Genomic DNA, 71,801 nt, shown 5'->3' with positions numbered 1-71,801 from the left:
GACTTGTACATGAGTGTTCTTAGCAGCAGTCGATGAAACTAAAAACAACTCAGATGTCCATAACTGATAATGAATGCCATGTGGTATATCCGTACAATGGAAACTGATTCAAAAATAAAAAGGAATAAACTACCTATATACATAACAACAGAGATTAATCTCAAAATAATTAATGCTGAGTCAAAAGGGTAGGAGTTCTATGATTCCATTTATATACAATTCTAAAAAATGTACATTAATGTATAGTGAAAGGAAGCATATCACTGGCTACTTGGGGATGGGATGAGTGTGGGATGGGATGAGTGTGGGATGGGATGAGTGTGGGATGGGTGGGGCAAGACCGGAGGAGGAGTTATAGTGGGTCACAAGGAAACTTTTGGGAGTGACGAATATGTTCATTAGCTGGATTGTGGCATGATTTCATGGGTGCATACTGTAGGGGAGGAAGAAATTTTCCTCTCCCCTTCTAGGTCCTTCTGGCTGATCTAAGAATTAAATTGACATGAGACAGAATAATAGGAGAAAATCAAACAAAGTTTAATAACATGTATACATGGGAGAGATCCAAGAAAAGTGAGTCACTCACCAAAATGGCTGGAGCCACTACCTTAAATACTATCTTCAGCTAAAGACAAAAGAGGATGTTGGGGGTAGTGGTTTGGGACTTCAAAGGAAGGAAGGCAATTTACATGGTGATAGAGAAGCAAATGTAAAGAGATGTTTGCCATGCCTTGCAGAGACAATGGAACATAGAGAGGACTTTGATCAAATGGGCCTTGCTAGGTTCCTCCCTGTCTACCACACCTAGTTCATGTTATCTATGGTGACAACTCCTTCCTGGAATGGGGCTTCTATCCTAACTTCTTTTAGACAGCTAGGGGGAAGGTCAAAGTTTCCTCCTGAGTCTTGCTTTCTTAAAAATATTCAGCCCAGGGGCCGGCCCCGTGGCCTAGTGGTTAAGTTCGCATGCTCTGCTGCAGCAGCCCAGGGTTTCACTGGTTTGGATCCTGGGCATGGACATGGCACTGCTCATCAGGCCACAGTGAGGCGGCATCCCACATGCCACAACTAGAAGGACCTGCAACTAAGATATACAGCTATGTACCAGGGGGCATTTGGGGAGATAAAGCAGAAAAAAAAAAAAAAAAAAAGATTGGCAAAAGTTGTTAGCTCAGGTGGCAATTTTTAAGGAAAAAAAAATTAAAAAAATAATCAGCCCTAAATAATCCTCAAGCCAAAGAGACACATTTTGGAGCGGCAAATTCTGCTCCCCTACAATATATATGTCAAAACTTACCAAATCTGAAATTTAAATATGTGCAGCTTCTTATATATCAATTATACCTCAAAGTAACTGTTAAAAAATAAAATGTCCTTTCTACCCTTGCCTATCTTGCATACTTTTAATTATCCCTCAAAATTCACCTCCAATATCACTTCCTCTGTGATCTTTCCTGGTTTCTCCTCTTCCTCACTTCGTAAGGCAAAATTAGCTTTTTCCTCCTCTGTGCTCTTCCAGTACCTTAGCTCATATTACCATTATAGTTCATATTTTATAGTTCATAGTTCTAATAATTTTTGTTGTCCTTTCTTTTTAGCTATACTGGGAGCCATTCCTGTTGATAGTCTAGTCAACATTAAGATGCTTAGAAAGGTTTATGATAAAAATAACATCCTAAAGATTACGTGACCAACACCATGAGCTCTTACGAGGAGGGGTATTACAAAAACCTAGTAAATAACTCATAAAGAAATGCATAAAGCTATTGTTTAACTAAAGCAACTCGTCATGACATAAATTTATCATGCCTGGCAAAAGCAGAGGGAAACGAGCAGTTTAATTAACGTAATAATAAAAGGAAAGCTGGGAATAGAAAGCTTGTCTTGGACTTAGCTTTTGTGTAATTATCTTAAAAAATATCTTCCCTTCAGACTGCCTTGTGCAATTAAAACATTGATTAGAAATGAAAAGTTATGAAACACTTCATTTTTTTTAATGAGTCCAGCCTAAAAGCTAGAGAAACTATATAAAGCTCCATCTACTATCTAGGATTTGGACAAGGAAAACTATAAATCCAAGATCACAATTTTCCTTTAGTAAACTAAATCTTTTGGGTGACCTTGGAAAGACCAATTAACCTGCTCACTTTCAGTTATCTCATTTACCAATCTAATAATCTAAAAGTCAGAAGACAGAAGTAGACAAGTTTATCCCACCTCAGGCAAGTCAACTTCTTAGAATTCAGTTTCCTCATCTTTTAAATGGGGACAGCAGGACTTGCTGTCTCTGAATCACAAATAGGAAAATACTTTAAAAACATCAAGCATGACTCAGCAATTCCACTCCTAGGTCCATGCCCAGAAGAGATGAAAGCATATGTCCACACAAACACTTGGACATGAATGCTCACAAGAGCTTTATTCATGATAGCTAAAGGGTAGAAACAACCCAGATGTCCATCAACTGATGAATGGGCAAATAGAATATATCCACACGATGGAATATTATTTGGCAATAAAAAAAAGGAGTACTGATACGTTACAACATGGATGAACCTTGAAAATATTATGCTGAGTCACAAAAGAGCACATATCATATGGTCCCCTTTACATGAAATGTCCAGAATTGGCAAAACTATAATGACAGAAAGTAGATTATGGGAAAAAACTAGCGATCAGAGGCATGACCATGTCCCCCGTGACTTGGGGGGACATGGGCCTCGGGGGAAAGAGGTATTGGGAGGTGATGGCTAATGAGGGGGTTTCTTTTTGGAGTAATAAAAATGTTATAAAATTGATTACGGTGACAGATGCAAAACGGTGAATATACTAAAAGCCATTGAATTGTACACTATAAATGAGTGAATTGTATGTATGTGAATTACATCAAAAAATGTTATCAATTATCTCCAAGTTGTTAAAAATAAAGCATTTAAATGATAATTGAGTATTACGCTTAAAGATTGAGGATCTGGAAATATGAAAGGTGTACAACAACACTCGTCAAACTTTAATGTGCATACAGATCACCTGGGGATCTTGTCAAAATGCAGTCTGATTCAAGTGGTCCTGGCTGACGCCTGAGATTTTGCATTTCTAACAACCTCCCAGGGCATGTAGATGCTGCCAGTTTGTGGATCATGTTTTAAAGGATGTTAAGAATGAAGCCTTTTTCCTTGAAGAAATTGCACAAGAATTGGTGAGACAAGGCAGCCAGAAAATATAGATTAAAGAGGACACGTTTGAGAGAGGTGTGTGTGCGCAAACTTGAAGTGCTATACAATTTTGCGAGGATTATCCAAGTTCCAGTGCTTAGAAACTCTAAGCAAATGACCATAACTTCTTTCAAGACCTGACTCAATGCTAGCTCATTTTGGCCATTGTTTCCTGACTATCCATGTCTTTAGCCAATAATCCTTTCTTTGCTTCTATCAGTCACATGTAAAAAGTCACGGGGGACATGGTCATGCCTCTGATCGCTAGTTTTTTCCCATATGGCTACCCTGTTCCTTACCAAGGAGGCTGGACAGGTGGTTCACAATTGAGAGTCAAGGTCTTACCTGGTGTACAGGTGACTTCGGGAAGCTTTCTGCCATTATCATAGCTCTTGGTAACGGAACAAAGCTACACATTCTTATCATTCAAGAAGCTATGACTGAGGAAACTGCTTAGGGCTCAGAGCATCAAACAGCAATTGCATTACAGCTCAGTGACTGGCAGACAGAAGACATGGCATTTCACCCCAGGATTGTGGCACATCACATGTTTCATTGACTCTTGAATTCAGACAAATTTCCTGAGGAGCTCTATGGATGCAAGAAAGAGTTAAATAGGAAGATTTATATATTTCTACCTCTTCTGTAACATTTATTTATTTTTGCTGAGGAAGATTCACCCTGAGCTAACATCCGTGCCAGTCTTCCTCTATTTTTCAGTATGTAGGCCACCAGCACAGCATGGCCACTAACAGAATGGTGTAGGTCCACGCCTGGAAACCCAACTCGGTCCTGTAATATTTAAACAAAATTCTGTAATATTTAAACAACAACAAAAAAAATCTAATTTTAGCATCCCTCAAGATCCCAGATTTTACCAAGAGCTGGATGTTACCACCTCAGGTAGAAGGTTTAAAAGAGGTTTCATGACCTCTGTGGTGCACCCAGCAGCCTCTGCACACTTTGGAGATCTTCGGTTCCTGTCCGGGTCCTCATATTTTCTTAACTTCCTCTGACCCTTCTGGATGATGGGAGCTGGGAGAAAAGCATAGCAGCCACAAATCGCCCTGCCGCAGAAAGAGCCCACTGCAGTCAGCCCCTGGCTCGGGACGCAGGGAATATAGTCGTTCTCAGCCAAAGTAAACACTTCCTCATCTGGGAGGCCTGCTGAGTGACACGCAGCTTTTGATGTAGACATCGCTCCCCAGAGAGCTGTTTGTTTGGAGGCGGGGGGGCAAGGAAGAACTTGTCCACTGAGAGGCAGTTTTAATCCCATTTGTGCTTCCTGCAATGTGATCCTCATGAGTTTGGGTAGACGCGATCACCCTGGCACCTGAAAAGGAAAGTTGCTTCTGAAACCAGATTCTTCCTGGCAGAACCCTGGCATGCCTTTATTAGGGCTGATGAAATAATCTGCTGGGGATTTAGCTCACTGTCACAGACGTTTTTCTGAGCAGAAGTGGATAGAAACCAAGCAGAGGGCTGAACTCCACCAAGTGTAGCTGTCACGGACGCTGGGACGGGTTTGTGAGGTGTATGGATCCTTTATCCTAGAAAGATGGAGAAATTCTTTGGAAAATGGAATTCCTGCCGTAAAAACGTAACACCGATAAGCAGCTCAAAAGCAAGGCATCCTTGGGCCATTGCCAAGCAATAGAAGTGTGTCTTAAAGCGAATGCAAATTTAAGGAAACCCAGAGAGCAGAACCCCACATAATGGAATTCTTACTCAACGGTATTCCTTTAAAATCACTGACAAACATTTCAATGATTTGCAAACTTATGTACGCTTATGGATTCAGGTGGTTCTCATCAAATTTCAGCCTAAATTTTAGTTCAGCATTGAAGAAAAATGTTAGGGAGTCACACAAGATTCTCAAGCTTTTGCTCCCTGTCTGCCCGGGGAGCCTCAGTTTGGTGCAGAAAATGGAATTTGGTGTTTTATAGCGGTCTGGTAAAGAAACCACACTGCTTTCTCTGTCCAGCTGTCCTGCTTGGGGTTGGGCACCAGCCTGACAAGCCTGAGGGAGCGAGACTCCTCAGGAAGGTGGCTGTGGAGTCACAGCAGTTTCAATGCAGGCATGCTGCCCAGGGGCCAGAAGCAGAGCCTGGCACAGGGCCTGGCATGGGGGGAAATGGGCACGAACCTTGGACATCCCCCACGGGTCCAGCTGACAGGCCCCACAAGCCTCCATCATAGGAGAAGCTGGCAGCTTGGCAGGGCACTGGCCTGGGGTGAGCAGATGACCCTGGGTTGGGAGAATGTTCTCCCTCCGGGCTACGGCAGGGGACATCATCACTCTGGGAGTGCATTTAGGGTAATTCAATGGAAAATGGTTCCAATAAAACTGGTGTGCATCTCTTACTAGCCACCTCATCACTACACATTTGAGAGGAACATATAGAGTTTGTATGACATGCCTAAGAAAATTTAAAATGCCCCTTTGCTTTTAACTTTTGATATTAATAATGGAGTACGATGCAGTCACTATTGCAGTGAAGCCACTCTGGACAGCAAAAACAGACAGCAGTCTTGGTGTAAAAGACCGAGGCTTTGGGGATTCCTGTGTGAAGGCAAGTGCACCATTCTTCAGAAGCAACAGCAGTGGCTGTTGCGGAGGACAGAATGCTGGCTTTGAATACAGACGACTTGGTTCCAGCCTGAGTCCTCTCACTCAGGGGTCATAGGGACTCTCTGCCAAGTCCCTTGGTCTCTCTGCGGTTCACTGATATGCTCTGTACTTGGCAATGTTGTAGGAGTTCAGAAGGTTGGTGTGAGACAAGGGGTGTGAAAGTGCTTTACCCACTGTAAGGCCCTGTGTGATTTGTGGGCACCATTTTTCCTAGCAGTGGTGGTAGTCATCAACTATAAACCATGCATCATCATAAATGACATCAACACATTTATTAAGTGCCTACTGTATATAAGGGGCTAGGGAATTGGGAAACAAAGTAGTTTCAGCCACGGTCACCGCCCTCAAGGGGCCCATAGACTTAGTGAGAAAGAATACACTGCATTGCCACTCTTATTATAATATGAAAAAAATCAGTACTTGCCTCCCCAAGAGTGACCCAGGAGTGAGTCAAGAGTGCAGGATCAAGAAGGCCCCGGGAGTGAGAGACAGCGGAGGAGAAAGGGACACTGGCTTTCACAGGCAGGGTAAAACTTGAGCTGAATGTTGAAGGACAGCTGGGATGTTGAGCGGTCCCCAGTAAATTTGATCACACACGCGGTACAGTGGTGACTGGCAGAGAATGGAAGTTCTGGGTTTACACTACACTACACCGACCAATTCGTCTTTGCAGACCTCAATTTTCTCTTAAAATGTCAACTACCTGTCTTGATTCCTACTTAAATATATCAGAGAAATGTTGTCAGAAGGTAAAATAATATTTCAAATACCAGGACTCCAAGTCTTCTGGAACAGAGAAATCAGGTAAACAAAGAGACTACTATTATGTCATTCATTGTTTTCCAATGTTTTCATTAGACGCCCAACTAAAATCTTCTGTTTATGCAGCCCAGGGAGTCTATGAATGAAAGGTTGCCCGTATTAAGGCATTCCTTTCTTGGAGCTCAGACCACAGGGTACGTGAGTGAAACTAGACAAAGGCCCTGGATTACATGGCCAGTTTCTGTGCACTAAAAGTTGGGGTGTCGGTTTACAGACACACAGACACCAAACGGGGCCGAGCTGAAGCCACTCTCAGGGCTTGTGGCGTGCTCTTAACAACATCACTCCAGGAATATTAAGTGTTCTTTCTTTCCCTTCACGGTAACTTTACAGGAAACACAAAGGAGAAACTCCAGACTTTACAGGGCCTGGCCCCTGGAAGGTGATCATGCCGACCCTCTAGCAAATTGCTCCCAGAGAGCAGCTCCCAGAGGCCTGTGCTCTAGTGAAAAGCCCTTTTATGGGAGCACTTGTGAGCTGGGTGTTGTTTAGAAATGATTATCCTACCGAAAGCATAGCTGCAATCCCAATGTAACAATGCCCTTGGTTTTCTTCATTCCAGTGCTTTTTCCAATGGGCTGTTGCCTTTTCAGAGTTGAAACAAAGGGGGCTGTCCCGTGATAAGCCAGGGCTCAGCAGCTGGCGCAAGCGGGCCTGGCTGCAGGATGAGGGCTGCCATCAAATGGGTGATTCATAGCTGGGAGGAGGCTGCCAGCCCCAGCTGCAGGCGAACAGTCGGCCCTCGCCCAGAAGGCACTCTCTGCTCTGCGCCCTCCTGAGCCTTCTGTGCTGGGAGCAGAGCTCCCACCCCCCACTTCCCTCCCCCAACCCTCGTCTCCACATGGAACTGTTCCACTGGACAAAACACCCAGCGAGCTCCTTCATTCTATCCATATTCAATCAGGTACTTGAAACAGCACATGACTCATGTTGGACTCAGCCAAGACCAACAGCATCAGGCCTCTTTTGTTTAAGAGTTAACTCGAAGTTCCATAAACCATTTCAGTGAGTGGAGTCCTTGTTGCTTACATTGCTGCTCTCTCAAGTCAGGGAAAGAAATGACCACACTGGAGCCACAGAAAAGCCAAGCCACAGAGTAGCACAATCTCTTCCTTAAACACTCTTTCTGGGGATCAGCCTGGAAGTATCTTCCTCTGAGACCTAGCCATAGTCACCAGGTTGAGTTTGCTGCAAACGATCAGTGCAGAGTTGATCAAAGAAGTGTTCAGTTTCAAGCACAAGGACCAGCAGTGTCACTCCAGAGAGGAGTAAAGACTTGAGTACGAATTTCTACATGGAACTTCGGGGTCTGCTGCCAATGCTGACTATGGTCTGGGGCAAACCTCAGGATTTCCATCTGGGAGGAAAAACAGTCCATATCTCCCAGTGGAAATAAAATGGGTTGTCCTAAGAACCAAGAGGCAATACCAGTAAGGAAGCATTCAAAGTTTAATGAATTAATGCTCTTTAAGCAAAGCAAGTGATGCTTTTAACACCTGGGTAGAGGATGATGAAACTGTGACAGTTTTTTGAATCAAGCAAGAAATCCAGTTACTGCCTCTTCGCTTTAAGAAAAGTTCTGTTGACACACTGCTAAGAGAGAAAAGCAAAGTGCTCTTGCATCTTGGATAGACTAACTTTCAAGCGAGAAAGAAGACATCTTCTTGTAGGTGCTCATTTGGGCAAACGAGATACAGGAAGCATAAAGAAATTAGTGAGTTTGTTTGCGACAGAGGGAGGGTGGGAGCAGTGTGGAAAGGATGAAGGAATGGGGGCAGAATATGGGGGAGTGATACTTCTCTGAGTATATCTTTTGGAATAATTTTGGCTTTTTGTGCCACGTTATGAATTACATACTCAAAATAAATAAAACCAGTAAGGCTGAGGAGTAAGGGAGAAGAACTCTCTGTTACTCCTTTAAAAGGAAAACTGAAAATGGTCTCCATGATGATGATAATGATGGGAATCGTCAGTAAAGAAAGGGCATAAATAAAGGGTACAATTTCTAAAGTTTTTCTCACTTTTTAAAGAATTTGCTATAAACTCCGAAATGGAAATCAACACAACCTAGAGTTCAAAACTTCCTCATCCCTCGGAAATCTTCAAGAATAGAATAGACATCTAAGTGTCTATGATCCCAGTAAAGGGCTCACAAGCATGAGACTATAGATTGAATGTTTGCCCCCTCAAATACATATGTTGAAACCTAACCCCCAATGTGATGGTATTAAGTGGTGGGACCCTAGGGAGATGGTGAGGTCATGAGGGTGGAGCCCTCATGAATGGAGTTAGTGCCTTTATAAAAGAGACCTCTGAGAGCTCCCTTGCCCTTTCTGCCACATGAGGACACGATGAGAATACTACTGTCTGTGAACCAACAAGTGGGCTCTCACCAGAGCTGGATCTGCTGGCACCCTGATCTTAGACTTCCCAGCTTCCAGAACTGTGAGAAATAAATTTCTGTTGTTTATAAGCCACCCAGTCTGTGGTATTTTGTTATAACAGCCCGACTGGACTAAAACGAATGAATCCCCTTTAGGGGGTTGTGGGAAGTTATCAAGGTTGGATCTGGGCAAGTGGTAGAGCAGGTGGTTTGTCTCTGAATCCTTCTTTCTCATTTCCTGCCCTTTCCTCCCTCCTTCGACCACTATGCTCAGTTCCCCCAACCTGTCTCCATGCCTGGGATCCCTGATAAAGCACTAAGTTAGAAGTCTGAAGAATAACCTTTACGTCCTCATGCCACCCATAAACGATTTGATAGTCCAAGCACATCCAGTGTTGAGGGCAGTGGTTTTGTAGGAAATAACTGTAATCACTTCTAGCAAAGGATCGGACCGATTTGAATCCAACATTCAGAATATGTGATAAATGTACATGTTCAAGTCCCAACTGAGATAGTCCAATACCGAGTTGGCTTGTTGGCATGCAGAAAAATCCTGAGTAAGCTTGACTTGGCTTCTCCCACTCCGGTAAGTTTGAATGGATGTAGTCAAGTCCTGGGAAGAAAGATGCAGATGAGAGAAGACTGAGCATCTAGGATCCAGTAAGGATCCAAGTTGATCATGGGAGTTCTGACCAAATCCTAGTTCCCCCTAAATCAATGATACTGATTTTGGGTTAATTTGGGCTCCTTTTCTGGGGCCCTGGAACCCACCCGTCTACCTCATAACCCTCTTTCCAGCACACACGTCCTCCTAGGACATCTCTTGCCTGGAGGAGGTCACCTTGGCTGTCCCTTAACCCCCATTAATTAGCACTGGAAAAGAGAGGAGAGTAATTTGTCAAGACATTCGCCCCTGGGACCTTGCCCCAAACATTTTATTCTTGTCTTTAATTTTTAGCAATGACATCAGCTCGTTTAAATTTTGGTTTCTAATGAATCAATTCCATTCACATCACCCTCTATTAAATCTGCCAAGCAGATTTTACATTACAAATCTACTGCTTCTAATGAGACTTAATAAGCTTATCCTTAGATCTTCAAAGATTTATGGCTATTCAGCAGAGTGGGAAAGGGCTGCCTCGTCTACTGGCTATATATTTAAAGAACGAATCTCAGAGAAGTCATTAGAGTAACATGTGTCTTCCATCTTCAAAATCTTCATAATTGTTTTGCGTACATGTGTACATCACAAAAGAGCTTTCTCCCTCCCCAGCTCTTGAAAACCAGGAAGTGTTACACAGAGTGGTAACTACAGCTCCCTGGAGCCCTGTCTTTTGAGATCTGAGCCATGTGTTATGACAAATCAATAATCCCTGAAGTGCTTATCTTGCTTCTGGCAAGGATATAACAGTTTAGATGTACGGCTTCACAACGCCTACAGGAAAGAATTCAGGAGAAGGAAAAAAAAGATTCCGCATCTTGGCACGAGAAAGGGAAAGGCTCATTAACAACAAAAATTACAAATGTGGAAAAGATATGCGGGCGACTTGACTCAGAGCTGGAGAGAAGAAAACCTGGAGATGCAAATACCAGTAGTTGGGTCTAAAGCCAAGAAAAAGGAGATGAACTCAGAGATACTAGGAGTATTAAATGCCCAGATGTTAAGAGACTGTCATCATACAAAGGTCCCTGCTTGTATCTGAAGCCCAGTCCTGTGGAATAAGCTATTGTTTCTGGACTTAATGTATTGAGTGCTGAGTTTTCTGAGACAAAGCTGTGCATCCCAGGTGTATTCTGAGGTAATAAAAACCAGTTATATTGAGCCTCTGAATTCACTGTGACTGAAGTTGTTTGCCAAACCTAGTATTTGTAGCCACATGACTATTTATGGAAAAGGAGATGAATCTATGGAGATGAATGGGTGGCAATTACCCTATAGAATCTTCTTGATGGAATCGGGCTGGAATGCTACATACTTGAATTTCACCAATGATGGATGTAAGAAATTGCCTTAACTAAAAAAATGTCATCTTCTTTTTTTCAACCTGCTATTGGAAACATTATTCAATGTCGTTAAACAAGGAAATCCTTGACAAATTCCCTTTGGAACCAAGCTTGTTTCCTCCTGATGAAGTGAAGTGTTTCCTAAAATTGCACAAAGAATTCTGCAACCAGTTGCTTTCTACTTTTTCTAGGTTAGTGGATGGCTCAGATGCAAGTTTTATGTTTGATTGCTTTCATTCTTCTCAATCAGAATTTATTGCTCTAGGGCCGGCCCAGTGGCACAGCAGTTAAGTTCGCACATTCGGCTTTGGCAGCCTGGGGTTTGCCGGTTCGGATCCCGGGTGCGGACATGGCACCGTTTGGCAAGCCATGCTGTAGCAGGCATCCCACATATAAAGTAGAGGAAGATGGGCATGGATATTAGCACAGGGCCAGTCTTCCTCAGCAAGAAGAGAAAGACTGGCAGCAGATGTTAGCTCAGGGCTAATCTTCCTCAAAAAAAAATAAAAAGAAAAGAATTTATTGCTCTAGTTTCTTCTCTTTCCATCTTTACTTTTGAGTTCATTTTGGTTCTTAAAAGCTTTTCTACAATCTCAATTTTTTTTCCTGAAGTGGGTGGCATATAAACAACATGCAATTAATTCAGAGATTTAAAATGTGTCTCTTGAGACATGTGTTTCCAAATGGCACTGCAGTCCTCTGGCAGAATATTTGTTTCCTCTCTCTCCATTGTTTATTTATTCCGAGTGAGAAAGGACAAGAAAACAAAAGACAGAACATCGAGCATGGAGGGTTTGCCTGGCAAATTCCCAGAAACAAACAACTAATAAAATAATCCCCTCTGAAACAGATAGATCCTATGGAGAATCGTGATTTCCGTGTTCAAAGACTTTCTCGCTCTTGTACACAGTTGGAAGCTGGTTTCAGTCAGTTCTTTCCTCAATGCTCAAGCCAACAGCTGAAATGCCATCTTTAGCACTGATGCATGAAAATGTGGGTGTGTCTACCTGCAGTTGGAGGCTGAAGGCAGAACTTGCAAAAGGAGTGAAATTCATATGCAGAACACCTGGGAGATTGCCCCATCCTGGTTGCTAGCCACATCCCCAGATTTCTAGGACATCCACTAGGATCTTTGCATTTGTTTCAAATTGTCCATAGTGATTATTAAGATTTTAGCAATTAATTCAAAAGTTGGAAGATGACCCTTTAGGGAGAAATGTAAGGGTCTTGGGGCTGTTTTTCTTCAAATGAGTGATGAATGACTTTTGTGCGTGTCTAGTTTTAAGGAGGAAAGATGTGTTGCTTCCTAATTCTCTCTGTGCACTTTTAAAGGCATGGTAACAGATATTGACCACAGGAGAGAGGAGGTGCCAGTCAGTGTGTTAAATGAATGAGTTTTTTAAAATAGAAACCTGAAGCTTAGAACAGCAGACAGACTACTGGTTTGGGGGTGGGAACACCTGAGTTGTATTCTTGCACTGCCCTTACCTAGTACAGTAGGAACAGTGGGCTGTTTGCCACCTGGCACCCCATCTTTCCTCCCATTTCCCTGACTGGGGAGGCGGATCTTGCTGACGGCATCACCCAGGCCCCCTTGTGTTCTGGCCCTGTTGGTCTTGGCCTGGAGATGACAGGTGGGGAACAGGAAGAGTGAACAGGTAACTCTCCATTCCAGCCCTTGTCTTTGCCTCATCATCCTTTGTTCTTTGTCTGAACCCTGCCCACACCACTCTAAGTGTTCCCCTGCTAAGGTCTTTCCACCTGAACCGTCTGGGGTGGATTCTGTTTCCAGCCAGGCCCTTGTCTGATGCAAATGGTAACCAGCTTCAGCAAACTGGTAACGGATTTGGGGCACATCAGCCGTGTCTGGATTCTTTCTGAGAGACTGCTAGGTGGGGAGAGAAGAGCGAAGACTGATTGGCAACCAGCAAGCCCGGGCCCTCATGGCCTACTGCTCTGTCTCACGAGAAGCGTAGACCAAGGACACTTCCGGTGGCCCGGACACTGTTTCAGAGGTTCACATTCAATTTTACTCACCAAAGAAACTGATGCACTCAGGTGCTTGCAGATAAAAGAGCTTTGCTCATGACTCAACCAAAAATTTTTAAACATGGAGTTGTTTTTTTCTTTTTTTTAATAACCATTTGACAGGAGGGTAAACAGATCCCATAATGTGGTAGTGAGGCCAGCGTCCAGGTTTCACTCTGGTAGCAGAACTGTCTTAGGACCTTGCACTGAACTAGAAATGTATAATTGCAGGAGAAAAGTGGGAGGACTTGGGGAGGAGGCCAGGGTGGGCAGTGACATCCTCAGTCTTTCATATTTATATATTTTGCATATATATTACATCCAAGTATGACAGTCATTTTGTACCATTTCCCGGGGAGACACGGATGTTTCCAAGGCAAGGCAGGGCATGGGGGTCAGGATGGGGGTCAGGCACGGATGCGGGAGATCAAGGGCGGGGCTGGGGGCGGCGCTCACAGGAGCTGCAGGAGCCTCAGCGACTGTAAGAGGGCTCCGGGCTCTGCGGCCGCCAGGTACTGGCAACAAAGCCAGTCCTCCAGCTCCACCCCACGCCTGCGGTCCACCGCCTTCTCGGCGAACTTCATCATCATCAGAGCCCGCTTCATGTCGATCCAGTTATGCAGCGTGCCGCAGAGCACCTCCTCGGAGGTGCCCGGCTGCTCCACCAGCTCCCGCCGGGGGCCCCACAGCAAGCACTGCAGAACCCGCTTGGCCTCGCCGATGCGGATGCGCTTGATGGGGTCGGCCTCGAGCAGCAGGTGGGCGAGCTGCTGCAGGCCGGGCGAGTACAGGGACAGGGTGGGCAGCGGAGGCAGGTCTTCCTGCCGGTAGTCCTGTTCCCGAAGCTGGGCCCGCACCTCGAAGGGGTTGGGCTGGTGGAGCAGCTCATAGATGAGGATGCCTGTTTGGAACTCATCGAACTTGCGGTACTGGGAGGCAGACACGATCTCCGGGGCCAGCCGGGCCTGGCTCTTTTTCTGCTGCAGGTTGGTGGTGCCGCCCGGCTTCTGCTTGGCCTTCAAGAAGTTGCTGATGATGAGCCGGGGCAAGTGCTTCTCACTGGGCACTCCCTGACAGGCACGGGCAGCTGGGGCATTGAGGGGGGCACTGGCTGGAAGGGTGGCAGAGGGGTGAGGGGAGGGAGTAGCAGCAGGAGTAGGGGATGTGGAGGTGGGAGGGGCGCTGGAGGTGGCAGAGGAGACATGGGGAGCTGGGGTGGCAGCGGAGAGGCCAGGGGAGGCCTGGGGAGTACAGTGCACTAGTAGCAGGTTCTCCAGGCACAGGTCTCGATGGATGATCCCATGCTCCTTCAGATGCTCCAGCCCATTGCAGAGCTGCAGAAGCAGGAAGCACACGCGCCGCTCGTAAACCTCGGGCTCAGACTGATGGCTGGTGGCTGAGTCCCGCACGAAGTCAGAGGCGGTCTGGTGGGGCACCTCTCGGGTGATGACCACCACACAGTCCTGCTCCTGGGCAGGGGGGTGTGAGGGCGGGGCAGGCAGAGGGGCTTTGGGTGCGTCGGGAGAGGTGAGCATGCTGGAGGGCACCGAGGCGACAAAGTGGCCGCAGTCCTGCTGGATGTTGAAGTGCACGGGCACAGAAGGGCTGCAGTATGAGGCCGTTTTGGGCTCAGGGGTTTTGCAGATCTGCAGGGAAAAGGAGAAGTGAGGTCAGGAGGGGGATCCATCATTCTGTTCAACAATAATGTCGGAACTTTGGATATCCACATGCAAGATGGTGAATTCAAACCTTTACCTCACACCATATACACAAATTAACTCCAATGGATCAAAGAGACATAAGTGTAAGAGCTAAAACATACAAATTTTAGAAGAAAACACAGGAGAGAATCTGTGAGACCTTGGGTTGGGCGAAGATTTCTCAGATATCACACCAAAAGCATGGCCCATAAAAGAAAAAATGGATAACCATCAAAATTCAAAACTTTTGTGTAGCAAAAGCTATCATTGAGAAAATGGAAAGAGCATTAATAGATTGGGAGAAAATATTTGCAAAACACATATCTGATAAATGATTTGTATCCAGAACTTGCAAAAAAATTCTTACAACTCAGTAATAAGAAGATAAACTACCCAGTCAAAAAGTGGGCAAAAGAGTATACTAATAGGTATTTCACCAAAGAAATACGTAAATGGCCATAAGCACATGAAAGGATGCTCAGCATCACATGAAACTCATTAGGGAAATGCAAATCAAAACCACAATGAGAAACTAATTGACACTCACTAGAACAGATATAATAAAAATGACAGATAATAACAAATGTCTATGAGAATGTAGAGAAATCCCTATGTTGCTGGTGGATGCAAAATGCAACACAGTTTGGGAATTTCTTTAAAAGTTAACATAAAATTACCATCCAACCCATCAAGAGTGGGGTCCCTGCAGAACACTATGCAGTGTGGCACCCTGGTATCAGTAGGAAGACATCCCTCCGCCCGAGGTATGGGCTGGACAAATTCTCAGGAAGCCAGAGAAGAGTTTCCACAGGCTGTCAGCCTTACTCCCCATCCCTCACGCTCAAATTGGCAGCTACCTGATGGAGGATGTGTTTGACCTCCCCTTCTTGGGGAATCTCAGGGGCAGACGCAGACCCTAACCCTCCAGGACCTGGCCAAGTTCTCTTAGCTGCCCAAGTTTCTAGGGCCACGTCAATATGCAATACCTGCCAGCTGGCAGGACCTGCAAGCTGATTTTAGTGGAGCTGCTATGTGGAAGCCAAACGCTTTCCTCTGAGGGTGAGTCAGAGCTGAAAGAAAACAGAAGGCTCTCCAGGGAGAGGGATCCGAAAGTGCCAAAGGCACCCTCTGAACTGAAGGTGGGAATAACCACAAAAGTGAGCTCAAGCTCCTCCGGGGAATCCCCACAACCGCCGCTCCAGCAGCTTGTCCCAATGACGGTGCCAGCCACCCCAGGATCGCTAGCAACACTAATCCGCATCTGGCTGCCACACAACTGGAGCGTCTTCAGCCAGAGATAATGGCCCTGTGGCAGGTCTCGATTTCCCTGTAATTATGCTGAAAAGGACCGAAGCTGGTCTGTGGTCTCCTATCTCAAAGGATCTTGTGCAACCTCAGCCATGATTTATGGAAGGTAAGGATCAGCATGTCATCCTGGAAGAAAGGCATCCTGCCTCTACCTACAAAACAAAACAGCATCCTGCAAACAATTCACAAACAACCCTTCGGGCTGCTGCATGCCACACTCGAATGATGACAGCAGTGTTTACGGAGCGCCACACTGTACATGGGACGCATCTGGAAGTTCCATTGCAAGCACCTTTCCACGGAGATTTACTTGCATTGCAGCTATGCAAACCTCTCAGCATGAAACCTGGGATAAAAGAGTTCAGCCTACAAGGAAACTTTTAAAACGATAATTGGAGGGGTGGGGCAGTAACACATTCATTTAGCAGTCTCTCTATTATAGAGGTAGAATAGAAATGGAAGTACGTTTACCCCATACATTGCTTTCTATGACACCCGCAAAAATGACTTTGGAATACTTATCTAAAGAGCATTGTTCAGGCTCTTCCTTATTCCAGCCCATCTAACTGTATTCAGGTTTTAAATGGCAATCTTCTAGAACACTAGTAAACTAAAGGAAATTTGGGGGGGTCCTTGAGAAATAGTCTTGAGTATAAATACCAACCACTGTGTATAGACTTGTCTGCTGTGCCATCTATGGATACGTGGGAAGAGCATTACTGGATGTCCGGGTCACCCCTGTCCAGTGACGGCTTCTCGACCTCAACAGACAACTACCTAACTCTGGCATGTGTGAGGCAATACGCCTACTAAGCATTTTTCACGCAGTGTCTCATTAAACCTCAAACAACTTGATGCGGTAGACGCCATGACAGAGGAGGAAACTGAGGCTTCAAGAGGTTAAATTATTTGCCCAAGATTACACAACTGAAAGTGTTCTACAGGTCAAAAGTATGGGCTCTGGCATGACAAAGAGCTAGGTTTAAATATGAACTCTGCAAACATTGGCAGGTTCCCATGATTCTCATTATTTGTGGTAGTTAAGTTCTACTAAGTAGCCACAAGCACTGGATTCGTGAATACAATGTGAAGATCTTGCAAGCCTCAGCTCACAACATTCTCACCAACCGGCCAAATGTCACCTTGTTTTCTGTGTGCTTCTGTTGAAAGATGCCTTCTTAGTGGATACTGTTGATTCTTTAATACTGAGCTCATGGCCAACAGTACTGAAACTCGTGCCTGAACAAAGCTTACGGAGAGCTCTCCCAAAGGCACATCACCGCCTTCTTGAGCTTAGCAACCAGACAGGAGCCATTTTAAATAGCGAAATCAACAAAATAACACAAAAATGTGAAGAAAGCAGTACTGAACAGATCTCAAAAAGGACACTTGTTTTCAGTATGAGAGCTGAAACAAAAAGGCAGGGCATAGCCTTGTTCCCCCTCAGCTGGGAATCTGCATGTCTGGTGACACCAATTTCCCCCCACTCTGTGCCTGTTCAGGAACGACCACAAATCGCCACAGTATTGATTTGGGGCTACAGATAAATTTTAGCAGCGAATTCACAACTGCGGAATCCATAAATAGTGAGGATGGATGGTATTTATCCCAAAGTCTGCTTCCCCTCTGTGTATCAGCGGCAGTGACAGCCCTTCTGCACAGGGCCATGGTGAGCATTAAGGGACACAGCACAGGCATGGCTTTCAGCACAGCGCCTAGCCCACGGTGAGCGCTCACTGCGAAAGGTTGCCATGGTGACTGCTCTTGCAGGTCTGGCTGTAGCCATGCGGTGGTATGAGCAATCCAGAGCTGGCTGGCAGGTTATTGTACCAACTGGAGGATGCAGCTGCCCCGGGGCTGGGAAGTTGTTTCCAAGGATGCCTTTTCTCAAGGGTATCAAAGGCCTGGGCCCAGCAAACACTCTTGGTCAGAGCTCCAGTGGAGCTGCCGACAGTTTGCACAGAGATGTAAGTGTAGGGGCAGAGTAAATGGCCACCGGGCTGGATGCGTTTCAAATCCAGTGAGCTGGTCCTCTGGCAATACCTGCATCTTCCTCACAGCCCCGCACCAGGGAGCCGGCGCATGTTCAGGAGCCTAGGAGCCCTGGGCGGGCGCCCCCAAGATCATTCTAGAGTGCCAAGTGCCGGGTTGGAGTGGTAGAGGAGGAGGGGGGAGGTTTCTTCTTCTTCCCCACCTCCCCTCACTCCTCCGCATCTCATTTTCAGAGGGTCTGCGCTTGGGTTTCGGCTCAAGACCTTCACACAAACCTTTGGTTCGGCTCCAATTTCAAATGTTTTGCTGAGCCAACTCTCCCTTTAAACTCTGGAGCCACGGCCTCATTTGCGGCTGCAAATCTGGGCTAAGTCATATCTGTTTAAAAAAAGGGCCCAGCCGGCTTAACACAGGTCCCTAATTACTGAGCTGGAGTTCTAGTCCACTGAAGAATGAAACAGCTTCGTTTGTATCCCACACAGCCAAAGATTTTTTTTTGTTGGCCACATGTTCACGGAGTAGGGCGACAAGAGCTGGCTTCACCTCCTGGCTGCTGCAGGGCGCCCAGCCCACATGCCACGGCCCAGCATTAGCGGGAGCAGGTGCGAGCCCGCTTTTGTTAATGGGGACTCGCCACCAGTGCTCCTGCTTACCGTGCACAGATGAAATGAGCTTAGCGACAGACAGGCAATGCGGGACGGGAGACCTGCTCCCCGTCCTGTGGATTTCAGATGACTGTATTCCGTCTAGATTGCGGCGCTAATGAAGAGGAACAGCTGCACGTGCAAAATGATGTTCCACAACGAGCCCGCCACCCCCCGCCTCCTGCCCCCGCCTCATTACCAAGCCAGGCGCATTTGCAAACTGACTTTGTTGTTCCCTAGACTCTCAATATTTGAAGCTCTTCTCCAAACTTCCTATCACACATTACCGAGATAGTCCTCGAGCTGCCAAGTCTCCAGCAAAGTCAAACAGGAGACCCCTGGGACTCGCATCCTTAGAGGACCAAGGCCTATCTTCTGGTTTCCTTATGGTTTAGATTTGCAATGAAATGAGGAGCAATGTTGGTTTTTAACATCCTCTGGGAAAGCCGAGTTTTCTGCCTTGTTCTTTGGAGACTGTGGCCAATTCTACATTATTATCGAAGGTTCTAGAAGGCAAGCTACACATCACAACCACTTACGGAGAAACCAAAACCCATGGCCCCGAGGTTCTGGTCCAGTGGCAGGTCTGGCGCCAGGTGGCCCCTTAGTTCTTGCATTTAGGGTCACGTCACTTTCTACCCCACGGACAAGAGGGAGTAAGCCTCTTCCACCAGGCTCTTTCCTCCTCAAAGTGGGGAGGTCAGCTGCCCCTTGACACAGAATGAACCCCCAGGGCCAGCCCAGGAGATGGTGAGAGTGACTGAGGCATCTGACTGTGGGGAGGCGGAAGGGAGGGGTCATCCACAGATGGCTCTCTCAGGTTCACTGGGGCTGGCAAAAGAGAAGAACTTCCTAAAGGCACCTCCACCCCTGGCTCTGGGCGGACGGTGAGAACCAGGATAATCACGTTTAGCTTACCAGAGGGTCCACTCACTTTGTGCTCTACCAGATACAGCACCGTCTTAATAGGAAGGGAAATGCTGGAATCGTCTCTTTTTCCTTATAACTGTGGTTGGGGGAGTGGCAGAGAAGGAGAGCTCACTAAGAAAGCAGGTGCTGGATTTAGATATAAAGAGGCAATGAAGTTCAAGAAATCCAGACTCTCATTCTGGATGTTTGCATTCTTGCGTCTAGGGCCTCCTATCCTGGCTGTATCCCCCCGGTCTTTTGGGGCCTTGATTTCTGACAATTAACTGGATCCTCCTAGTAGCCACACCCTCCCTAGTTTTTTCACAGGAAGGCAGCAAGTGACTATAGTTAGCCCCTGGAACATATAAATCAGGGGTTCCCAATCTATGTTTTAAGGTAGTGTCACCAATTTCTTAAAAGAAAAATCTCAAGGTAAAATTCACTGCAATTTTCCTTGGCTAATAATCATATTTTAAAAAATCTTACTAGTAAACAGGAAGCTAGCTGACCAAGGTTATTTCACACAAGTTCACTGTTTGCATTTTTCTAACTGAAATAAAAGACTATCTTGGGACACATGATGGCAGAAGAGAGCTCAGGAGTCCCCTCCTCACGCCCCAACAAAAGCCTGCATTTATAGAAGGGCCACAGACCCACTAGGGATTCAAGGAACTCCAAACAAAGATGAGAAAGGGGGTCATACGGAACGACCAGAGTCTGTGGCAGACAGCAGAGTGGCCAGATGGTTGCAGATGGCTCGACTAGCTTGCTCAGAGCTGCACCCTGAGAGAGAAACGGGGTGTGGTCGCAACAGCCCTGCAAGCTGTGTTGCCTTGTGCTAGTTGCTTAACTTCTCTGAACTTCATTTTTCTTAACTGACAGGATGGTAGCACAGGCTTTGGAGACAAGACAAAGCGGAGCTCAAATCCATCTGAGCTACCAGCTAGCTGTGGGCAGATTACTAAAGCATTCTGAGCCTCAGATCCCCATCTATAAACCCTTACTCTGTGAGGATTCGAGAGTATGTGGTTAATACGCCCAGCCGAGTCTAGTCGTATAGCAAATGCTCAAGCAATGCAATTATTCTTATTGTCCAAGATGATGCCTGGGTCAAACTCTCCTTCCAGCTCTAACATTTCAAGAACAAGATCTTTACTGCCCATCGCCCTTACGAGATGATAAGCTCCAAGGGAACTGGATGTTCACCTCTACATACTCAGATCTTTACAAAATACCTGGCATATAGCAAGCACTCAGTAAAAACCTGCTGAATAAATAAATGAACTCTCTGTTGCCTTAAAAGACAGCTGTGTCCTTAATCCAGCTAAATCCCAGAGGTTCATTCCTGAAAGCACAGAACGCCTCAGAGCCACATTAGAGATCTCACTGCACCACGTCCTGACCCCGCAGAGAGGCAAGTCATCGAGCGGCAGGTGTTGAAAGGAACCTCAGGAATCAGCCCGCCCCCTACAGCCTCAAGAGGCGAAAGAAAGGATGGCTCAGGGCTGGCTCAGGGCGCAATTCTGCCCCAGCTGGGACCAGCTGGTTGCCCTGCAGGAAGGAGGGAGGGGTGGTACCTACTTTCACAGCGTAGGTGCTGCCAGGGTCCTCGGAGCAGGTGGCACAGTAATAAATAGCATCTCCCGAGTCACAACAGGGCTTGTTACAGGTCAGCTTGAAGAGCGACCAGTTATTCTCGTTGAAGTGCAGCTCCTTTTTCTGGCCGCCCATGAAGAGGTCCTCACACTTGGCCACGAGGCGGACCAGGGACTGGGCGTAGAGCCCCCCCAGCTTGGCGTAGGTGCCCTCCTTGCTGCTGATGCTACTCAGGAGGCTGTGGAGCTGAAGCTGGGTGCTGCCGGTGGAGGCCTGGCTGGACACGCTCAGTTGAGAGGATGAGGCCGAGGGGGCCCCTTTGCACTGGGGGCTGGGGCTCCCGCAGCCGCTTCTGCTGCCCGCCAGCCCCGGTGCTGGGACCCAGTGGCCGCTGCCTTTGAAAGTTTTCTCCAGAGGCTCAGAAGAGGAGAAGATAGGATGGTGGCGGCTCCCGGGGCTCGAGGAGTAGCTGAAGTGGGACTCTTCATGGACGCAGACGTTGGTTTCCGAGTGGCTGAGGTTCAGCTTGGGACTCGCTGCTCTTGGCTTGGGGGAGCCTTGGGTCCAGAAGAAGCCATCTGGCGAAGAGGCCGCCCGGCTCACTAACTTCTTCTGGGGGAGAGGCGGGGGCTGCAGCGCGCCACTGGGGGACACATCCTCAGTGGAGCCCGAAGGGAACGGGACAGGAGCAAAGAGCTTCTTGCCACTGCTGGTGGGCGAGTGAGTCGGCTCGGAGGATGGGCCTGAAAACCAGAAACAGAAACAATCAGGCTGGAGGCCTATGCCCCTCAGATCCGGGGACCTGTGTCTTTTTTTTTTGGTCAAAGCAGTTTATTTTATTTTATTTTTATCTATTTCCTAAGGAGACAATATATGCACAATGAAAAAAATTCAAAATGCAACAAAGGTGTACAGTGCCAATGACATCTTCCTCCTACTCCATCCTTTAGTACCTGGTCCCTCTGAGCAGAGGGAACCCTGTGGGAATTTCTCATGCACCTGCCTGGAGATACGCCATGCAACCCAAACAAACACACACGGACACATTTACACAAGGGAGAGCAAATGGTGCCCACTGTTTGGAATATTGCTTTTCTTCACTTGTCACTACATCTTGGAGATATGTCACATCAGATGTACAGATCTATGTAGTTATTTTTAACGGCTATCCAGTAATATATTGTCATATGCAAGTATCACAATTTATTTAACCAATCCCCTCTTGATGGACACTTAGGTTGTTTCCAATATTTTGCAAACAATGCTGCAAGCAACAACAAACCAGAATGCGTGCGGTCTAACTGGACTTTTTTTAAAGTCAAGTTTACAGAAAGTACACTTTACCTACAGTAAAATTCCTCCTTTTTAGTATGTAGTTCTATGAGTTTTGACAAACGCTCTGGTGGCTTGTGAGGGAAGGCAGCCCCACAGATATTTTAGAAGACAGAGGATGGTGAGTTTACAGAAGAAGAAACAGATCTTAAGGGAAAGCAAATCTTTCCTAGGCCCCACGGCTCCCAAATTGGTGCATGTGGATCTGAATCGGATTTGGGGAAGATTCCGTCACGGCCACAGGTCTCTGCAGAGCACGGGGACATTCAGAAATATCACAGACTGTGAGATAAAGGGCTAGTCTAGACAGGGTGAAGACTGGACTTTCTTCTTTGTATCAATGTATGAAATGGAGGTTCCACAATGTAACAAGAGTTCAGGTAAAATACATGTAGGAAGGGGGCTGGCCCCGTGGCTGAGCGGTTTAAAGTTCCATGCACTCCACTTCTGTGGCCCAGGTTTGTGGGTTTGGAGCCTGGGCGCAGACCTAGTCCGCTCATCAGCCGTGTTGTGGCTGTCAAGGCATCCCACATACAACACAGAGGAAGACTGGCATGGATGGATGTTGGCTCGGGGCTAATCTTCCTCAAGCAAAAAAAGAGGAAGATTGGCAACAGACGTTAGCTCAGGGCTAATCTTCCTCACCAAAAAAAAAAAAAAAAGTAGGAAAAGGTGTGGACATTAGAGACAGGAAAGGGAAAATTGAAATAATACTTGTTTCTTTCATTCTAAGAACTGACTCAAAGATGTACCCACTATTTTAACAACAGCTTTTAGGGGGATTAAAAAAAATTAACTATATTCATAGGTTTTAAAATGCATCCTATTATCCTGAAGATTAAAATGTGAAAGAAATATGGGTCCTAGATTCAAGGAAATAAGTACTTATGGTGTGCATTCCTCATTTAGTTCACTGTGCCATGTCACCTGAAAGGCAGGGCATGGCCTGCCTCTCTGTCCCCTTCCTCACCGTAGCACAATGACTAGAATGAAAGAGGGGCAACAGGCACAGAGGCCCAAGGCAAAGGGAGCAAACTGTTAGTTTTGTGTCACCTCCCTCAGATGCACAAGATCTTTCCAGGGCTGCTCCGAATAACCTTCTGTACCCACACTGAGTCCTTCTGTTTTCTCCAACAAAAGTGGGGACAGAATGGGCCCCTAAGGAACAAGCACTGGCACAAAGGCCCTCACACCAACACTGGGTCTCCTTACTTGGGATGCTCAGGAGAAGGGTCCCTCTCGGGAGCAAGGTGCATGACCACATCTTAGGGCTCACCTTGCCCCAGGCAGAGTGGGTGCTGCCATCCATGCCCCAGCCTCGCTGACCCCAGACACACACCAACAGCGTGTGAGGCAGGGCCCTCCTGCCTAGTCAGACCCCAAATGCAGAGCTCACAGGAGGCCTAAGTGGGTGCATGCAGCCTGTTGAACACAGGAGCCAGAAGGAACAGGTTCACAGCAAGAGAAGCCCCGTGCAGCGGAGCAAGACTGACCCGCACCATTTCCTGGTTCCACCATCTCTCACCAGACCCAGGAGGAAGCTTCTCATGCTCACAGGCCTCCAGGACGCAATTGCTCTTGCTTCCAAGTGGTTTATCAAGATTGTAGCAAGTTTTCCTTCCCACCTCACCCTGCATTGCTAATGACAGGTGGGGCGCCCGCCAGCAAGGCTGAATGAGTGATTTATATCCCTTCCAGGAGGCCCAGGTTAATTATCAATCAAGCAGCGGTGGCGAAGTCGGGACCAGTCAACTTCCCACACCCATGTATTCTCCCCTCAGCAGTCACGACGGGGGCACGCAAGAGACAGCCAGCCGGAGGAGGGGAGACCCTGATGGCAGCTGATCTCAGCAGGCTCTGACACCCTGGGGTCCATAGGTTCCCCCAGCCCACACTCCCCAGGAAGCAGCTTTTTCCCTCCCAGGGCTCGGTCGGCAGTGTGGACAGAGGAAGCTGGGGCGGCTGATTCACTTCCTCTCCTCCTCCCTCTAGCAGCAGAGGCTGAGAGAGAAGAGGAGGATTGCTTATCAGCTGCTAGGCTCAGGAAGGGAGGAGCAAGACTCCTTATGTGCGGGGGCTGTCCAGGGACACTAAGCCTTAGCTGCCAAGCACCCAGGTGATGAGCAAGAGGACAGCAGGTGGAAACATGTCCATTTCTGGCCTTTCTGCATTCTGGACCGCAGAAGCCCGCCATCGAGGGGTCTGATCCTCAATTTATTATCTACACGCAGAAGATGGGGGTGGGGAGGAAGTGCAGCATGATCAGAATGCCCGGTCGGTGCTTTAATCAGCGCCTCCAGCGACAGGACAGCCTGCCCATGGTCAGAACTCCTGCCCATGCTCAAGGCTCCTTCTGGTCCCCAGTCCAGCTGGCTGGAGGTTGGGTGGGGGAGTGGGTTTTGTTGTTTTTTTTTTTTTGAGGAAGATTAGCATCTTTTTGCTGAGGAAGACTGGCCCTGAGCTAACATCTGTGCCCATCTTCCTCTATTTTGTATGTGGGATGCCGCCACAGCATGCTTGGATAAGCAGTGCATAGGTCTGCACCTGGGATCTGAACCCATAAACCCCAGGCTGCTGAAGCAGAGGGCATGAACTTAACTGCTACACCACCAGGCCAGCCCTTAACAATCAGTTTTTTGGCTCATCCCCTCTTTAAGCCTGTGCTTATTTCCCCATCCTTCTTGGTCTGTCTTTCTTGCCTTCCTTGCACAGCTCTCCTTCATGCCTCCACCACGTCCCTTTCTGCCTCTACTCCAATCTGAGGGCAGACAGCGGAATGACCCTTAACTAGCTGTTGACCTCACTGACCTGATTGCATCACCGAGAGGGCCCCTTCCAGCACTCACAGTCTATAATTTCAGCCACTCTCTCCATTTTTGACCTCTCCTAACATGCATTTTGTCTCAAACCTGCTCCTGAAATAAAACACCTCTAGGCAGATGGTTATCTCACTTCAACCGGTCGTCTCTCTATCTCTAGTTCCCACAGCTGCTTCGGGTGAACTTTCCAATCTGTAAGGATAGCAGGAATCTTAAAAAAAATCCATATACTTCTTATTCTGTAGATTACCAAAGAGAATCAAGAGGTTCTGCTTTAGCACAAAAATAACCTGTGTGTTCAGGGAGTCAAAAGAAGTGATTTTCTCCTGCACCCTGTTGCGTGCTGCTTTCCTGTGGGAAGTGTGTTAGTCACTGGCTTTCATCAGATCTATATCCCAAAACCACTTAGGCAAATCTGGCAGGAGTACTGGGTATTAGGAGGAGTTATGGCTTCAAGGGTTAGCGCACAGGCTAGTTAATTCTTCATTCTTGGATACTATGCGTTTGTTACCCAGCAATCACTCCATATAGCACATACTCATCAGAGGATGGCGCTGCATGAAAACGCTCCCCAACCATGCACTTCTGCAGCAGATGCAAAGGATCATAGTTACACAAACCTCATCCGATGAAGTGAGGCTCATGGGAAATGCGGACTGTACCCACATAGCTGGGCACTACGTACGCATATTGTTTTCTGTATTCAGAAAAAAACCCTGCCTAGTTCTGTAACAGGCACATTGCCTTCCAACCTGAGGCATCCTTCTGAACTTATGGGTCCTTTACAGCTGTTCTCCAGATGCGGAACCACAGCTGGTGAGAAGATCATAATTCACTCTGACAGCTCCCAGCCACCTCAGGACCATACAACATCTCAGCTGTTAATATCCTCAGGGCTACTCTGAAATAGAAGCCAACATGTGGTCCTTCTCCATGAAACTGGTTTCCCCACCAGGAGATAAGCAGTAGCCGTCTTCTACGGGATCAGGGACACCCCCACAGACCCACTCTGACTCTGTCATTTTCTTGCCTCTTACTTGAGGGAACCTCCTCATAAACACGCCTGTGGGGAACACAGCAGCTCGATTCTTACTATTTGCAGCAGATGCCACACTACATTTAGAAGAGCCAGAAAGAAGAGGGAACAAATATGCCTTGACACCTAAAACAGTTTCAAAACTTACAGACAAACCACTGGTTCAGAAAAATGTGCCTAAAAAATCCTGAAAAACTTTGGCCAACAGCTCATATTCTCAGGACTCAGCTCCAAGGGCACATGAGACAAATTCAAATATATCCTGGTTTTATGCTGGTGTGACATCACCCTGTTTCCAAATTCTGGCTTACAATTAAGGGTTTAAAAGGGGTGAGAATGGAAAATACTTTTCTGGGAAGTTGGCCTACATCATAGTTACATCATTGGTAGGTTTTTTAATGGTTTTGCATCCTAACTGGGCCAGGGAGCTCAATCCCAGTTCCTAAGTTTTCCTTTCAATTTCCAATTCTGCATATAAAGCCAGGAGCCGGCTACAGAGTAGATACACTTCTGCACCTCCTTAGTGCATGTGCTTCAGGGAAGAGAAAGTGGGGGGGTACACATCACACTGGGGCATTGGGGGGGATCTTAAAAAGACCGAAAGGAAGGTATAGTACTTTGATGCCATTATATTTAGAAAGCAGAGAAATCAGGATTTCAGTGGTCGGGAAAAATAGCTTAACCCCTACACAGAAATGCAGGCCAAAAGTTCAAACGTGGTCCTGTGAGGTTTTCCTTATTATAGAGTCTTCTCTTCTCGCTGGGTTTTAATAGGCACTTTCATTGTTCTCTACGGCCAAAATGAGAGCTGAGCTTATGGAGGAAGTGGTCAGTCCAGTTCCGAGCCCTGTGAATGAGCGCCTTCTGGCTCCCTCGGTGCCTTCTGACAGCGGCTGGGTCAGAGCAAATGTGGAGGCAAAGGGCAGAGTCCCAGCTAACAGTCCCCAAGCTCCAAACTTCAGCTTTCGTGTCTGACTATTCTCCAACTTCCGGTAAGGTAAAGCGAACTGAATTTTCTTTTGTTTGAAAATCTTGGAGTATTCTACGACGGATCGTTTTTAAAAAGGAGGGTAATATATTGTACAGCTGGAAAGGGCTGCACAGATTTATCCATTCATTCAGTCATTACTTCTTGAACAACTATTAAATGCAAGGCATAGGGGACAAAGCAAATGGAGAAAACCTCGCCCATGCCCTGTGGCCTTGTTCAGTCCCCTCACAATAAAGGTGAGAAACTAAAGCCGGCTGTTTAGGCACCTTGCCAGTGTCACACAGGAAGTGACAGTTTTGCAGGTTTCTGCCAAACCCCCTTTCCCAGGAAGACGTGATGGCGGGGGGGGGGGGGGGGGGGGGGGGGGCGGGGGTTCTAGCCTCACGTGTGTAACTTTTTCCTCCAAAGGAAAATTGTGCAACCTTTTGTTTGGTCTCACAATCAGAATAAGCTCAACTCTAAATGTTTAAAAAAGAAAAGAGCAGCAAAGCATTCCTTCAAAAGGAACTCTTGCTTTTTCAAGAAGGTAAACGTGGTCTGAAAATGGAAGCATATGATTAGCCTTTTACAAGTGGATGGAAACGAGGCATTTGTGGGCAGTCTCTTGGGACCACTTCCTCACCCCAAGAAAGAATAATCAAGATGGGAATGTGATTTCCATGCAAAAGAGGAGAAGCACTATCTTCATTTGGAAAATAGGCTCATGGAAAATATTTCATGCCTCCCGCCCCAGTGTGGTTCCGGAATCATGGTCTTTCAATCCGCTGTTATAACATAATCCTTAAGGGTTTTCCTCCAGATTCATAGTAAAACTATAAGTTAATTCAAAGCATTTTCTCAGGCTGTTGATAGAAGTGTAAACTGACATTTTTAGAGGCTAATTGGTAACATCTGTTTAAGACGCATATGCATTTTGACACATCAATTCCACTTCTAAGAATTTACCTTACGGATATGTTCACCCAATTATTTCAGTGTATGTCCCAGGATCTTTCTGTAGACTTGTAATGAAAACAACGCAAACATGCATTGATAAGAGAAGGGTTTAACTGATTCATACAGTAAAAAAATTCGCATTTTAAAAAAATGAGGTAGATTTAGAGGTTCTGATTTGAAAGACTTCAAGATATAAATTAAGTATAAAAATGTGTAGAATTGAAGTTTATGATATTTGAAATATGGATAAAAATTTCTGGGATGATGTAGAAACAAATCTTCAAAGTGGTGGTGGGAGCCAGGATGGGGCTGTCTGAAGACTCTGACTTCTCATTTCACACCTTTCTCTGTTGTTTGAATTTTTACCGTAGACACGTATTAACTTTATTAAAGTAATGACGTATATTTTAAAATTCAGTTTAAAGGGAATAGCTTAAACTGAGATGAAACTTCACTTTAGAGATATTGTCAGGGCTCAGGGCACAGATAATCTTAAAAATGAACATTTTTTTCCTTTGAGATAGCTTCTTCATCTTTCTGTAATCGCTCTCCCAGAACAGAACCCATGGCCCAGTCTTTCTTCATGAGGGCTGGGGGTCAAGGAGGGACACACTGTGTTAGAACAAAATACCAATGTAATATGTAAGAGCGAACCCATCAGTTTAGGATCAAGTGTTCTAATAGTCAGGAAACACACTATTTTTAGCTAGAGAGTTGTAGATGGTTTTTCAGGACCACCTTTTTAAGAACACTATTTCTGTCGGGGAGCCAATGCTCAGTGAAGGTCAGGGCTGTCACTCATTCTGACTGACGTGTGATCTCTGTGGACTTACTGGCTCTCCCCTCGACAGGTCCTACCACTTCTCCCAGCCCACTTCCAGCCTCGATTTTTCCGCCACCTGATACGCAGGCCACTTGACTCCTTGATCTTCCTCACTGCCCGCCTCTCCCCACTAGAATGTGAGCTCCATGAAAGAAGGGACTGGGCATTTTTTGGTCACTGCTGTATCTTTCAACATATAAAACTGTAGCCAACACAGAGTTTGCATTCAACAAATAACCATCAAATCAATGATTGCATTAACGTATATATTTTAAGAATCTGCTTGGCATTATTACTGAGAAAAACAAGCTGGCTTTTGTCAAGATACTTAATTAACTTTCTGTATCTGGTTTGCTAGTCATAAAAATAAGAATATCAACATTGCCCTGGTACATATCTTCATGTGAGTTATACCCACAATCACTGTATAGTTAGACTTCTTATCTTATCTATTGCTTGTGCCAACAGTTTCAGTTCCACAGAGGACTCTCTAATCTCCTGGACTATGGGAACCTGGCAGCCATAGATGTTGGTCAAACTGCTGAACTGAATTTTGCTATGCTAACACAAAAACGAAAACGATCATAATGCGACACGAGGTTTGCATATTTAAAAGTAACCATTTAAAGCACAAGAGTCTTCTGATCACCATTTCTTTTCTTTTTCTTCTGAGGACCATGTCTTTCTTTTGTCTTCTGGTGACCATTTCTGATGCTCATTTAGGCGATCGTTTCCCCCCACACCCATCCAGCCATTACCACAGATAACCTTCCCGTTGGCAGCATTCATAGATCTGTCCTGACATATGCAGTCTGTCCCTCCCAAACCAAGCATAAACCAAGCAACTGCTGAGATGAATTTTTCCTCTGAGTTCACTCACTGTTCAACTGAACTGCCCACATGGACAAATGGCATGACAGATGTGCTTTGAGGAATATGAAATGCGGTATAAGCATAAAGAGGTGAAATTAATACTGATACAAATATATTTTGTAAACATAAAATGTAGACAAACATTTTAAAAATGCCACAAAGTTATAGACTTGAATTATGTTTGTTTTTCTTATAAAATTTAAAACTTTTTTTTTCTTTGCCACAAAACTTGAATAGTAGAAAACTAACTTTAACCATCGACTCTGATAAGCTTCCAAGAAGTTTACATAAGCTACTATTATGTATGTCCTGGAATGACTTTGTCCTCAACTCACTCTGGCCAGCCTATACTGCGGACACAAAAATGGGTCGTTTTCATCAGTGAATTTCTATTGACAAAATAAATGTACAGTTTAATGGTATCTTTTGACTTAGTATATAATATTAGAAAGGCAGACACCACATTCTGATTTCAAAAAACTTCAGCTTGAACTAATTCTACCTCGCTCATTCCAAACCAGTCTCTCAGCTTCAGTACTAGAAGGCAAATAGTAACAAAAGGCACGAGGGGTGAACATCTTTGCTACAAGATAAAAGTGAATAAGGACTCTGGGGCTGAAATACAATTGTTCAATTACAGACCTAAGGCAAGCTGCCTTGGTTAATGATGAGAAGCTGAATGAAGGGTTTCTTACATTCCATGACCAGTGGTTCTGGATATTCCCCAGATTAATGTTTGAGAGATGTTGAAAAGGTAAAAAAAAAAAAGAAAGAGAGAATGCCTTTGATCTTGCCAGTTTCAAAGCATGGTTCCGGGTACAGAGCCATACGCAGGAGCAGCAGATAGAAATGGTTCATTCTAAGGACCCAGAGTCCAGTAACAAGGTCTATGCCTTCTTGTCAATCTAGGAATCCAAATTTTGGAGTGCATTTCCATTGGGTAACTGGCTCATGATAAAGGAATAACCATGAAAATGTTTTCATTTTAGTTCAAAAATGTCTGAGTTAGGTGTCACCATTGTACTCAGAAACCCCCACTGGCTCCCTATTTCTGAACTCCACAAACTGGTTTCAAGAACTCTGTACAATCCATCCTCCAGCTTCCCACCAACCTCATGCCCATTTTCCCCTCACTTGCCTCCACTGACATGCGTACAGCTGGTCTGACCCTTTTCCCAATGTGCTCTGCGAACCTTATGTCTTCACTCTGCCTTTATTCTTTCCTTAACCTGCAAAGCCTTCTCGTCCACCCTTCACTTTCTCAATTCTAACCACACTTGAAACACGAGCTAAAGTTTTATCTTCTCACAAAGCCATCTCTGAACCTCCACTAGCCCTCATTGATTCCTCTCTCTTCTGGAAGGAAGCCTTTATAAGGGTTTGTGTTTTGGGCAGCCCAATTTCCTATCTCTATAAACACTTAGGTTCTGGGCAGCCCAGTTTCCTCGCTTAGCCCATCCACGCTCATGTCATGCATTTTTTGTTGTTTTTTTGAGGAAGATTAGCCCTGAGCTAACATCTGTCACCAATCCTCCCCTTTTTGCTGAGGAAGACTGGCCCTGAGCTAACATCCGTGCCCATCTTCCTCTGCTTCATATGTGGGACACCTGCTACAGCATGGCTTGACAAGCGGTGCGTAGGTCTGCCCCTGGGATCCGAACGAGCAAACTCCGGGCTGCTGAAGCCGAATGTGTGAACTTTACCACTGCACCACCAGGCTGGCCCTCATGTCATGCATTTTAATCTTACCTTCCTGGCTAGACCCTGAGAGCAGACATGGTGATTTGCTGGTTCTGAGCAGCAAAGTGCTGAGGCAATTAAGTCCAGCTCTCATCAACACCAGCTGGCCTGTGGCCCATGGAGGGCTCCACTGTACTCTGCTCCATCAGAATGGGTGACCACCCCCAAGAGAGCAGGTCAGGGCTGACCAGCACAGGGACTAATGGTTCACGTGCCCAGCCAAACCCCCTGTGGAATAATCTGCCTCGTGGAATTTTTGTGCAATGGGATGGGAAAAGGAAAAAGATAGAAGCCCAGGGAAATCTGCAGAAAAAGAAAATCCAGAAATCAAGACTAAGACATTTCCTGTTTTTAAGTCAGAGCTGTCAGAAGTTCCCCATCAGAACACACCACAGACTGACTTATAATTATGCTTTTGTCTTAGCGGTACTCATCTTTTAGACACAAAAATGTGGGTGACAGTAAATTTACGATGGAATCCTCTACTCCAAAATTGCCTACTGAGAAGAAATACTTCATAGAGTGAGAAAGGCAGTCATGTTGGCACATGTTGAAACCTAACATGCTAAAGCAAGTCTACGAGAAATGTGGGAGAGGACACACACACACAAAGAATGCTGGAAGGGTGAGAGGTTTTAATACTACTCATCACAACTACAGAAAAACAAGAGTTCCTTTTAAGGGACATACCCAATTAGGACAGACTCACATATTACGCCTTAGAGCTTCTTCCAGAAAAGTGGGATGGATGGTGGTGTAATCCTTTAATTCAACAAGCATTTGTATGAACACCTGCTGTGTGTCCAAGTAAGTGTGTGCATGTGTGCACGTATGTGTCCATGCATTTGCAGGAAAGATAGAGCACAGACAGAGAGATGGGGGGAGGGCTGTGTGTGAAAACCTGTGGTTGGTATGTACCCTATCCCTCGAGAACTAATCCTGAGGACAGAAATGGAGTGCAGACCCATATGTAGATGGCTCATTACCCAGGGAATAGGGAGTCTTTCAATATGCTTTCAAATTTGGCCTCCTCCCACCTTGCTGCCATGTGGATGCACTGTGTATAACTGGACAGGCCCATATGAGATGAGGTGCCTTGTCATAATTCAATAGGAAATTAACATCAACCGCTCCCTGATAGAGTCTACCTTATGGGGAGAGCAGGGCCAAGACAGTAGGTCTACCTGAGCCCTTCCAAATCCTGGCAATTAATCCAGGCCTGGCCTTGCAGACTTGAGAGAATCTAAGACTCCCCATCAAGGTCGAGTCTGTTACCTCCGTCACTGCAGGTCCTGGAGTCCGAGGCCAGGCTGTCCGTGGAGCCCGTGGTGAAGCTGACGTGGACGCCCCTGAAGGACGGGCTGAGGCTCTCTGCTGAGCCCTGGCTCACTTTTTCCAAATCAGAGCTGCTCTTGTTCATTTTTAAAAGGTGCCTGGAAAATGGAGGAACAAACAATAAAAGTAATTAATTTGGTTTCTTTTCAAAAACCAGGCTGATGGATCATGGACCTGCTATGCTTTTGACAGCTGAACAATGCCAGCAAGTTTTGCAAAAATGATTTGGGGAAGAGAGAACAGGGGCTCTTCTGAAACATTAGGCACGTGCATGGTAGAAGATGTCTATGGTACAGTTAAGAGAAATGAGTCTGTGAAGTTTAGACAAATGTCAAAATCATGATTTGGGAGGAACGGCCTTTATATTCTGATCTCATCTGCCAAAACATTTACGTCATCTATTACATTCTGTGTAACATCTCTACAAAGAAAAATTGAACATTATCATACAAGCCAGTGTATAGAGATAGAGACTGGGCAGCTTCTGCACAATCACAGAACAAGTGAATTGCAAATTAGTGACCAAAAATGTGGGATTTCTCTTTTACTCTCTTGACATCGCTTCAAAGGGTCTAGGTTGTTCCTCGGAATTAAGGAAAATTTTATTTCAATTTTAGCCAGACTCCTAGTGCAATGTTCACACAGAACCATGTTACCATAATCCTTATTGAAGAACTATGGAATAAATCTGCCCTTAGGCTTTCTAGGAAATCTTCTGTCGCATCCCTAGGACAGCATTTCCACCATATCAGGAACAGGAACACCAAGTTCAAGAAAAAAGAACTCGCCTTGGAGAAAAGAGTTCCATTATTAGGTAGAGTGTTTAGCTTATTGATTTCTCCTCCCCTGCTCTAAGCACCACATGAATATTCACTCGGACCTGACATTTTCACCACGCAGTGGGGCAAATCAATCCAGCTCTTTCCCTGTTGGTGGTAACCCAGATTTGTTTGAACTGATATTTCCTGATGAGATTGCTGTTCCCACTACAGCAGATCTATACCGCAATATCTGCTGTAGGAAAACTACAGTATTGTATTGACTTGGCATCAGAACCGCCTTATTTGTGCACATGACCTTACAGTCAAGAATGTATCGATTGTTCTTTGTGTTCAACATTGCCAAGCCCTGAAGTGATCTTCACTGTCACTGGAATCCCTTGTTCTTTAACAGAAAAGTTTAGAGAAAGTTTGTTTGCTACCATGAAAAGTGCTCTTTAGAAACATACCTCTCTCTCCACCACCAACCCTTGGAAATACATGAAAAAATGTTTTAAAGGTGTTAAACCTAAGTGCGACAGTCACGGCAATGTTACGTCTAATAGTAGTCCTTATGTTTCACGTCACTGTGGGGATCTTGCAAATATCAAATCCTTAGGAAATACTATGGCTGTAGATTATCTTTATTTTACCTTCTGGCAAAATATAATCATAGACAGGGTCATAAAATACTTTTATCCTCACCAGATCCATCAATAACGGCTTTTCCAGATGAAGCCAAGATATGAAGTTGTGAATAATGACAACTCCTCAATCCAGGAGAGGAGCCAGCTCTATGGCAACGCAACTACTGTGCCCCCTCCAAAGTGTCTCTGGAGTCTCTTGGTCTTCAGGCCCGGAAAACTGACAGGGGAGAAATTCCAGCGCCATAGCCGCTGAGCTGGCACAGCTCCCCGTGCCATAAACTTAGGAAAACACTCAGTGAAATGTATAGAAATAGACAAAACTAAAAAATACATAAACCTGTGCATATGTGAGTATATACACACACAACTATTTAAACCAACAGCAAAGCAAAACATAAAAGTGTGCATATGTGAGTATACACACAGACACACACAACTATTTAAACTAACAGCAAAGCATTGAAAGAAAGAAAAATTCCCAGGTGCCAGATGCAAAGAGGGAACTCAATATCAGAGTGGGATAAGGGATGTTTCCACACGAAGTGCATGTTTGCTGTAGGTTTTAGCAGATGTTCTTTATCAGGTTAAGGAAGAGTGTTTCTATTCTAAGTTATCTAAACACTTTATCTTTTTAAATCATTTATAGTTATTGGATTTTATCAAAGGCTTTTCCCACATCTATAAAAAAATCATATCGCTTTCCTTCTTTATTCTGCCAACGTGATGAACTACATTAATAACTTTTCTTAAATTGACCCATGCTTGCACACTTTGCAGAAACTTATTTTACTACACAATGCTGGATTTAGTTTTTCTAATATTCAATTTAAGATTTTTACATTTACTTTAAAATGTGAGCTTAGTCCATAATTTTTCTCTCTTGTACCGTTCTCGTCTAGTTTTGGTATAAAGGTCAAATTAGAGTCATGAAGCGACCTGGGTGACTTTTTCTCTTTTTCAATCACCTCACGTGGTTTGTATAAGACAGGGATGACGTGTCCCTCGAAAGATTGCGACAACTTGCCTGTACCACCATCTAGACCTGGTGGCAGTATATGTGAGATCAGTAAAGGTTTGTTTCTGATACATCTAGGGCCAATGTTTTCAGGACAGAGATCTAAGACACAGACCTCTGCATACAGGAACTTGCTATGTGACAAAGGTAGTGTTGCATCAGTGATGGAAGGAGGGACATGTCAGTTAATGACCCTCATACACTAGCTATTTACAGTAGGACAAAAAAAAAAAAAGGAAAGCAACGCTATATCTCACACCACATACAAACATGAATTTTCAACAGAAAAAAAACCAAGTTTTTAAAATCTGTTAGAAGAAAATCGAGAAAATCTTTATGATCTTGGCACATAGGGTAGGATCTCTTAAATGAGATTAAAAAAGAAAAAGGAACCATAAAGGAAAACATAGATAAATTTGATTACTTTAAAATTTAAAAGTTCTGTCTGATAAAATAAAACACACCACAAAGAAAGTGAAAAAAAGCAAGCCTTGGAGTGGGCAACCCACACGTTTGCAATCTACATAACTGATAAAGGATTGGTATCCAGAACATCAAAAGAATGCAACAGACAGACAAATGACCCCATTCAAAAAAGGGCAATGAACACAAGTAGACAATTCAAAAAGAAAAAAAAATCAATCAACACATGAAAAGGTGATCAAACTTAGTAGTTATCAGATTTAAAAAGCAACATTCCATTTTACACCTATCAGATCAGTCTGGCAATATCAGATATTGTTACAGATGTGGGAAAATGGGAAGTTTCTTGCACTGTTTGTGGGATTGAAGATCGGTACACACACTCACATACACACACACACTCTGGATAACACTTTGATGAATCCTGTAAAGTTGAATATGCATATTCCTGTAATGAACTTGTGCCATTTTTAGGTATATATCCTTGAGCGATGATATTCAAATGACTAGTAGTGAATGAATGGCTAAGTCAATTTAGTGAGCCACGGCAGTTTATTGACCAGCAGTTTATTTTAATAAACTAGAACAGACCAGAAAATATGAAAATAGGTTGTAAGGATTTGTGAAACTTTGCGTGTGAAACTTTTGTTTCAGGGGTGTGTGTGTTGGATAACGATATTAAATATATTTCTTTTGTGGGTTCTGGTTAAAAGAAGGTTAAAAATCATTGCTCTAGAATAGGGGTCAACAAACTTTTCCTTAAAGGGACAGATGGTAAATGGTTTAGGCACGTGGGTCATACGGTGTCTGTTGCAACTACTCAACTCTGCTGTTTTAGCAGGAAAGAAGCCACAGACTGTATGTAAATAAATGGGCATGTTTTCCAGCAAAATTTTACTTACAAACACAGCTGGCTGGCTTGTGGGCTGTAGATTACTAACTCCTGGTCTAGAACAGCCTTGTCCAATAGAAATGTAATGCAAGACATACATATAATTTAAAATTTTTTAGTAGCCAAATTATAGGTGAAATTCATTTTAATAACATTTTATTTAACAACATATATAAAAATATTGTCATTTCAGCATGCAATGAATATAAAAATTATTAATGAGATACTTTACATTCTTCCTTTTTCATTCTAAGTCTTCAAAATCTGGTGTGTATTTTATATTTACAGCACATTGCAATTTAGACTGGCCACATTTTAAGCTAGCGGCTACCGTATGTACGGTGCAGATCTAGAGAAACCTTCATACATGGACAAGGTTGTTTACAGTGTTACTAATAGCAAAAACAAAATTGTAATCAGTCCAATGTCCATCAATAAAGAAATGGATACATTGTGGTATATAGTCTTATAATGGAATACTATATAGCGTTCAAAAATAAATGAACTTGATTTTAATGTACCAACGTGAAAATGATTCTTCAAATGTTGAATATTAAAAGTAGCTTGCAAAAGGCTCAAGTACAGTGTGATACCATTTATATATATTTTAAAACACATAACAATGCTATATATTTTTTGGATATCCCATATATGTAGTAAAATGGAAATACTACTCATCAAATTCAAGATAGGAATTACTCTGAGTAGCAATGGGAAATTGAAATGGAAATAGGGAGGGATCTTCCACTGTACCCGTAATATTTTATTTAAAAAAATCTAAAACAAATGGAAAAATGTTAATACTTGAAAAATCTTAGGGGGACACATAAGAGTCAAATTATTCTTTGCACGTCATTGTTTGCTTGAAATATTTGATAAATTGAAAATGAACATTCTAGAAGGAAACAAAGTCACTAGAGCCTGAATAAGCACAGGGACACTCCTGTTGACTTGCTGTTGAACCTCTGAAAGGCAAACAGCACAACGGATGACCCAGTGGGATTTCCAACAGGCCCCACATGAGGGTTGGTTCCACCACAGAAGAGCCTGGTGAATGGAAAAAGTTATTTCTCACACCCAATGACTTTTCTGAGACTTAGGGGATTAATCCTTCTGCATCTAGTCACCATGAGGGAGAAGTTACAGCTTCGAAGATTCACCAAGAGAATGCAGATAAAATCAGACGATTCCTGTGATCACAGGATAAGTTCTTCACAGGGGTTTGTGTGTTTGTGTGTGTCTGTGTGTGTGTGTGTGTGAACAGGAAAGTGGGGAGTCTCCAAAAGGAGACCTTGGTAAATCTTAGTATCCTAGCCACAAAGGGAGTTTTCATGGCGTCTCAGGATATTACTGCTGTTTCTCTGCTCAAAAAACTCCAGAAGCCCAGGTTCCCACCAGGTAACTAAAACCCAACAGGCATCTGGAACGCTCAGGTGTATGGGGAGGGAAAGCGGTGACCTTCCCTCTGAAGAGCAAAATCTTGGGAGTGAAGACTCTTTCCTATGAACTTCATCGAAAATCTTCCACCTTGGAAACTCATGTAATCTGCACTCTTAGAGAACTGCACTTTAGCTAGGGAATAAGCAAAACCACATCAGATTTAAAAATAAAAGAGGAAGCTTGCTGTCAGGGCAGAGCCAGACGCCCCAGTTGTTTTTATGTCTTCCATCTCTGTGTGCAAGAGGTTTCTTAAGAATCTCTGGAAAAGGCTTAATATTCCAAAGGTGACTTTTCTGAGCCTTACTGGATTGTTCTGTCAGACATAGGCTAAAGGACAATCCGAGCACACTCAACAATGCACGGCAAGACTATACTTCTTTTTGTCCAAGGCACTTTTCCCTCATTAATGATAGTTTGATTTGTCTTTCATAAAACTGGTACAAACCATCTAGAAGATGAAATTGGATGTCATGTAATTTAAGGAAGTGGCTTCAATGGGCCAAAACCACATACTCTGGTCTTTCCTCTTTGGGTGGTGAATAACATTCTTATCAGCTGCGGCGAGAGCACGGCCCGCACAGATGTCTTTGCTCCCTCGGTGTGATAAATGGCTTGTGCTTGCTCAGACTTCCTCTCCTGCCTCCCCTTCTTGATTAGACACAGTCACAGGAGATGAGGGTGAAATACACGGCCAGTGGCACAGTGTCCTCAGAGACTCAGAGCCCCGCAGCTGCTGCCCAGTGTTTTTAGAATGGCTTTTCCCTTCATTGTCCTTAGAGAAAGAAGCCTTGCCAGAAGTTTTCTCCGTACTGTATTGGTAGAAAGCTGGAAAAAAATATCCAGCCGGAAGAGCCATCTGCTAGACTTCCTCATTTGTAGGAACAAGCCTCATCTAAAAATACTCCCCAAGCTTTCAGAATGTCCGAAATTCCTAACAGAGGCTGGGCCCTGGTGTGTCGCAGAGACTGTACCTCCGACTTCACATGGTTGCTAGAATCTTCATATGACAGCACAAGCGCAAGTGCGACAGAGGGAAATTGTCATTCTCACCTCCCTGACTTTTGTTTAGTTCACATAGATTACTTGGTTCAGAGCTTTTTGCCTCTGGAATGGAAGATACGAAAACTCAACGCTCGCGAGCAGTTTTAGACCAGCTCTCTAGACCCCAGGACACATTCACACCCCCAAGACTTTGCATTGGTCAAATTCACTGCCAAGTTTAGTATGACCTGGAGAAGACCTGGGAGGGAGCTCTAAAGGCACGCACATGTTAGATAATTCTAGATACATTCTTTCAGTTACCAAGAGAAGTGAAAACAGGTTGGTTTTAGATGCAAATAAATCAAGTCACGCCTAAACCAAAGAAGAAGAACCTCTTACCATCCTAGACTCCGGCCCGGGGTGCCGTCCTCATCAGCATGGCCTCCTGGAGCCCCGTGCCGGGCTGGACCAGCGGCTGCAGGGTCCCGTAGCGCAGCCTGGAGGATGAAGGGCCAGCTACAGTGGCCGGGAGTGCCCTGTCAGCCTGCTGTGAATTCACCAGCCCAGAGCTCTCCGTTTCCCCTCAGTTCCTCTCTCACTTTTCTATAAAATGCACTTCCTGCAACAGCACAGGAAAATAGGGACGGCTCTGCCCATGACCTGCAGCTTTCAATCTCCAATTGCTTTGTTGGGCTCCATCATTAGAAGCAATTCTCCCTCTAAAATACATTGTTTCACCCCATTTATTCTCTGCCGTTGGGCCACATCCTAAAGTCAAAAATCATTAAGCGATTCAAGCTGAAAAGCCAGGGTTACATGGTGAACAAGAACACCCAGTTACTAACTTATCTTATGCCTGTATGACCTGCAGGGCGTCCCCCGTCCCGTCTATCCTGAATACCATTCCCAGGTTTTTCGACAAATAAATACTGACTTCCTGCTCTGTGCTGAGCACTGGGTTAGGCACTGGGATACAAGAGTAAGTAGAGATGACACCATCCCTGCTTCAACAAAGCTGCAATCTGGTTGATAAATATTTATCGAGCTCCTATAAAAAAGAATACGGAGGGTTCTGTATACTTGACACACATCTTCAGAAAAGATTGCAGCCTTGAAGCAGAGCAGCCTGACTAAAAATCTTTCTAAAATACTGCTCTCATAATGATGGCTGACCCCGAAGAGCCTTACACAGAGCTCTATAAGGATTCTCGACCTCGGCCACCATATTGGATCAGCTCAGGTCCTCTGTGGGGACAGAAACACACACCCCAGGTTTTCTTTGACACTCTCGATTTCAAATACTGGCTCCCCACCCCCCATCTATACATTAGAACACATGCCTAGATTTCTTGTTTGGAAAAAAATTATCACCATTTTGGTTAATATACTCCTACTTCCCCTCATAAACCCTTTGCTCCAATTGGGCTAGTCTCTCATTGTCCCCAAAGCATAGTGCATTCCTGTCCCCTCCCCACCCTGGCACAAAGGAAACAATTCTCTCTCCCCTTCAAACCTTTTTCATCCTCAAGCAACAGTATCACTTACCTACAAATCCCTCACAAGCCATTTTCAGTCTTCTCTGTCTGGTGTCCCCTCTGGAACTCTCACTGAACTGAGTCTGATTCATATCACTGAGCGTTCGGTTATAATCCTAGTTAGATTATTCTAATTGTTTCATGTGAAATAGGCTTGTTACCATCCCCAAATTGTAAACCGTTTGAGGAGCTGTGTCACAGGCAGGACATGCTGGAACACAGAGCAATTATTAAATACTTCTTGATTGAGTTTATCTGCCTCTGTTTCAATAACTCGGTGGCATCTGAGAGAATAAATGTTTCCTTTAAGAAAAGAATTACATTTGCCTGGCAAAACTTGCAAAAGACAGGACACTGAGCAAACAAGCCTCAGGAAAGCTGGATTCCATAGCGGAACCTTTCTCACATCTACGAAAAACACCAGTTCCCAAATATCCTGAATTTGCATACATCTTAGTTTTTAAATTTTTCTTTTTTCCAGGAGATGGGATGAGAAAGGTAGATCACTAAGCTGGAAAGGTTTTTATTGTTTTTGTCTTTGGTGCTCTTTGATGAAGATGCTAAGGAGTTCTTTTGCAAGAGTCCAAGTGCCACCTGAAAGGACTAATGTCTTTGTTCTGCTCTGGGGGCCTGTTTCCCCACTGATTTGTTTGCATGTATAAAGATAGGAAATCAGTTTCATTTTAGGTCAGATGACTTCCATGGTCCCCACCCTGCAGGCCTGTTAATTTGCATTTGCAGTTAACGCACTAGTGACCACTGGGGCTCTGCAAGCTGAAAAACCCTTTGGTTCCACCTAAAGATGAAGGCACTTTGCATTCAGTGGAACCATTTAAAAATAAGAATAAAGCCATACTTATTTTTAAAGATAGACACACACACACGTTTAGGTCACTGGTTAGTTTTAGACAAGGATAAAAAGGTTTAAATAAGTCAAATGGAAATTTGCAGGCATTTGCCCTGACTATATGCAGATATACTTTGGCAGTGAGGGAAGCAAATATTTTTAAAAGATGACCTTTCAGGTCTCAGAAAATCAAAGTCCTTTACTTGCAGCCCCAGTCTGCATAGTTGTGTTTGTTCCTAAAGAAGCTCTGGGCTGCCTGGTCCAGGAGTGAGGACGGCAGATGTGTGGAGTTACCTAGCATGGGGAGGGTTCAGCGAAGGCTGAGGACAGGGAGACAAGCTGTTGAGGAGCAGGGAAGCGAGAGCTGCGGAACTCATGACCCCATCGCCCAGTCCACCGCACTTTCATCTCCCGCGCGTTTGCCTAAGAACAATGAGTGTCCCACTCCTGGCCTGGAAAGTCAAGGAGGACACTCTTACATCTCTGCACACAAGGGGCAGATGGGAAGAAAAGATGAAAAGAAGGAGATGAAGAACAAAGGGAAGTCAAGACTGAGCAAGTGCAATCCACAGAGCGGCACCTCCCACCAGGTGCCCAGCCTACGTGCCAGCACAGTGTGAGAGGACCCTCAGGAGCCTTTGGGAAGAACAGCGATACAAGCATATGAATAACTTCCCAGATGGACTTCAGAGTCACCTAGGAAGGCCACTGATGTGGTGCTTAAGGGCATGAACACTGGGGCTTCACTGCCTGGGTTTAGGTCCTGGCGCCAGTGTTTACTGGCTGACGGCTGAGTGCCTTGGAAAAGGCACTTAATCTCTGTGCTTCAGCTTCCCCTCTACAAAATGAGGATAACAATAACACATATCTCATGGGGCTGTTAGGAAGAGTCAATGAGTTAATATTTAATAAGTGCTAAAAACAGCGTCAGGTGCATCGAAAGTGCTAGTAATATAGAAAGATGGATGGATAGATGGATGGATGGATGGAAGACAGAGACACAGACAGAGAGAGGAGTTCAGCAGCTGCCAGTAAACCCGGTAATTCTTTTGGCTACCTGGATGGAAGCAGAAAACAGCAGACGGGCTAGAGATCTCACTCTCTCCGGATACTTCCACTTTATTATGGTTCTTTAAAGAAACCCAAAGAAAGATGTTCATCAGGGTGATGCCTTGAGGACATGCATTATTCTAAAATAACTAGGAAAAGCTGACTGGTTCATCAACCAGACCTCAGTTTGAATCTAAGTCTTCAAGAGCTGGGTAATTTATAGAGTAGCCCCCCTGGTTAGGGGCTGACATACTTCTCAGCTAACCAGGTTGCTTAGCTTCTTATACAAAAATTTTGAAACAAAAGAACCTCTTTTATTATATAAATCTGCCTTCTCCCTACAAAAAAAAGAACCTCCCATGATTCCTTCCCCCTTCACACCACGTCCCCACCCTCCAGCACACAGAGGACTCTGGAGATTAAACCAAAACAGTAGCGAGCTGTTACTCACCAACTTGGGAGTCGCTGCTGTTCTAGTCCTGACCTATTCCTGCTGGAATCCATCCACCAAGAAGATCTGTGCCTCACCAGAATCTTTTTGTTGCTAAACTATTGGTTTTGGCAACCCTGCTTTCAGAATTATCTTTCCCTTCTTCTCTTGATTCAGCGAATACTTCAAATCCACTTTGTTGACCCAGCTTCTGAGCCCAACTATTTGGCTTAAGAAATCTGTGTGTATTTATATTAGACTTCATTCCTGCCCTCCCGGCTTGGGAGATTCAGGCTATTTGTAACAAAGCTACCAGGAAGATCTACTTCTTCACTCCCTGCTCTGGTCTAGCCTGTTGCCTAGTAAGGATGAGGCTCCTCTCCCACTCCCAAGTCAGTTGCTCAGCACTCTCTTACCTGCTCCTCAAAAGCTTCATCTCCCTGTCCCTCAGCCTTAGCTGAAACCTGCTCCCCACCCCCCCCCCCAGGTAAGGGTTCTGGTCACCCAGTTTCAGGGTGGGGGAGGCTCCTAACACCATGAATTCTCAGACAGCAGCTGGGTATCCTACAATTCAACTCAATTCTGACACTGTCTACCCAGAGATAACATCAGGTCCCAAAGGTTAAGAGCTCAGTCCCACAAGACTGCCGTCTGTTGCAGATGCCAATTGCAAGTCCAGGTTGTCACCTGTGCTTCGGGCTGACCAGCTACAGATTGGAGGTTCCAAAGACCCCGCTCCTTGACTTTGACTAATTTGGTAGAGCAGCTCCCAGAACTCAGAGAAACATTTTACTTAAAAAGATACAACTCAGGAACAGCCAGATGGAAGAGATGCGTAGGGCAAGGTATGTGGGAAGGAGCGTGGGGCTTCCATGCTCTCTCTGAGTGCGCCACTCTGCCCACATCTCCACATGTTCACCAACCTGGAAGCTCTCTGAACTCCATCCTTTTGGGGTTTTATGGAGGCTTTGTTACACAGGCATGATTGATTAAATCATTTAAATCATTGGACACTGGGGATTGATTCAATGTCCTGCCCCTTTCTCCTCTCCAGGCGGTCAACCCTCTAATCACATGGTTGGTTTCCCCGGCAACCACCTCCATCCTTAGGTGGGATCCAAAAGTCACCCAATTAACATAATAAAAGACATGTTTATGGCTCTCAGCACTTGGGAAATTCTGAGTTTCAGGAACTCTGTGCCAGAAACGGACAAAGACCAAATACATATTTCTTATAAATCACAACATCACACCAGGTAACTCCAAACATCTTCCATCTTTCCCCTTGCACTGGGCAGCCCAATGCTTCTCTGGGAAAGACCACAACTATGCAGACTGGAACCACAATTAATTCACGCTTCCTCCCTTCAGCCAGCTCTTGGGGCCGCCTCACAATCCTTGCACTTGACCTCTCATTCTCCAAAGAGCTGTTCAAACATTCATCACTTTTCTTGATGTTCTTAATCACCATCCTTACCTCTTTCCAGTAAGTCCTCTCTCTCTCTCCATGGTCTACAGTCTCTCTTCCTGTTCATATTTACTTCAAGTACAGAAAGGTGAATCATATGCCTCAATTAATGATACACTCTCCCTTTGATCTCCACCTTCCCTTCACCCCATCTCCAGTCTAATTCTCTACTTTCCCAATTTCCCAGGTACTCACACTGTATTTCCTTGGACATATATATATTATCTTTGGATTTATCTTTAAAAAAGATAGAGTGTAACTTGGTTTTAAATTTATATTAATTACATTGTGTTACAGATTTTGTTCTGTTTCTTAGTTATTTCACTCAATACTAGTTTAAGGTCCATCCATTCTGTATATACATCTAGTCCATAGCTTCTGATCGCTGTTAAGTATTTCATTTCATACTCACTACATCTGACTTTTCTATTTCCCTAGAGATGAATATGTGGATTTGCTCCAACTACCTGCTCCTGTGAACAAAGTGGTAATGATCTCCTTTGTATATGTCCCCTTACTGACGTGTGTGTGTTTCTCTGAGGCATATACTTAGGATGAGGATTGTGGGGGCATAGTGTATTCTTATACTTAGTTTTACTGCGTAATTCAAATTAGGTCCACCTACAACAAGTCCTCACTATTTAGTGATTCAGTGGCTGTCAAGATCAAGAAAGTCTCAGACTCTGAACTGTAGGAAGAGAGTCTTTCATTATCTTTCTCTGCTTTTCTAGGCAGCATGGACAAGCACTGAGAGTAGGATAAGAAGCAGGATTAAGGGGCTGGACTAAGGATTCGCTGTACAGACAACGTCCCTGTTTCAAGTTTTGGAGAGAAGACACTTTGAGAGATTTGAAGGGCAGTCACCAGGCACATATAACAGATGTGCGAATATTCCCGTCCTGGTTTTCTTCTACTTTCTCTTAGGAAGACATGCTCTGTCCCCAAGGTGAACATCTCTATGAAAAAGATAGCCTAACATCACAGTCAAGAAGACTCGGAAAAATTATATGTACTATGTACTAGGGAAACATAGTTTTGTTCTTATTTCCCAAACTTAAATTTATATAATAATATTTAATTTCCACTTTCAAACTATCCCTCCAAAAGATTCTGACAGACCTCCTGCCCCTTGCCCATCACCCTCCAATCAGGCGCGTAGATAATCAGTGCTACAAGCTGAAGAGTGTAAGGTTCAGTGAACACACATTGTTTAACACGATTTAAGGACTGAATAAGTAAGTTTAAGGTCTATAAAGAGAAATGGTACTTTAAATAATGGACAATTGACTTAATGGTAACTGTTATTTACTAAAATATAGAGCTCCAAAAATTTATGAAATATTCATCATCACTCATTACAACTCATGAAATATTCATAATTACTCATTAAGAAGAAACAAAACATTCTGTCATGACAGTCTGAAATTTGAGGCTGTAATCAAGGAGGATGGCCATCTTTTGCCAAACATGTTGCTTAGGTCTGCCTGAGCTGGACAGACCACAGATCCCCTCCCAGGTATGGGAACACTTAAACTCTTCAATTAGTAGGAAGAACAGTCCTTGACCATCAATGATTTTGCATTATAGATGATAAATTCTAGATTCTAAAGCTGGATTGGCAAATAGCTGGCACACGTGTCTGCACTCCTCGCTTACATAGCCCGCCTTTCTGAAGGAGGCGCACGGGCTCACTGTTTTCCACGTGGAGCTGCAGACTGCTACTCCAGTTGACTGGTAGCGGTGTGGAGGATGCAATCTAAATGCCCTCAAGATTCAAGAACATGCGGTCACAACATCTTCCTTTTGATCTGTACATATTAATAACTATTTGAAGTGCTATCCCCACTATGGCTGATTTTTAAATTCCAAAGACTCTTCTTCTCTTTCTTCCTGATCTTCAAGGTCATATTACTTATTAATATGTCGATTTAGCTCAATGATTCTCGTGCTTATCCAGTGTGGTTGTGTTTTCATTCATTTTGACTGCTGTATGGAGCTCCTGAAGAGCAGGAGCCATTCTGAAGGGCTGTCTACAATTCAGGCACATCCAGTGGTAACACCACCAGTTACTTGCCTAGGTCTTAGACTTTGGGAAAGTTTTTATAGCACATTAGTAGGCATGAAATGGCTAAAAACCAACTACCAGGAAGTCACGGGGATCATGTGATAGTGATAGATACTAAAATCAACTGGAGAATAGAATATATGAATAAAAAGGGAAGGATTTTTTTAAAGCAGCCTTTAATGTGGAAGTTCCCCTTCTCCCCTAATGAGGAACAGTTATTTATATGTCTTCCTGTTAGAGAAGCACAGAGGAGAAGCCCTCCAGCGCATCAGACAAAGGCTAATTGAGCAAGGACTTCTATAGAGCGATATGCGGACAGCATGAACACCCTTAACACCCAACATTTTTAGGAATCTGCCCACAAGTTCATAGAAAGAAATTAACGAGCAATTCCAACACAAAGAGGAAGACACTGATCTTAAACTGAAAGTTATGAGCTGCCTGCAGAAAGGGACGCTGAGTGTTCGTTGCACTTTGTTTATCGACCCTGCTAGAGGGAAATGCAAGCTGTTTCATGAACACGTTCACAATCCCAAAATAACAACAAATCACTTGCACCACAAACAGGGAAAACTTCTCACCAACTGGTGTGTTCCACACCCAAAAAGTAGGCCGGCCATTCTAGGAACAAAGTCCCTCTGATCACTTCATGGACAGAGAGCGCTTGATCATACAGCTCAGGCTTGTGTTTGCAATTGGACCCAGAAAGCATGGAAAATCTATTCTCGGAGAGGCAAAACCACACCCTAGAATTCCTTGCAACTCACTGATGGGGGAAAAAAGTCCTTAGGTGATTACTACCTGAAAGACACATTCTTGTGGCAAGAGGGCTGGCTCCACACACCTGCTCAGCTTTAAAAAAAAAATCAGAGTAAGAACCCAGTTGCAAAAGTGAAATGTACAATCTTTGGAGAGTAACTAATCCATGAAAGGATGCATTGTGCCCACATGGTGTTTGCCCACCTTGAAGCATTAATAATTATTAACTTCTGCTTCTTTAACTCAAGGTGACAATGTTCTGCTGAGCAAGACTAGCCACAGAATTAGAATTGGGGTAGCCAGTGAAAACTCAGGCCAAGATGTATAGTTCACTCCAGGCTTTTTTTTTCTAATTCAATAATCCTTTATTGAATACCTACTATGTACCAGGCACTGTGCTAAGGTATCCTATGGGAAAGTCAAAGAAAAATGTATGAAACATGGTCCCTGTACTCCCAGGAGTTTACAATTTCTTGAGGAGATATAGACATGGACTCACTCCAACGCAGTGCAAGCAAGACACACTGTGTTAATCACCAAAACAGAGGCAGAAACAGAGCACACGGGCAACCCAGAGACCTGGGTTTCAGAAAGATACTTTGATACAAGTATTTAAAGCTACTTATTCCTTTCTTCAACATTTCTTGATGTGCTAAGCATAGTTAAGCGCTTTTGGAAAAATTGAAATAAACAAAGCATGGTCTCTGCCTACAACTATTTGACAAACATTTCTTGAGCATCTATTATGTGCCGGGCACCAAAGAGGATACCATGGAATTACACACAGCTAAGTATGCTGTTTACCCTCAAGGAGCATCTGTCCTTTTTATTTTATTTTTATTTTATAAATGGTTTACATGCCTATACTAAACTTGATCTTGGATCAGGTCAAAAGACAGTTCAAGGAAAGGCTATTGTTTCACTGTTCCTGGGCACCATGCTGAGCTCACCTTTGCATTACTGAACAGAGCACGGAATGTGGGGAGAATCCAGAAGCTACCATAGCCAGCCTCATTAAAGGGAATCAAAGCGGGGCTGTGACTTTGTGGTCATATTGCACATCTCCTGATGTCATTTACACCGACTCAACCCTCGGGGTCCTTGAGAAGCAGAACCCCAGTCACTGGCTTGTTAGCACCTTGCACTGAGCCTGATAGAAAGGAGGCAATTAGCAGATATCTGACAAATTAAAGAAAGAATCTCCAGTCCCCAGCCTTAGCATGGATGTATATGCTCAAACATGGAGAGAATGTCCTAAATATTTTATATATACTACTGTTCAATTCAGTGATTTTTTCTAAAGATTGGCCCTGAGCTAATATCTGTTGCCAATCTTTTTTTTCCCTTCTTCTCCCCAAAGCCCCCCAGTACATAGTTGTATATTCTAGTTGTGAGTGCCTCTAGTTGTGCTGTGGGATGCTGCTTCAGCATGGCCTGATGAGCGGTGCAACGTCTGTGCCCAGGATCCAAACTAGCAAAACCCTGGGCCGCTGAAGCGCAGCGTGTGAACTTAATCACTCAGCCACAGGGCCAGCCCCTGAGTTTTCTCTTTTTTTAAATTACAAAATAGGAAGCTAGGAATCAATTTCAATTCTCCCTGCTATGGCATCATTAGATGTCCAGTGTTTTCAGGTTCTAGCCACAAACTCATGGGAAGAGACCAGCTATTAATTTGCCTTGCAGGGGGCAGAATATAAACTTGCATTGTTGATACAAGTGCTTTGTTTTGTTTTTCAAGCTCGGTGTGCATGAGTGGGGGGCATTTTCTCCCCCTGAAATATCCCCAGTAGTCATTCCCCCCTCCTTGACCTCTAGCCTACTTATTTCAGTTTTGTCAAAAAGGCTAAAAATAGAGAAGATTCTTGAAGCAAATATAGTGCTTTCTCATACAAACTGTGATTTTCAAAATGCCACACGAAAAAAAGCCCGTTACGCATCAAGACTATGGGATTTCCTAGTAAGCTGCTGCCATCCCACTGTAATCCACTACAGTGAAAAGTGCCTCGAGAATAAAGCATCTGGAGCTTTAATCAGATTGGCTATGGAGTCTGGAGACAAATGCCCATTCCACTCCCATCCTCAGGGCTCACGCTGAGAGACCATGTTACAGAGAGACCACACAATGAAGTCATTTCGATTCCTCTGGTTAGCAAAGTGGCCACTTCTGTGGACAGAAAAGTGCTCCATCTATGACACTGTCACCACCTGTCTGCTGAAGCAACATGGGTGGGAGGGAGGGAGAGAGGGGAATTAAGAATGAGTTCAGAATCCCCAGAGCTGGGGAGAAACTTAAGTAGTGGGTTAAAATTACAATCAGCATGAGTGATAACTTAAAAACAAAAACATCTCTCACTTTCTTGGAGAAACTTTTCTTCCTTTTGATTGGTCTCACCTGGGTGGGGCCAGACCGTTTGGCAACTAAAACCATATAAACTTGTCTTATTTCTTATTCACTTGCTGTCCTCCAGTTCCACCTGAGTTCAGGCCTATTGTCCTAATTTGGGATTTCTTTGTGATCTGCTTGTCTCCCTAATCAAATGATTCTCCCTCAACGGACCTTGTCACTCAAAAGGCATAAGTCATTTAAGACCACGTTTGCATCTGAGAAGAAATAAAAGGCAGAAATAAATTTGATTCTTTTGCATCTTAATTATTTCCCCAGGCACTGCTGTTCTCATTAAACAACCTTAAGCCTTGAATGTGACATTTAAACTAAGAAATCCACACTTCCTTCGGGCAGTTTTTAGTTTCTTAAGCACCAGTACTTGTCGATCCTCACCTTCTAACTCCGCCCTAAACCGGGGCACGGGTGACCCAGAGATTCGGTGGGGTCCGTCAGTCTAAGTACGTGTTAGTTTGTGTGAGCAGGATGTTGCCTTGGCAACAGGAACTATGGAAGGACCCAGACTCTGCCTTACCTGCCCAGGAGGTGAGCTGGACACCTGCTAAAACACCTCTAATGGGCTTTCAGCAGATTAAATGAGCACGGAGCGCCTCTGTCCTCCATGGCAGAAACCTCCAGAGCGAGAGGTTTCTCAGGAATCCCAATGGGAGTTTACAGAGGACAACCTCTCAGATAGATAAGCTGCTGCCAAACATTCGAAACCAGACCACAGGAAAGCCAAGTCCTTCTCAACATCTATTTTTTTTTTCCCCTCCAAGTCAGAGTCACTTTTGTCAAACAGGACCATAGGCAAGCCGGAACATCATTCTCTGTTCTTCCATAGTGGCCCTGGAAAGCAGATGGATCGAAGGAAGTGTAAGTGAAAAGTCACACTGCCCTGTATGAAACGACCCTTTCTCCAGAGTTTTGCGTGTGTATAATACACATCATGAGATCCGTTATCTTTGCTTGCAGGTGAAGCTGATCCTTAGAAATAAGACTTATTTAACAGACGGCCCATGTGAAGACGTTAAGTGAGCCTTGTATGCTGCTCAAAGACCTTCTAACGCTTCTCCATCTTGGAAATTGACATCAGCCTGCCATAGTTACCAGTGTGGTACTAGCATTGGTACTGGATCAACTGTGGGCTACCTTCTCCTTAATACTCTGATTTGCCATCACCTGACCTGCTAAGTTTGAAGATTGTGGGTCCCTGGCCCCCTCTTCAGAGGAATTCACTAAGTACTGAGCTTCAGAAATAAAAGTCAGCTTATTGTCCCAAGCCTGCCCTTTTATCTCCTCAAGGGGGAAAGGTGACAACTCAAGAGAGAATGTCTATAATGCTTGAAAATTCTTCCCCAAATCAAAATATATACTAGTTTGAGTTATTTCAAATAGTACGAAATGCTCTTTTCTTTTCTCTGAGTTCTCTTAAGCTACTTAAAATTTTACTTCCTACATTTTTCTCCCAAAAGTCTTGAAAAGAAGAACTTTTCTTTTCTTTTAAGAGCTGGAACCCAGAACCTCTGAGATTCTCACCTGGTTTGAGCTGTATATAATCTAATGATTTTATCATAACAAACTGGGCAAAAAACTCTGATTTCCACCCAGATGCTAATAAAACCCTCCCTGAGTCATGTTGCTATGGCGACTGGGGCTTCTCTAAGCCCTGTGATTCTTAAATGGGAAAGTTTTAGTTTCTTCTCCACGGCTCAGGTGGTGCTCCTGGAAGTGCGCCAGGCCCGTTTCTATAGGGTGTGGGGGCCACAGCCAACAGCTTGGGGTGGCTTTTGCCTACATAATAACTAACCTCCACATTGGATTCTGTTCGTCTCATGTGAGCCTTTCAACAACAGGCTGTTATAAAAGTATTGTTATTATCCTCGTTTGAGAGAAGAGTAACCTGGAGGCTCCGTCATGGCAAGTGGCTTGCTCAAGATCCATCAGCCCGTAGGTGAGACAGATGCAACATGAATTTGATTTTCTGAGGCCAGAGCCTGTGTTTCTCACTAAGCGACGCCGCCCGAGGCTGAGAGAGCCATGCCCACGTTACTCTCACACTCTGCTCACGTCCTGTGCCCAAGGATTTGCCCTATGTCTTTAGCACAGACTTTGCAGCCAGAGTGCCAGGTACGGCTGTGCAACCTTGGCAGTGACTTCAGTTCTCTCCATCTCTGTTCTGTCATCTGTAAATTGGAGGTGGTAATTCCTGCCTCTAAGAGCTGCTTTGAGGATCAAATGAGTTCATATGTCTAACTCCCTTAGCTCCATGCCCGGCCTATAGTAAGCACCATATAAATGGAAGCTATTCTTAGCTGCTGAACGCTTCACTCATTCAGGGCGTTAAAACTGTAGCCACAGAGAGTCTGCAGGCACCTGAGCATCTGGGGGGGAGTCTAGTCCGCACGGCAGGAGGACAATGCAATACCAGAACAAAGTCGTGGTAATGGAAAAAGCCTGTGTTAGAAGGCATCACAGCCTGAGATGCCTTGATGTTCAAAGTCAAGTGTCACAGCTGCTTCTGACATCAACCTGGAGGCACGCGAGCCGAAACAGAGCCACTGAAAATGACATGACTAGAGAAAGTGTGTTCAGGAAGGCTGTCAGTTTTTGAAAAACAGCAGGTTTCTCCCTTCCCTGATAGGAATCAGTTTTTTGCTCTAATAGAAAGAATTTTTTTCCCCAGAATTTAAATTCTGTGCACAACTCAATACCTTAAAAAAGGCATTTATTTTTTCTCGAGCCTTTGAAAGGTCCTTTAAACCGGCAGGCGACAGCAGGGAGGGAGCCAAGAAAGCTGTGAGTTTCGGCAAGCTGAAATGAAACTCCATTTTTTTTCTTTAAAAATATACATCTAAGGATTACTAACCACGTGCAGGGCCTCCTCCTGTTCTGCTTTTGGGCCCAGGGCCTAATCGCCATCACGGTAACAGTTTTTGGAGCACACCTGTAGAAAGGCCTTTTTGTCTCCCCATCTCTTTGCCCCTCCAAACATTGTAGCAGAACCTCCTTAGGCCTTCTTTTGCATGTTTAAATAAATGGAGAATTTCAGGGTTTCCTTGCAAAAGCCTGCTGAAGATACTTCAGAGAGATGGAGAGAGAAAGACCACCAAATTATAAAATTATGAACACCAGGAAAGAGTCCTTGTAAATAGCCAATCCCGAGAAGCACGGCCTGGAGGTGTGTTTGCTGAGCGCTGACATGAGCAACAACTCTCAGAAACTGACAGCAAGGCTCAAGGGCCTTTGGGCAGACACTGGTGCCTGGAGTGCAAGACTCCGAGCCTGAGTCCGAAGCCCTTTGGCAAAGGAGGCAAAGACAAAAGTTTCTGGAAGAGCCCTCTGTCCTGCCAGGTGAGCTCTGAGTCACATATAGACAACTGTACTCACCTGGACTTTGGAGGCGGTGGGGGAGGTGGGAACGCCTCCATCCCACTTCTGTCCTTGGGGAACTCAAAGGCAAAGGAGGCCGATTTGCTCATCCCGGTCCCGGCTTTGCTGCTCTCTCCAGAGGAGCCATCTGTGGGGCGCAGACGGTGCCAGGTGGAGGAGGTGGAGGGGTCCATGGTGCCATTTTCCATCTCTCTTCCCCTTTGACTCAACAAGTCGGGCTCCAGCTCCTCCTCTTCCTCTATCCGGCACTGACGACTCCAGGCCCCAGTCTGGAACCGGGGCCGCCGCTGGTCCGAGGCTGAGCTGGTGGTGGCAGGCGGGGGGCACCTGACAGAGTCGCTAGTGGGGACACCGTTGGCCCGGGAAGAAGAAGCGGGGTCAGTGGGGCCCCTGGATGAAGGCTGGGGCCCAATGACACCACTGCAGCTCCCCTCACTGAGGTCAGAGAGTGGGGAGGGAGATGGTGACACTGGGGACCCTCCAGGGCTACTCTTGGACAGTTTGGGGGGAATGGCAGGCCTCCCCTTGGGTGTGTTCTCACTTGCAACGTGACGGTGGCTTTCCCTGGAGCTCAGCCCCTGGCCAGCTGAAGTCTCTTCTTCGCCGGCCTCAGAGTCCTGGCTCAAGGGCCCGCGTGGCCACTGCACCCCCACTGCAGAGTCAGGGCTGCTCAGGTAGATGGTCCGGTGGTCCTCCTCTGGGTGGGCCGCCATGACTGTGATGGTGGCTGCTACCTGGGGGGCCATATCTGCCATCTCAGGGGCCACATCGGGGCCTTCCCGGTCCCGGCCCCAGCCAGATGCTGTTTTCTGAGCCCAGGTGCTGGCTGTCCGTACCTGGCCCTTGCCCTGAGCAGCTGCCACCTGTTCTGCCTTGGCCTGTGGCCTGGAAAGCCCTGGAACCTTCTTCCTCTTTGTGCTCTCAGCATAGATGGGTTCAGGCTGTACAGCCTCCCTGGGGTGGGCTGGGGGCTGGGGCTCCCCAGTTGGCCCAAGGCCCCTGTTCAAGGTCACAACATGGCAGCCAGCGTCCTGCTGCTTCCCAGACACAGGTTCCTTCACAAGGGAACAGTAATCACTCTCGAAATGGGGGGCAAAGGGGCTGCTGGTGCCGCTGCTGGCACTGCCACAGGAGAGGCCATCCGAAGAACTGGCGGCCTCTGAGTGAAGGGACGGCTTCTTGGGGCCCAGGCGGGGCAGGTTCTCTGTCGGGCCCTGGCCACAGCACTCCTTCGGGAAGCTCACAACTCGCTTCTCCTCCTCACTTGGCCCTGCACAGGATCTCTGCTCCCAGCATGTTGGCGAGCAGTCCCCTCCACCATCTCTGTGCCGGGAACCCTCAGCCTGTGAGGCATCTTTAGCGACAGGGCTCCCAGGGCAACAGTCCAGGATGGAGCAGTATTCTCCCCCTTCGCTGTCCCCCGAGGGTGAGCACCTTTGATCGCTGTCATCCTCCGAGGGCAGGGACTCCCGCAGGGGCTGTGGAGAGGCAAAGGGCCCAGGGCCCTTATGACAGCCTGATGTCATCCCGGCAAAGGCAGCCAGTTTCTGGCGGAAGCTCTCCTGAGGGGAGGTCAGCTCTTGGTAGGGAAACGTGGGTTTATCTTCTCTCCCAACCTTCTCATCGGGGAAGCTGACCGGGTGGAAGGCAGTGCTCCGGTCCCCCCGGGCCTCTCGGCCATGCAGGCCGACCACGGCATAGGCAGGGGGGCAGCGCGAGTGGCCATCTGCGGAGGTCGAGGGCCCAGCAGGTTTCTGGAGGCCGCGGAAGCTGCTCAGGTAAACTAGCGGCACATCTTCCTGCTTCGGGAGCGGGAGCTTGCCGGGGGCTCGTCTCCAGATGACCTACACAGCCCCAAGGTTAAAAGACTTACATTAGACCTTGTCAGAGAAAAAAGGAAGAGAGAAAAAGTGAGAGGGCAGTGCCGTGGCATTGTCGACTGTCTTCTGTGCTGTAGCACGCCCACCTTCTGATCTCCCCACTGCCTTCTCATCATTGCCGGGGCACCGGGGAGCCACCGGTCTTCCCAGACACTGAGCTGTGCCTCCCACCCATGGTCTGTCATTCTTTTGGCAAAGTCTGTGAGGCAGGGCAAAAGAAACTCTAAAAAAAGAACATTTTGCCTTCTCCCTCGAAACTGCCAGATGAGATAAGTTCTCCAACGGGCTTCGAAAATAGAGTTTTGGATTTTGTTTAACTTTTGCTTTGTATTGGTTGGTCTTTTGATAACCGTGTCACAGCACATTCCTGAAGGAACCAAAGTCATAAGGCTTTTTAAAACACCTTGGGTGGCTGGTGGGACAGGGGGCAGGAGACAAGGGGGGGTTTCTGAGCTGGCTCCCGGCTTCTTTCTTTATTACCTATTTCTTCTCTCTGGGCCATGCCAAAGAGCTGCTCTGGCTCCCAGTTACAGGCAGTGACCTCAGTCCGAGCCTGCAGAAGTGGCTGGACTAGTTGAGCTATGACACAGAGACACGGACTGGCCGTTCCCATCACTGACGTCGCTGTCTTCTCCTCCTTCCCTTTTAAAGTCTCCCCCATCCCCACCTTTAGCAGCACCCTCAAAGTAGGGCCTGCACCTAGCTCCTTTCCAAGGTGATTCTGAACTGAAAGAGTCCCTGGCTGGCATCTATGAAGGCTGAAGGCAGCGAGAATGGCCCGGTGAAGGGATGTAGCCGGCTGATGAAAATGGAGCAGGCCTGAGGGGAATGGAGCTCAGTGCAACCACAGGAAATAGTTTAGAGAAACTAGAACAGGCAAGAAGTCAAACAGGTCGAAAGCAGTTCTTGAGAACATGCCCTAGACAGAGAGCTTCCTAGACATGTCTGGAGGAGGCAAGCTCTATGCACCCTCAAAATAACTGGATTTTTCTAAGGGTCACCTGTGTGCTGAGCAGAATGGTCTAATCTCTAGGATGTCACCGTTTTTAGTGATCCTAGATCAAAGCCCACAAAACCCAAACTTCAAAACTGAAAATAGGAACACTGGCTGGGAATTGGATGATATCAAGGAGTTACTGCTAATATTTTTAAGTGCGATAATGATATTGTGGTTACATTTTTATAAAGGCTCTCTTTTTAAAGATGTACTGAAATAACGTGATGTCAGGGCTTTGCTTTAAAATCACAGGGAAGGGAGGATGGGGTGGGGGGTAGCGATGAAACAAGGCTGGTCATGACTAGATGATTGTTGATGCTCAGGCTGAGAGTGGTAGATGCATGGAATTCATTATGCAATTATTGCTACTTATCTACACACGTGAAATTATTGATTGAAAAATTTTAAAAACTTTTTTAAAAAAGCTTCCTTTTTGTGCCCTTATATGTATCCAAATCAATAATTAATACAGTCTCCAAATAAACTTTGAGAGACTGGATTAATGGTTCTTAGCCTAAAGGAACAGAGAGAAAGGAGGGCTGCCGTCAGGATGGAGCAGTCTTGGGGCAAGCTGGCAGAATGCCATCCTCCAGGAGTCTTGCTCTACAGTGCCCTGTGGCTGCCAGCCAGTCACCAAGGGTTACGACAGGAGCAGCCCCTGTAAAAATACCACTGGGCTTGGTCAGCCTCACCTGCGAGACGTCAGCACTCATGTTTGCCTCTGTCCACACATCAGAGGCCTCGGAGCTCATCATGGTGGGCTTCACAGCGATGGTGGGCTTGGAGTAGGGCGAGCTGTTCACACCTTCATCTTCCAGGCGGCAGTTGTCAGGCCTGGGGGGCAGGCGCGGAGGAGGGGGCAGGCTGCCTGCTCTCGGCTGGGGGTGGCCAGGCGCCAGCTGGTGGTCACTCCGCAGGCAGAAGCAGTTCTTGCAGGACCCGGGCTTCCAGATGTGCTCCACAAAGTCACTGCACGCAGACATTTTCAGGGTCTCAGGGTTCAGTCGGATGGTCTGGTGCATCTTGAGTGGACGGTGTGCTGGTTCATCTTGCGCCCGGCTCTCTGGCGTGGTCTTGTGGGAGGCAGCAGTGGGTCACAGAGCAGCTTCCTGGAAAAGCAGAACACCGGCCTGGTCAGACATCTCCCTGCCGAGGGATGGGTGCCTTATCAATTTGAGTCTGATTGTTTGACGGGGAGTAGAAGAGGGAGGCAGGAGGAGAAAAACGGTAAAGATCAGTATTCCGTTTATTCCAAGGCCCTCATCCATTTGTCATAAGGCTCCTAAAGTCACTCTCTAGTGGTGTGGCCTTATCAGAAGCTGTAAAAACTAAACACAAGTCTGTTACATGAACAGAGAGCCTAAAAGCACTTCAGTCCCCTAAAATCCTGAGCGCTTGGAGATTTGGGCACAGTGATGGGAAGAAATCACAGAGATCCGAGATGAGAAGCCTGGATCTCATTCATGCATTCCCTGCTGCTTGGGGTCTAGCAACTGGGACTATAACGTAGAAAAACAAGACTTTCCAAGTAGTACAGCAAACAAAAGTGGTGGCTTAGGGTAATAAGAACCGTGTGAGCGGGAAGGCAAGGCTGGGCCCTGCCCTCACACTGTAATCCACCCTTGTGACCAGGTGGAGATGGGCTGGGTGAGAATGGGGAGTGGTGCCGTGCTGGCCTGCCCCCCAAGGAAACCGCGTCAGGAGGTCTGGCATCTTGGGAACCTGTCCCCCTCCCCTTGCTTAATATTCCTTATTCAACCCAGTGCTCAGTGGGGTCAACAAAGCTGGAGCTGCAGGCCAAGAGGGAAAACAGAAAGAGAAATGCATGATCACTACAGTCCTGTGGTCCAGGGGTGGCTGGATAGAATACGACAGAGGGAAAAGATTATCACACAGTTATTTTTCCCCGCGGTAACCCTGGAGGTGGGGCGGTGAGCTTGCTGAAAGAATCGGTTGCCTCTGAGGGTAAAACTGAAAGAAAAGACTCTGCACCATAGAACAGAGTCATTCACCAGTAAAGAGGAGCTCAAAGGGTTGAGGATATTAACCAAGTAACCTGAAGAACACCCTGTCAGGTAGCTGTTATGCCCATTATACAGATGGGAAAACAGTGGCAATGACGTAAACTAAGGCCTGTCCATAGACACAGAGAATTTGGTGGTCCTAGAAAGAGAAACCCACTTTGCTGGCAGCCCTCACTGCGTCACTCATCACACTGAGTCACTCGCCATTATCTGTCTGGGGCTCCTTGCTCTTCTCTCCTCATTAAATGAACCGACTTCCTCATAAGGAGCGCATTCATGAGAAAATCATCCTTAAGGACCTAAGGCGAACAGATTCTCATTAAATAAGGAGGGGTTTAGCCCTGGGGTCTGCTCTCCACTTTCTTCCCGTGAGAATTTGCTTTGAGGTTGATGCTCTCTAAACTATCAACAGGACTAACTAGCTGGAATGAGCCAGGAGCCCCAAAGATCATGCCAGAATCTTTGTGGGAAGTGCTCTCTTTCTGGTCTCCCCCACACTCACAGTCAGGGGTGCTTATTCAACAAGAGCTGAAGCTAAATTTGCCTCCTTTCCCTCCAAAGTCCACCTTGAAGCTCACCGCATCTTTAAGATAAATGGATGCTCTGAAATAAAAGACAAGCATCTGTCTTTCAGCCATTGTTGTAAGGATCTTCTGCATCCCTCTCCTTAAGACGATCCCAGGTTAGGTTCTTCTCCCCTAAATACACCCATATAGTAGGTTCATTCTTTGCCAAGTTCCCCAGAAGAGGTCACTAAGCTTCAACAAGCAGAGGAGGATAGCAAGGATTTTTCTTTTTCCTAGGATCTCAGGCTGCTGAGAGCGTAAGGTTCTGTGCTAAATTTTGGAAGGAAGAAAAAGAGGAGGAAGCATTTTCTGTGTTCAACAGGGCAGGTCTCCCTACCCCTGCCCCAAGGCGGGGAGCAGGTCCTTTGCTGGGGAGCTGTTGAAGGGTGCCTAGCTCTTCTTGGCCACGGAAAAAGACAGGTCCCTCTCTCCTGCAGCCAGAGGCTCCCACGCCCCTCAGCGGATGCAGGAAGAGAGCCTGGAGACCAGTTCTGTGTGGGCCCCTCACGTTCCAGCAGCTTCACATAAGGCTGCGCTATCTGAGGAGGTGGGTGTCCAACCACTTCCTCAAGGCTACCACAGATGCACAAAGAAGCAGTTTTGGGTGGCCACGTCTCATTTCCTCCTCAACAGGCAGCCCACAGACCAAGCTTGTCATGGCTGCTTGGGGCCAGGGGTCCCCCTGTCCTTTGTAGCCATGGCCCACTACAGCCGGGGACTCTTGGTAGGCTCTGGATTACTGACGCGTGTGCAGGAAGCATCCCTCAGAGCCTCTCATGAGTGTATGAGCGCTCTCTTCGCTCCCATCCTCAGCTCTGAAATTCTCTCACCATCGGCACAACTTTCACGACCCAACTGCTCAGAGAGGCACAGGTTTTTAAGGAGAAGTCTTTGAAGAAGAGAACAGAATGAAGCCCTAGGCTTCTCAGCATCCTTGACTCACTGCAACCTGTTAAAACTGGCTTCTCAGTTGGAGCAAACAGAATTTACCACCATGTCAAGCCAGAAAGATACTTATCCCGTTCGATCTGTCCAGAGCGGTTCTGTGCCTGGAAGTATCTCCTACGTGTTTTAAGTAGAAGATGAAAAGCTCAAGTGGCACTCAGAAAGCAGGCGCAGCGAGCGCCTACCAGTGCCAGCTCTCTCAGAAGCCTGGGAATGGCACCTTCCCAGCCCACATTCCTTACCTCTGAAGGGAGGTGGCTTCCAGAATTATGCAAATTCCCCTATTTCAGTGGGAGGCGGCAGTGTACGATTAGAAAAAGATCTCAGCATTCTTTCTGATCCAAGTCATGATAAAATATCTTTGCCTCTGCAACCTTCTGCACTAGATTTGTGGCCACAATTTGCAAGACTGAAGCTGTCAGATACATTCCCACCCCATTTCAAAAAGAATCTGAAGAGGCCGGCTGCGTGGCATAGTGGTTAAGTTCATGGGCCCTACTTCGGTAGCCAGGAGTTCACAGGTTCGGGGCACAGACCTACACACTGCTCGTCAAGTCATGCTGTGGTGGCATCCCACATACAAAATAGGGGAAGACTGGCACGCAAAAAGAGGAAGATTGGCAAGAGATGTTAGCTCAGGGCCAATCTTTCTCAACCCCCCCCAAAAAAGTCTGAAGAATCGTGGCCAGTTTCATAAAATTAAATATTTTGGCTCAAAATATTGTCCCTCATCCTTGCATCAAAAGTTGTTTATGCTTTACCCTGAAGTGACAGAATTCCAGAAAACATTCATCTAAACAATTTATATATATTACAATTAAATTAACACAACACTGAAAAAAGAAAATATGCATGGAAAGTGCTTGTCTAGATTTCAACATGCCATTGACAGGGGTGACAGGGGTGGAGAAAGTGACAACATTAACACCTCCCTGCCCTGCCAAACACAGGGAAAGTCATGATATTCCCCCAACCTTTTAGTCTCTTTTTTCTTCTCCAATGCTAGGTAATCTAATCTCAGGGGTAGGAATGTGGTTTTTGTGGGTTAGAGCCATTACAGTCTAAACCAGTAAGAAGCATACCCAGTTCCACAGGACCCCATGATAGCAAAATAAGCGTAGAATTCCCCAGGGCTTCCTATTAAATTTCTCTCTCAAAAAGGGAAAGGGTTGTTAACATAGTTCAGGCCAGTGATCAATAAGGCCTTAGGAACCTGACTCTGGACCGAACGCTTTGCAAAACTCCTCCCCTCTAGACCTTTGGGCTCTGCTATCGCTCTGCAAAGCCATGTGCTTGCTGGTTGAGCTTCACCCAAGAGAAATATACACAGTCAGCCGGCCCTGCCTCCATTCCGATTCACGGGACCCGAAAGTGGAGAGATTCTACTTTGTGTGTGTGTGTGTGTGTGTGTGTGTGTGTATGTGTGTGTCCGGCTGGGGAGTGAGCGGCACAAGCAAAGGTTAGGAACATGTCCACAGCACGCCTTTCAGAGGGCTCAGCCAGGGCTCAGGAAAAAGGCATCATCTCGGCCCCCCTGGAGACTCCGAGGCTGGCACCTAGCCCGGTGCCGCATCAGAGGCAGCCACTAACCTGGGGCCCCAAGCCATCAACCCGGGGTCCTGGTCCGGGCAGCCCGGACAGTCTTTCCTTCTCTGCTCCATTGACAATACTGCTGCCCAGGAAAGGAAGTCTCCACACTGGCAGTCCCCAAAGCGTGTCAGCCTCCTGCCCCAAGCAGAGCAGCCAGACCGACAGAACAGTCGGTTTCCCCTCCCGGAACTCGAAGGAAAGTTTCCCCGTTTTAAAGAGCGCGATTCTCGAATGAAGCGAAAACAGCCCTCCGGCTTCCCTGTCCTCCGGTCTCAGCGTCTCCACCTCGGGCACAACCCGGGGCGCACGCGGTCCGGACGCCCCACCCTCCCCAAGCGGCCGCCTGTCACCCCGGGGGACGCCGACAGGGGGTCGCCCGCTCGGCGACCGCAGCGCTCCTCCGAAGCTCCCCTCTGCGGCCACGTTTGCCAGACAAAAAGAGGCCAAATTTGGAGAAAGCGTCGCGGGCTCACCTCGGGGCCGCGCTCCCCCGGCCTCGCCGTCTGTCTCCGAGCCGCCAGGCGCCCCGCCGGGCGCCTCGGAGCATTGTTTGCAGAGTGTGCGCGCGGTGCGTGCCCGGCCGCGGGCGGGTGTCGTCTGCCGGGCCCGGCCGGGTGGCAGCTGCGAGCGCGGCTCCGCCCCCTCCGCCTCCGGTTACGCCGCCCGCCCCGGCTCCCGCCGCACCTCCGCAGTCCCCGCCGCTGCCCCGCGCCCCCCTGGTTGAGCGCACCCTGCCGCTCGGCTCGCGCGCCTCCAGCTCCCACCCCGGCGGGCTCCGAATCTCCAGCCCCGGATTCCTCCAAACTCTCCATGCCCGGTCCCTCCCTTCCTCCCCACCCTCCCGCTCCCGATCAAGAGGCTCCGCCCCTAGCCCGAGACTTGGCGCCGTCTGACCCCCGAGCAGAGCCCCGTTTGCGCCCCTCCCCAAGGATGTCTCTGCGCGCTTCGGCATGGGCGAGTTTCGGTGTTTGCAACCTTCCTCTTACCATAATGTATGCACAGGTATTGTAGGTGTCCGGCATTCCTTCATCCAGCCGGCTCTTCGAGACCCTCGGGGGAGGGGGCGGGGAGGATAAAGCACGAGAGCTGGAGTGGCAGAACAAGAAAGCCAGGGATCGGGAGAGGAATGATGAGGTCAGGATCCCAGACGGTTCCGAAAGCAGCGTGGGCACCGCAATTGTCAGTTACCGTTGCCAGTGGGAGGAGGGTCCCGTGGGACGGAGCTGGGCTGGGAATCCTGACAGCGGGTTCCAGGTCCCGCTCAGTCCCTCGGCTGATTCGAGGCCTCAGGCAAAGCTCCTTGAGCTTTGGCTTTCTGGATGTGGAATGCAAAGGCTGGACTGGAGAGAGCTGGTCTTCCACCACGCTGGGACACTCAGGACTTCCGCAGGCCAATCTTACACCTGTGTACAGTAAGTGACTCATTCACTGAGATAAAACCGAGTCCAAGATAGTCTTCTGGCTAAAAATGTTTTAACAGAGAGTATGACAGCCATGACTCGGTCAGTCCCCTCCCTTCCTCCTGCTGCCTACAGCAGGCTCGCACCTTGACCTGGGTGTTTCCTCAGGGAGCCAGCGCCAAGGTCACCGCCTTGTGCTGGCAGGTGGGCATGTGGCAAAATGGAACAGGGAAAAGACCCCAGAAAAACACCCGTGGCCTTCTCTCTGGCTCTTCCCCTCCCCAGAGAGGCAGTGTGCTGTAATTCCAGTTAGGGTCCACTCCCTGTCAGCCCGCAGGATAAGCCTGGGAGCCCCCACCTGGCTAAGAGCAGGAAGGCTTGTTCCCCTTGAGATCCCCCGGCTGTCCTTGTGATGTGGCAGTGACATAGAAGGACTGAGGGTGAGGACGTAGGTGAAGGAAACGGAGGGAGAAGACATAGTTTCCAGGTTTGGCTTCCGGAAGAGGTCAAAGGTAGAAGGGATATAGAGACTACTTCCTCTGTGTCACTAATGTCTACTGAGTATGAATAGAATGGCGGGGGGCGGGGGAAGGTGTAGAAGGATGGAACCAACATTCAGTAAGTACCTGCCCTGTGCCAAGCAACCCCATGAGAGGAATTTATAAAATTCTAAAATCTATAAAATTTATAAAATCCCCGTTTTATAGAGAAGAAAACAGAGGTGCAGAGGGCCACATGATTTATCAGGGCTCAACAGCTAAAATGTGGTAGTGCTGGAATTGGAACCAACAGCTCTCTGGCTCCACTGATGGGCAATTCCACTCTGCCTCACTGCCCTCCCCAAGTACTGGTAGTCCACTCCTGCTTTTCTTTCTTCCCAAAGTCAGGGGAGACCATTTGAACAAACATGGAAGGAAAACTCTAGTTAGGTTCCATTAGCATCCAACAAAACTGAAGGGTCCAGCTTGTTCACTTACCAAGACCCAGGAAGGGAAAGTGTTGCTCAGCAGGTGGGGACAAACTGATCTGCACTGGAGAAAGACAAAAATGACGTCAGGAAGTGCATACAATTCAGTTACAATGGGAGAGGTCAACTCTAGTGTTTGAGGAGTTCCCGGTCCCACCTCACAGAATTGAGCGAAGAGGAAGCACTCATTTTCCCACTTTACTTTTTTCTCTATGCTCAATTTATCCTTAATACATGAACAGCCTAAGGAACGTAATCAGAAGAGGTGAAGGCTGCAGTGTGAACAGGTTGGTGGTTCTGTGGCCTGGGACAGCAATGGAAATGTTAATCCAGTCTTTCTGAAAAATCAACTGTTCTCAACTGTTTTGCTGTGCTCACACAAAATAAATGCATTATACTGTAGCTGCTGACACGTAATGTGCATCTTTTTATGCTAGCAACGTGGCCTTAGAGATGACTTCATCTTGCCTAATGAAAAGAATCAAAAAATACTTCAAAAGACTCACTTAGATGCGCATAAAATACCCATTCTCTTAGGCAGTGCTCCACCAGTGACTGTTAAGTATGTTATCTCCTCAGTAAAGCTACGGTAAGCTCATGCATTTTAATAAACAATTCTTGCTTGAACTTCCAGCTGCACCCTGCAATGCAGTACAGTTTGTGTGTACACAGCATTCTGCAGCTAGCTACTTATCAGTTCATTTTCATGACACTTTTAACTGCAGGGCTTGGGTTCCCCGACAGAGACCTTGAACAAGAGCGATACCCTTCAGGGTTTTAGTCCATGAGCACCATTCTGTAGAAGAGAGTGGTTAAATTTGGGGAAATTAAGACAAAGGCTGGGACAGGTAGTGCTTTGGGGTGGGTAAGGTAAAGTAGTTTGGAATTGGAAAGGCAAAAAGGCAGAATGAGGAATGCCCACCGTTAAATTATACTGAGAAATGCTAGCTGGAGTATTTGAGGGGTTAGACAACATGAAGATTGGACCAAAGTAATCCCATGCATGATATCTCTCCCCAGCTAGAGAATAGATCTCAAATAATAGAGAGGAATCTCTCACCTTAAAGAGAGAAGAGTGATCCATTTTAGTCAACGAACATTTATTGAACACTTATTGCTACTTATGATGCACTGAATGAGGTACGATAGAGGAGAAAAAAGAAAACTGAGTAAGAAGAGGATACAGGAGCAGTGGGGGTTCAAAGGAGGAAAGGACAGAAACACAAAAAGTGGTTTCATGGCAGAAGGGGGCCTTGGAAGATGAGAAGGATTTTGATTTGCGGACAATGGGGACTTTGCAGATTGAGAGAATGGTACCCACAAAGGAATGGACGTGGGAGAGGCAGACGACTTTTTCAGAGATTTCCCATGCAGTCAGGCTGGAGCATGGTTGTTGGAGACAAGCCTGGAAATGGAATGTGGCACGGGGCAGGAAAGGCTTGGTTTCCAAGTGAGCCAACAAGAGAGTATTGACATTTCTGATCAGCCAAATGACATTATCCAAGTCCGTGTTTCATTAGCTCTACCTGGATCTTATATCCCAGATGGATTAGGAAATGGGAGAAGAGATTGGAGACAAGGGGACTGGCTTAGAGTTTCTATCCCTGGTTCAGAGGGGAGGAAAAGGGCCTTGATAAGGGAGATGGTGGGGGGACTGGAGAGGATGGATGGTATATGGATGGTTTTGCAAGACTTGAAGAGGGAGATATGGGGACTGGCTTCTTACTGGTTCACTATGAGCCATAAGATATTAACTAATCATAGCTTACATTATGGGGCACTTACTCTGCGGCAGGCCCCACGTGCTAGATGATTCACATGCCTTCTCTCGTTTGAACTTCACAGAAACTCGGAGGTAGGTGCTGTGACGGAGGGAGAGGAAGGAATCAAAGATGACCAAAAGAACTTTAACCTCAAGAGACTGATAGAAAGATAGTATCACAAGTACAAATAGGGGAGTCAGAGGATTTAGTTTGGGGACTCTTGAGTCTGAAGTGTGTGGTAGCCATTTGGTGAACGAAATTAGCCTACCAGAGTGGAGTTTGGGCAGATAGGAAAAATGAAAGAGGCTGGAAGAGTATGGTGAAGAAGGACAAAGATGTCACAAAGAGGTAAAGGAGTGGAGACACAGTCATCTGGAAGAGGCTGTGAAGAAAAGGTGTGGACGCTCTCTTCCAGACCTCGTTAAATCCAGAGCAGTGTGAAGAGAAGTCCCTTGGAGAAGATAGTCAGGGAGGAGGTGTCATCAAGGGGATTCCAGGTTTCAGTTGATTGCATGAGGTGGGGAGTGTTTGAGACCAGCTTAAACTCTTAGTTACTTTCTTTGTAACAGGCGGAGTTTCCGTGGAAGGAATAAGTCAGATGGGAGGACAAATGGGAAGGAAAAGGTGGGCTTGATAGGGATGCAGGTAGTGAGCAGCATTTCACAAGGCCAGGAGGGAGGCTGCAGGTGAGAGAGGATGGACGCCTGGAAGCCATGGGCATGCGCTGGGTCTTCCTTGGTGGCATCTGCGGTCCCAAAACCACCATGGAAGGGATTGAGAAAGTAAGGAGGTAAGGACAAAACTCTTCTGGGCTCCTTCTGTCCTGCTAGATATTCTCAGCAAGCCAGTTGAAGGTTGGTCTAGCAAGGGTACACAGCCCCACTCCCCTCTTTCTTCCCTCTTTCTTTCCTCCTGAGCGATAGTCAGCTCTTTGAGTTGCCAACCCGAAGTTATCTCTCCCTCCTCGAGGGGTGGAAATTCAAGTAATCTCATCGGTTAATCCTCGTCCTGTGATTATGGCATCACATCCTTGTGTCCCAACTTTTTTTAAAACCTTTTCCAACATCCATTCTTCCCTGACTTTAGTCCTAGGCAGTCCTACGCAGGATAAAACCTTCTAAGTAATTTACAGGATCATATTTCAAGCACTGAATAGAATTTTTTTTTTCTTTTTTTGCCCAAACTGAAAGCTATTATTTAAATAACTGCAGGATGTCAGAATTTCAAACCACATGAGACTGAGAGCCAGGGGTTCAAGACTGTTGTGATCTTTCTTTGTGCTCAAGTGCCACAGAGCTCAGATGTCAGGTGTTGAAGAAGGAAAACACTTTTTTTCTTTTTATAAGATAATTACAGTTAGATGTGCATTCGGCGACAGATACCTTATTGAAAACCACATTTTTTCAAAATGTTACTGTTACAGCTTGAATTGCGTTCCTCCACCTCCCCCAAAAAGAGATATTGATGTCTTAGTCCCCAGTACCTCAGACTGTGCCTTATTTGGAAGTAAGGTCTTTACAGAGGTTAAAGTGAGTTAAAATCAGGTCATTAGGGTGGTCCCTAAGCAAAACGACTGGTGTCCTTATGAGAAGGGGAAATTTGGACCCAGAGACAGATACACACAGAGGGAAGACAGTGTGAAGACACATGGGCGAAGAGGCCATGTAACTGAAGTGATGCATCTGCTAGCCAAGGAGCGCCAAGAATTGCCAGTATATACCAGAAGCTAGACGAGCCAAGGAAGGATTCTTCCCTGGAGGCGTCAGAGAGAGCCTGGACCTGCGGACGCTTGATTTCGGACTTCTAGCTTCCAGAACTATGAGACAATACATTTCTGTTGTTTTAAGCTACCCAGTGTTTGGTACTTTGTTAGAGCAGCCCTAGCAAACTAATATGGTTTCTAAAATGAAAATGTTCCAGTGATGATATACACTACTGCTTCTAGACAGAAGCTAAGGAATTTTCCAAAATCAACTCAAAAGAACATGACATGCAGGAGACATATTAATTAAAGCCCACAGCTGATGTAATGCTAGACAGTTCACTGTAATAAGAAGGTCAGAGTGTCCTTCCATTCTCTGTATGGGCGCTTCAACCTGCCCTACGAAGGAAATGGTCATTCTTTCACCCATAGCTCCCTCTTTTCCCAGTTTTAGGATCTGTGGTTAGGAGAAAGCCCCCATTCCTTCACCGAGCTGGTATTTGCACGGCTGAGAAACTCTACCCCCGCACCCAGGCAGTGTGAACTAAGATGTATCATGAAGCCCATAAAGGGATTGTTCTGGGTCTACGTCCACTTCCAGAGACGCTGTTCATGAGCATTAGTGGTCATCTAGGCCCAACCCTTCACTGACACATGGGGACACTGAGGATCTAAAGGACCAACGTGACTGGCCCAAGGTCTCTTAGGACATTTCATAACCCTGTTCCTCTGAGCTTTCGAAATTGTTTGGTTTGAATGTGCACTCAGCTGTGAGTTAAGGATGTCAAAATGAGAACTATTTGAGGAATTAATTCATGACTCCCACTGCTTGGATTTCTTACTAAGCTGGGGTCAGAGTTGGAAAGAAGCAGAATATTCTACATTAGGAAGGGTCACAAAGGAAAAACAAACCCATTTGAAAGATCTGTTTATTTACCCTAAAGAAAACCTCCTAATGGTGTAGCCACTTTGGAAAAAAAGTTCGACAGTCTTTTTAAAAAGTTAACTATAGGGGCTGGCCCCGTGGCCGAGTGGTTAAGTTCGTGAGCTCCGCTGCAGGCACCCCAGTGTTTCATTGGTTCGAATCCTGGGCGCGGACATGGCACTGCTCATCAAACCATGCTGAGGCAGCATCCCACTTGCCACAACTAGAAGGACCCACAACAAAGAATATACAACTATGTACCGGGGGGCTTTGGGGAGAAAAAGGAAAAAAATAAAATCTTAAAAAAAAAAGTTAACTATAAATTTGTCATATGGCCCAGCAACCCCACTCCTAGATATCTACCTAAGAGAAATGAAAATATGCCCATACAAAAACTTGCACACAAATGTTTATACAGCATTGTTCGATTAGCTAAAGAGTGGAAACAGCCCAAATGCCCACCAACTGGTGAAAGAATAAACAATATATGATATATCCATACAATGGAATACTATTCAGTAATAAAAAAGAATGAAATACTCATACATGTGCCAACATGGATGAACCTCAAAAATGTTATGCTAAGTGAAAGAAGCCAGACACAAAAGACTATGTAATGTATGATTCCATTTACATGAAATATCCAGAAAAGGCAACTCTGTAGGGATAGAAAGTAGGTCAGCTGTTGCCTAGGGCTGGGGCTAAGAAAGGGATATGGGAGTGAACATTAACTGTAAATGAGAGTGAGGGATCTTATCGAGATGATGAAAATGTTCTAAAACTGGATTGTGGTGATAATTGAATAACTTGACAAATTTACTAAAAATTATTGAATTGTCTGCTTGAAGTGGTTCAACTTTATGGTAGGTAAATTATACCTCAATAAACTTGTTTATAAAAAGAGAAAGAATGGAATATTATTCAGCCTTAAAAAGGAAGGAAACTCTGACACATACTACAATATGGATGGACCTTGACGACATAGTGCTAAGTGAAATGAGCCAGACATAAAACGGCCAATGCTGTGTGATTCCACTTATATGAGATCCCTGAGCAGTCAGATTCATAGAGACAAAGGGCTGAGAGAGGGGTGACTGGGGGGTTAGTGTTTAACGGGTACAGTTTCAGTTTGGGGAAGATGAGAAAGTTCTGGAGATGGATGGTGGTGATGGTTGCACAACAATGTGAATGTGTTTAATACCACAGAACTGTACACTTAGAAATAGTTAAAATTGTAAATTTTATGCTATATATGTTTTATACAATTAAAACAGAGAGAGAGAAATGACCTGTTTTTCTGTAAGTGAACGGCCTGTTTCTGAACGTCATAACAGTTCTGAGAAATCTCATGTTATCTTTAGGTCAATAAGCTTTACTCATTCAAAAGTCATCAGGTTTTCAACTCCTGTAGGAAACAGATCAATTCATAATTCTATAAAATTACAGAATCTCCAGGCCTATTGCTATCTGATAAACCATGGATGAGAAAACATCACATGCTTTATTGTGGTTCAGTAGTCCCCACATTGTCCCCATGGCAGATTCGGTTTTGGTTTTACTAAAGGTTAGTAGGCTTCCGAATGTTCTGACCTCTGACCTCTGCGTTGTTTCTGTTGACTTTAACCAGAAGCTTCTGCGTAACGTTACCTCTGAGACCTAGTTATCATTTGCCAAAACTCAGCCATGTGAATGTCATTATGTGGACCATATCTTAGAGGTTTTTATTTACAAAACTAAGTAAATCTGAATCAAATTTTCCTGAGGATTGTTCAATGGTAGAAAAAAAAAGTTTCTATTTATCTAAAAAGGATGTCATTGCCATCTGTTGTAAAGTTTTATAAACCTGTTAAAAGAAAAGTGTTTCCTTTGCTTATTCGCCCTTGAAGTGAGGTGGCCTTTTCTCTTTCCTTTCTTTTTTTCTTACAGTTCTCATAGAAAATAAACTATAAAAGAATCTTAAGATGATCTTTTGGACACATAGAGCATTTGACTAATAATGAGCATTGGCTCTTTCTGGGAGGAAACTCTCGTTTTGATAGAGCAGGAGTGACTCTGGTGAAATGTCTTCTTTCTCTCCATGGTAGACCACATGGTGAAACCTGAAAAAGACTCTACCCTGATTCCTCCCTCCTTTCAGATTTCTGAGAGCATGAACTCAGTCATGAGACAGATGATGCCTGGTTTCTGCTTGGGGTGGGGTAAGGTGAAATGACATGGAGGAACAAATAAACCTTCCTGTCTAGGACCTGCAGACATGTGCAGCCTTCCTTCCATTTCAGGTCCACAGTATGTAATTGACGGAGATTAGCTATGCCAACCCCAGAGCCTTCTACAAACACTGACTCTTATTAGCAAATTACTTCTCCCCATGTCATAATATCATAGAATTAGCATTCTGATTTTGCATCTCCGTAAAGTGACCTGAGAGGACCTGCATAGACAGACCAGTCAGTAATCAAGTATAAAAGATTGGAGAAAAAAAAAGGATTTATTTGTCTCCCACATGCCCTAGTTAAACTCCTCAATGGCGTGACATACAATGTCACCATTGCCTCACTTTGTGGCGTCAGGATGACCTGCTTGTGGGTTTACATTCCTAACTGTTTCTGACATATGGTAATGGTGGCTGAAGGGCTCCCAGAGGGACACTTGGTAGAATGTCCAGTGGCCACAGAATGTAGCAGAGTCAAGGAGCTTTGCAGAGACCAATGAATGGTGGCAGGGGAGGGGGGGGCACCATGTCTAGAAAGGGGAGGGGAGCAAAAGCTTGAATTAATTTTCTGGAAAGCCCCAGGCCTTGTTAAGGAGTCTTTAGGATAATAGCTCTTTTGACTGGCTGTTCAGTTTTTTCCCTTTTAGAAGTAGCAGTGGTGGCTGTCTGGGAGAGGTGGGGAGAGAGCAGGGTAGGCAGACACGTGATGGGGCTCATTAACAAGTAAGCTTTGTAAGCAGTGGCAGGGGACACCTGCAGCTCTTCCAGACATGCCTGCCCAGTAGGGGTTGTTTGAATGAGAAAACAGCTTCCAAAAAGATGTAACACAAGCGCATAAAAGGAAAAGAAAAATGTGTATTTGTGAGATGAAGGAATTGTAGAGTTTTATCCCTGATTCTCCTTTAAGTAAACCTTTTTTTATCTAATGTTCTCACCCGTAGGTCAGGGCTCACAAATTGACGAGAGACCACTCATCACCAGGGCACAGAGCTGCTGTTTTGCTCAAAAAGGAATTTGCTTTCAAACAGACATGGATTCACTAATCTCTTTTCTTTAAAACAACAAAAAAAATAAAACAAACACCAAATCTCTTCCAGCTCAGCTGACTAAGTCCGAGTGGGGATGACAGCAGCATTCACGTGGATGATCCCACAGAGCTAGTGTCCAGAATGAAAATAAATGTGACTTTTCATATCAGGGCATAGTGTTGCTTTGTTTGTAATTCCATCACAGCACAGGCATTACAATGCTATTGTATGACAGAGGAGATAGGAAAGAGATGCACATCTTTTGGGCTGTAGTACAGCTAAACCTGTGCTTGACAGGCTGGCATCAGTATCTTAAGAGAGGCAGAAGGGGACAGTTCCTGGTTGCCAAGGAGCTATGCTTGGTAGGGAGTGGGGGGTGCAAAGAAAAAAATGCCCATACCTTCCATGGTCAACCACCTTAGCCCAGATCTATTCCAGATGATTATGTCTCATTTTATTGATATTTCCCACAGCTAATAGAGCCTTGGTAACTATCAATTGTGTGATCATATATGTGAGAGATGCATATCTCACATATATCCTTATTGAGATACTAAATGGACAGATAAGGTCAACTACTTAAATTTGGTTTTAGCAG

The 71,801-nt window shown here is 45.8% G+C and overlaps 1 protein-coding gene across 2 annotated transcripts; it reads right to left on the bottom strand.

The window, feature by feature from the left end:
- Nucleotides 1-13,368: 13,368 nt before the first annotated feature.
- Nucleotides 13,369-62,970, bottom strand: PRAG1 (PEAK1 related, kinase-activating pseudokinase 1). 2 transcript variants are annotated; one of them, XM_070598525.1, is made up of 6 exons: nucleotides 62,193-62,970; nucleotides 56,774-57,190; nucleotides 53,202-55,048; nucleotides 33,059-33,216; nucleotides 21,219-21,976; nucleotides 13,369-14,730 (listed from the first exon to the last, which is right to left on the bottom strand). In XM_070598525.1, the coding sequence occupies exons 2-6, from the start codon at nucleotides 57,101-57,103 to the stop codon at nucleotides 13,537-13,539; spliced, it is 4,287 nt and encodes a 1,428-aa protein (XP_070454626.1). In that variant the 5' UTR covers nucleotides 57,104-57,190; nucleotides 62,193-62,970; the 3' UTR covers nucleotides 13,369-13,536. The 2 variants fall into 2 exon arrangements, with proteins under 2 accessions (XP_070454626.1, XP_008528429.2); XM_008530207.2 differs by lacking the exon at nucleotides 62,193-62,970 and adding an exon at nucleotides 61,680-61,876.
- Nucleotides 62,971-71,801: the final 8,831 nt, after the last annotated feature.

The sequence above is a fragment of the Equus przewalskii genome, chromosome 28 (genome assembly GCF_037783145.1).
Source record: "Equus przewalskii isolate Varuska chromosome 28, EquPr2, whole genome shotgun sequence".
NCBI lineage: Eukaryota > Metazoa > Chordata > Mammalia > Perissodactyla > Equidae > Equus > Equus przewalskii.
Note: the sequence above shows the minus strand (reverse complement) of the source record. Positions and strands in the feature narration are given on the sequence as shown.

Excerpts from the sequence above, each read along its gene's own strand:
- PRAG1 (XM_070598525.1), bottom strand. The coding sequence starts at position 57,103 with ATGCACCAGACCATCCGACTGAACCCTGAGACCCTGAAAATGTCTGCG. Across the intron at positions 55,049-56,773 it reads TGAGTGCTGACGTCTCGCAG|GTCATCTGGAGACGAGCCCC; the intron begins GTGAGGCTGACC and ends GGGGCTGTGTAG. Across the intron at positions 33,217-53,201 it reads CCACCGCCTCCAAAGTCCAG|GCACCTTTTAAAAATGAACA; the intron begins GTGAGTACAGTT and ends TCCATTTTCCAG.